The sequence below is a fragment of the Theropithecus gelada genome, chromosome 7a, assembly GCF_003255815.1.
Source record: "Theropithecus gelada isolate Dixy chromosome 7a, Tgel_1.0, whole genome shotgun sequence".
Taxonomy (NCBI): Eukaryota; Metazoa; Chordata; class Mammalia; order Primates; family Cercopithecidae; genus Theropithecus; species Theropithecus gelada.
In genome coordinates this window covers 54,673,775-54,744,175 of record NC_037674.1, presented here as the reverse complement: position 1 = coordinate 54,744,175, position 70,401 = coordinate 54,673,775, and the positions used below count along the sequence as shown (strand labels likewise).

Here is a 70,401-nt window from a genome sequence, read left to right as displayed (position 1 = left end):
AAATTATAGGACTCTCTGGTTTTAAATAATAATTATTTGCTTATCTTGTGACTTTTGTCAGCAGAGTTGTAATGTGCTCGCCTCATTTTCCTCCTCTTCAACAGGAGGAGATGGGCTCAGAGACAGGCACAATTTATCATCAAATCTCATCACACTTTCCCTCACCATCTGGAAGCTGGAGATAGGTTTGTGAAGTCTTAATTGAGAAAGAGTTGAATGCTGCTTGTAGCATAGTGGGTTTTGAAAAGATGGTTTTACTATCCAATTCTGTTGCACAGGACCCCGTGAGTTTTGGCAATTAACATATGTGCCCAAGAGTTTTCACACAAAGATTATCAGGGTTCTAGAGAAGATTATCTTCCAGTTTTAATCTGCTGTTAAAATGCTATATTTCTTTATAGATGAACTAATTAATTATTGGTCACTTGTTTTTATTAGACATTTCTCTGCCTCTTTATGCTGTGCTTTGTCTCTTTATGCCCAGCCCCAGGTTTTGTCTCCTAACTGCAAGAGAAAGATCATTGAAATATTCTGTCTCTCAAACTCCTGGGTTCAACTGATCCTCCCCTGTCTGCCTCCTGAGTAGCTGGCATTACAGGTGTGCACCACTGTACACACACACACAAACATGCATATAGACACAGAGACATCCACATGTATACACACACAGAGACATACACATATCCACACACATTCATTAGAAATACATTTACACACACAAACCCACACATGCACACACACACATACACACCTTGTTTCCATCTTCTTCTCAGGACTCGGGGCTCTCAGAGTGGAAAGAGTCTTGTACTATGAGTCCAGGATCAACTGTGCAATGTTGCCCAAGCGTCTTCCCTCTTGAGATCTTGTTTATAATAATAAACATCCTTACCCACCAATTAGGGTTATTTTGAAGACAAAACAGAAAAAGTAACAGGATTATGGCATGTTGTATAGTAAAAAAGGAAAAAAAAATTAACCTTGACCAAAAAGAGGTCCGGCCTTTGTCCTAGACTCCTGGGAGGTAACCATCAACACGTAATACCTGATAGGAATATCTTTGCCTGGGGATCTGGCTCGTGATGGATGGTCTAACAGTGAGATTTAGGGTGGGGACTAGCCAGGCCAGGAAAAGTGACTATGTGATTTAGAGTATGGGCTTTAGGTCACTTCTGGAAAGACTGGAAACTGAAAACTGAGAGGATCCACATGGACAATCCAGCATGCCTCTGTGATGAAGTTTCAGTAAAAACCCTGAACACTGAGGCTTGAGGGATCCTCATTGGCTGGGAATACTCTGTGTGTATTGGCACATAGAGAAGCCGGGAGGGTAATACACTCTGACTGCATGGGGAAGGGATAATGGACAGTCCGTGCCTGATGCCTTCCTGGACCCAGACCTAGGCCTTTCTTCCCCTGGCTGATTTTAATCTGTATCCTTTCCATGTAATCAAGCCATAACTATGAGTATAACAGATTTCTGTGGGTTGTAGCCAGTTCTTAGAGGTAAGCAAGCAGAGTTGATCTACTGCCTGCTTGAAAAAACTATTTAAAAATCCCTAAACCAAAGAAGGCCAGAGCTGTCATGAATCTGACTCAACAGATTTTGAAGCCAAAGCTGAGGGCATTTGAAGCCAAAGCCGGGCTAGACAGAGATGAGGTTCCTGGGAGGGAACAGGTGCAGCTCTGCTCAGGCTGCAGTGTCCTTGGGCTGCAGCTGGACAAGGGCTCCCTCTGGGTCACAGCTTCTATGGACAGAGTTTGGGACAGGTAGACTGTCTGATTTGCAGAACTCTGGTGATGAGCTCAGCTGGGAAACTGTGTGGTAATGGGAAGGGAATGGTTTTGCTTTTTTAAATTATCTATCCCCTGCATGTTTAGATCCACATTGGAATTCAGTGTGGAAATTGCCTTTGAACAGCCTAAGTCTGAACTCTGGGCTATGTGTCCAGTTTCCTGGCCTCCAGCTTTGTTCACTCCTTACCCCCACCCATCACTGATGCCAGTTCCATCCTCCTAAATATCCTTTCATCATGTTACCCTCCCCACCACCTCTTGGCACCTTCTACACAACAGGAAATGCCTCCCACCTCAGCCTGACATTCAAGGTCCTTTCTGATGTGGCCCACCTCTCACCAGCCCACCTCTCACCACCCCACCACGTCTCCCTGTGGGCCCTGCCAACTTGGATCAATTTTTTTCTATCCATGAGCTGAACTTTCCCACTTCCATACTGTTGCTTACACTGTGACCTTCCTGTGCATGTTCTTTCCCTCCCTCTCCCCAAGTCCAAATGCTATAGGCTGAATTGTTCTTCCCCAAAATTCATTCTTGGAGCCCTAACCCCCTATGTGATTGTATTTGGAAACAGGGCTCTTAAGAGGTAAATTTCAGGAGGGGCAGAGCAAGGTGGCTGTATAACAGTCTCCACCAATCATTCCCCCTGTGAGGTGGCTGGCTTCAGCTGAGACCCAGCACATTCCCAGCTACAGTGGCTATGGTGAGAGGTTTCTTTTGCTTGAGAAAAGCAGAGGGAAAAGTACAGCTGTTTTGCAGCTTAGGTGCCTGCCTGGCCACAATGGGGTAGAGAGCACCAAATGGGCTCTTGTGGTCACTGACTTTAGGCCTTGGCTCTTAGACGACATTTCTGGGCCTGTCTTGGGCCAGAGGGAAGCCCACTGCCCTGAAGGGTGAGTCCCAGGCCTGGAAGCATTCACCACAAGTGACTTAAGAGCCCTTGGGCCCTAAATAAACATCAACAGTAGCCTGGCAGCACTCCCTGTGGGCCTGTGGTGGTGGCCACAGGGTGAGGCTCCTCTGCCTGTGGAAAGGGAAAGGCAGAGTGGGAAGGACTTTGTCTCATGGTTTCAGTGTCAGCTCAGCTGCCTTAGAATAAAGCACCAGGTAAATTTCTAAGGGTTTTGACTCCAGTCTCTGGCTTCCAGACAACATCTCTGGACCCACCAGGGCCTGAGGAAACTCATTGTCTTGAAGGGAAAGACACAAGCCTGGCTGGCTTTGCCACCTGCTGGCTGTAGAGCCCCAGGGCCTCGAGTGAACATAGGCAATAGCCAGGTAGTGTTGACAGTGGGCCTTGAGTGAGACCCAGTGCTTTGCTGGCTTTAGGTCTGACCCAGAGCAGTCCCAGTGGTGGTGGCCATGGGGATGTTGTGTTAGCCCACCTCCAGCTCCAAGTGGCTTGGCAGAGAGAGAAAACGAGGGAGGTAGGAAGAGAGAGAGAGAGAGAGAGACAGACAGACAGACAGACAGACAGACTGCTTTTTGGAGAGAAATTACAGGTAAAGAATAAGAGTCTCTACTGCTTGGTAGCTCAAAAAATTCCTCCAGATCTTATCCAAGACCAGCAAGGCAGTTCCTCTATGAGTCTGCAAGAACCACAGCATAACTGGGCTTGGAGTGTCACCTAAGAAAGATACAGTTTAGATCACAATACCCACATCCTTTCAAATACTTGGATAGACTTCCAAGGGTGGGTACAAACAAGCCCAGGCTGAGAAGATGGCGGCAGCTTAAAATCCGCCATAGAATATTTGCACCTTGGAAAATGGCAAACACTACAGAACAGACTTCTGTTCCCTCCCCAAAAGAGAGCGCCCTGTGTAACAACAGTACAGCACTGCCGCATCCCTGAGCAGAGCGCTGTGTGTTGCAGCAAAGTAGGGGTGGGTGTCTTCTCCCTTGGGCTACAGAATACACATTTTTTTCCTCAGCACATGGATCCTTCTCAAGGATAGACTATATCTTAGGTCATGTGACACATCTTAAAACATTAGAAAAAAATGAAATAATATCAAACATCTTCTCTGATAACAGTGGAATAAAACTAGAAGTTAGTAACAAGAGAAATGTTGGAAACTATACAAACACATGGAGATGAAATAATATGCTCTGGAATGACCAGTGGGTCAGCGAAGAAATTAAGAAGGAAGTTGAAACATTTCTTAAATGATAATGGAAACACAACATGCCAGAACCTATGGCATACGACAGAAGCAGTACTAAGGGGAACTTTATGGCTATAAACACCTACTTTTAAAAAGTAGAAAAGCATCAAATAAACCACCTAACAATGCATCTTAAAGAAATAGAAAAGCAAGAGCAAAGCAAACCCAAAATTAGTAGAAGAAGAGAAATAATAAAGATCAGAGAAGAAATAAATGGAATTGAAATGAAGAAAACAATCAAAAGCATCAATGAAATGAAGAGTTGGTTTTTGGAAAAGATAAACAATATTGACAAACTTTTAGCCTAACTAAGACTAAGAAAAAAAGAAGACCCAAGTGAATAAAATCAAAGAGGAAAAAGGAAACATTACAACTGATACCGCAAAAATTCGCAGGATCACTAGTGGCTATTATAAGCAACTGTATGCAAAGAAATAGGAAAACCTACTAAAAATGGATACATTTCTAGACACATCCAGCCTTCCAAGATTGAACCATGATGAAATCCAAAACCTGAACAGACCAATAAGAAATAATGAGATCGAGGAGTAATAAAAAGTCTCCCAGCAAAGAAAAGTCTGGGACCTGATGCTTCACTGCTGAATTCTACCAAACATTTAAAGAACTCATATCAACCTTACCCAAACTATTCCAAAACTAGAGACCTTACCCAACTATTCCAAACTCATTCTACAAGGCCAGCATTACCCTGATACCAAAACCAAAGATACATCCAAAACAGAGAACTACAGGCCAATATCACTGATGAATATTGATGCAAAAATCTTTCACAAAATATTAGCAAATTGAATTCATCAACACATTAAAGTTGGGGTGCAGTGTCCCAGGTTCACTCAACCCTTCTCCTTTTCCTGTGAGTGTCTACTTTGGCTGTGCTCCCAGGTGGCAGCAGTGGTGGCAATGTTGGTGTGTGTGCCTCCAGGACAAGGGGAAAGTGAGTATGCCCTTCTCACCTCCTGCCAGGGGTCTGCAGCCTGGCACCAGCTCTGGCCAGGTCTTCAAGCAAGGTACCTGGAGATGTTCTTTCCTAATTTTTGGATTGGGAAATGGAGGCAAATTCTGGGTACTAGAGTCAGAACTAAGATAAAGCTGAATAGCGGGGGTCCTGGGGTCCTGAGAGGCAGAGACTTGAAACCCTCTAGAGTGTGTGGGGAGCTGGGTGTGTGTTCTGGCCAGTTGCTTCTCCCTGGGCCTCAATGTTCCAGGTACCCTTGGAGGGCCTGAGATGCTGGGGATGCCTGGAGCCTGACTGCATGGTCTGGCCACCCTGATGCCCTTGTGTTCTCTATAATAGGCCAGTAAGGCCGAGGAGAAGGTCTCTGAGAGCTTCATGCACTCCATGGACCCACAGTTGGAGCAGCAAATGGAGACCACCCAGAGCCTGGTGGACTCCTATGTGGCCATTGTCAACAAAACCATGTGGGACCTCATGGTTGGTCTCATGCCCAAGACCACACATGCACCTCAGGATCAACAATGTGCATGCACCGCCTCATGCGGGCAGGGGGCTCCTGTGGCACTGGGGATGCAGATGGCCATGTTGGCTTGGAAGAGATGCCAGCCAGCCCTATGGGACTAGGTCCAGGGAGAGGGGCACGGTCAAGACCAGAGCTGTCCCATAGAACTAGAACGTGGGACTGAGCACAGTGGCCCATGCCTGTAATCCCAGTACTTTGGGAGGCCAAGGCAGAAGGATCACTTGAGCTCAGGAGTTTGAGACCAGCCTGGGCAACATAGTGAGACCTGGTCTCTACAAAAAAATTTAAAAGATAGCTGGGCCTGGTGGTGGCATGTGCCTGTAGTCCTAGCTACTCAACAGGCTAACATTGGAGGATCACTTTGAGCCCAGGAGGTTGAGGCTGCAGTGAGCAGTGATCTCACCTACTGTATTCCAACCTGGCAGCAGAGTGAGATCCTATCTCCAAAAATTAAAAACTGAGTAGACAGGTGTCCTGGTGTCATGATAGGTCCTGGCTCCCCTCTCCGGTCTGTGACCTTGGACAGGTTACTTTTCTTCTGGGCCTCAGTGTCCCCATCTGAGTGAAAAAAGGCAGTGGGGAAGTAGGTCTTCGAGTCTAAGTGGTGTAAAAGCTACATCTGAAAAGACACACTTGGGGCTCCAAGCCCAGTGCACAGTCCCAGCAGGGCGTGGCGGGGTGGCCGGGGTGGCACAGGCATCAGGTCCCAACCTCCTTCCCTCTTTGCCCACTCTAAGATCAAGGAGTTCATCTTCTCGGATCTGCTGACCAACCTGCACTCACGTGGAGAAAAGGACATGCTGATGGAGGAGTCGGCAGAGCAGGCACAGCGGTGCAACGAGATGCTGCGCATGCACCACGTGCTGAGGGAGGTGCCCATCATCATCAGTGACATCAACACAACCACCGACAACATGCCCACGGGGGCCCATGGATGACTCCTGGCTGCAGGTGCAGAGCATCCCAGTCGGATGCAGGTACCAGGGCCCGCCCCCACAGCCCCAAAGCACCCCAGCCTCCATGGCTGAGCCTGTGGGCTCTTGGAACAGGCTCCATTCCCAAGCTGGCAGGTGTGGGTGTTCTTTGGAGTCATTAGAGAGGGCACAGAGCTCATGGTTTATGGTGCAGGGGCTGGGAACTTGGAGGGGGCTGTATGTGGGGCTGGATACTGAGGCGGTCAGAGGCCTAGGAACATCATCCTGGGCATGCTATACCTGTCATGCAGTCTGAGTCATGCTGCCAGGGCAGGGCATCCAGCTCCCAGCCTGGGAGTGCCGAGAGCCGAATCCACTGCAGAGCAGGGGTGATAGTCAGGGTCCTATCTCCTCTATCTGTTGGCAATCCACTGGTGATCTGGGATAAAATCTTGAGAGTCCCATACACGTGGTCATCACACAACACACCTCACAGGCCAGGCAGGAACACACAGCCCCCTTCCCTCCCTCCCAGGTACCATCATAGCTGCTAGCATGTGACTGAGGGCAGGGTCCCTGGCCCCCGCTGAAGCACTATCGCTGGACAGTGGGCTCAGGCACTTTGGCCTGTTGCTCCTAGGGGTCACCTGTGCTATTCAGCCAAGGGGACCACAGTGCCTGTTGGCCCAGCTGAGCTCCACGTAGCGAGCCCACCCACCTCCCCTGTCACAGACTCTCCCTCTTCTGCTTTTCCCAGCGGGAAGGGCCCAGCCTCACCTATGCGGCCTGCAGACCCCACAAATAGCTGAGGCTCCCCTCTTAGACTTATAAGTCTATGGCCAGTGGCATATGCCCTTCCTGCCTCCCCCAGGGTCCTTTCAGAGGGTCCTGGGCTTTCTGACCACCCAGAGGGGCCTCTGGCGCTCACTCCAGCCATTCATTCCTTTAAGGTTCACCATCCTGGGTCAAGCAGTGTTCTTTCTCTATCAGGCCTGTTGGCTGTTGGGTGGAGCTCGCCAAGGCGAGAGGTGGCCCTGGGCCAGTGGGTTGGAAGAGAGGGTGACCAGAGAAGAGAGAAGCCCAAAGGGGCTAAGCATTGGTCTGAATTGTGGGTGCACTGCCTGGGTGTCATGGGAGAGGCCAGCGTGTGTGGTCTGGGGAGGGCCGCTGCAGCCCCCAGGCACTACCTGTGAAGCTCTGGCTCCTCCCTCTTCCTCCCCTTTCCCTTCGAGCCCCTCTTTTCCAGGAATCTTGCCACACCTGCACCTGTGCCCTCCCCTCCCCAGCCCTTCCACAGCTGCCGCAGCACACCCCTGCTCTGCGCTTGCCTCACCAGCTCTCTGCTCACTTTTCTCTCCCCATTTTCTCTCTGCTTTCTCTTCAACTGCCAGCTGATTGGGTCAGACAAATCCATCCTGTCCTGAGAGCCCCCGGCCCCACTTTGACCTCTAAACAGATCCTCCTCTTCTCTGAGGCCTCCCTTTCCAAGCCTGCCTGGGCGGGTGTCCTGTGACTTGACAGTGGCTCCCCAGCCCAAAGCCAGCCCCCTTCGTGTGTGACTTAGTCTGTTGTAGTGGTGAGCTGACACATCCAGGTGTGACCGTTCCTGAAAACTTGAGCCCCTTCTGTGGTATGCCCTGCCCTGTTCTATAAATATCCATAAATACTCTGTGGCATGCCCTGCCCTGTTCTATAAATATCTATAAATACTCTGTGGTATGCCCTGCCCTGTTCTATAAATATCTACAAATACTGATACATATATACACACACACACATATATATACACACACACCCCTACACATGGCCGACCGCCTCGCCTCTAGCGCTGGGAATCAGTCACCGTGCTGTCCTTTTGGAATCTTGTGGCCCAACAAGAGAAAACTCTCCCCTGACATTCCCCTCCAAATTGCACCACCTCCAGTGAGCCTCCCTGTCATGCGCAGCCTGTGGACAGCCACCCTCCGCCATCCCTCCCAGCCCCCACCAAGCATGGGGGTGCTGTGCAGGCAGCCGTGTGGACTGAAAGTCTCCACCAGTTCTGTTGTTCCTCAGCTGAGAATCAAACCCATTTCTGGATGGTGGGGAATGTGTCCTCTGCTGGCTGTGTTCTCTGTGGAGCTCAGGGGAGGGAAAAGGTCAAGCCATGTCTAGGGTGCTGTTGGGAGTGGTGAAAAGGCCACACCCTTTCTGAGGGACACTTCCTGGAAAGCCCCTGGAGCTTAGCTGGCTCTTATCCTGTGAAGCCGGCTGTGGCCACTAGGGGCAGGGCCATGAACTCAGCCTGGAGGAGCCTGCGGGGCACCTGTCACTCTGGAGGGGCAGACAGAACGGTCACGAGGTGCACTGAGGGGCAGACAGAACAGGCCACCAGGCGCAGACAGGAGAGGCAGGCAGGGGGGACAGAATGGAAGATGCCTGGGGTGGATGGAAGTCAGGGCCCTTGAGTGCTGGTATCTGCCTTCCTGGCCACCACTATATCAGGCTTCCGAGCCTGTTGGCTGTCAGGGCCTCACTGTGCCCCATAGGTGCCATGACAGTCCCTGTGAAATCCATCAGGTGTCACCAATCAGCATACAGGTAACAGGCCTGGAAGGTTCCCAACAGCCAAGCTGGACATGCTTAGACACTCTGGGGCTCCTCGTTCAGTGGCACAAACTCCAGGACCCAGTGAGGGAAATGGGAACCCACCAGGCTGAGCAGTATGGCTAAATCCATTTATTCCATAATGAAAAGCAAAATAAACAGGAGTCATATCACCAGGGAGCCACAACCCATCCCCACCTCCTTCCTCTGTCCTGTGCTATCAATAAATAAGTCTCCCAGCCATAAGTAATGACTAGAACCTCCTCCCCATATACCAGCTCCAACCTCCATGAGGTACAATACAGGGGGTGGCCCTAACCCCTGGAATATACAAAATGTTACACAGATACTATATGTACACTGGGGAAGGGGGGCCACCCCAGCAGCCCGTGCCCTCGCCTGCTCTACACTTAGCCCCACTGTCCCGCCTCAGCTGCCTCTCCCAGTAAGAAGACGGGAGCCCCTCTGAGGGAAAAGTTGCTTTGGTGAGAGTAGGGAGGCCATCAGGCCTCCTCCAAACAAACCAACTCCACCAGCCTCTGGCTCTTAAATAATAAACATCACCTTCCAGGAATGTAAGGACTCAGCCCTGAGTCAAGGTGGTGAAGGGTCTGGTTGTCTGTCCTTCTTAAACCCTCAGGTTAGAAATCGTACCACTGTTAATTAGCTACATTATTTGGTCTAACAGTTTTTCTTTATCATTCTGAAACTGGGTTTATCCAATACACTGATAAATTCATACAATTTGGAAGAGTCAGTTGAAGGACCAATATTTGCACTCTTTCAGTGAATGCAGGCAAATCTGTTATTTCATCTGTAAAATCATATTATTGCTCTCCTATTAATGTCATATTTATAAAAGTATCATGAGGATGCCAAATGCTAAAAATGGAGATGGTCTAGTAATAACTAGAGTTTCATTCCCCAGGAAGTGCGCATACAACTCCCCCTATATCCTAATACTGTGACGTATTTGGGGACATAGACATTAGAACTTCATGAAGTTTTCACTGTTGATTCTTTCCCAAGCATCATGAAGTTATGATTTAGACAATGTATGACTGAAATAATTCATTCATCATGTGTAGGCACATTAACATAAATATGGCACAAAATATGCCTCTAACTGAAACCGAGAGGTATAAAAACATATTTCACTCTTCGTAAAGAACTTTGTGAGGAAATATAACTCTGTGATTGTATAGATACTCTTACTCAAATACTGTGACATTCACCAACAGTAGATTGCATTGCAGTTTGTAAACATTTTAAGTTTCATAAACTTCACCTTGATTTTCAAATGCAGTATAATACTGTCTACTAAAACTCCTTTTTGTTTCAATTAAGTACTGTCACATATATTAGTTTATAAAAATGGTTGTTATTATTTTTAAAGTGTTTTCCATTCAAGGAAAAGAAGTAAATTCCTATGGCAGATTAACCAATGTGGCTGAAGAATAGGTATGAGCCAGAGAGGTCTAGATGGTAAAATCAATCTTCTAGCCTCAAAGAAGCTCCGTGAACATAGAGGAATGCCAGGTGTCACACAGCTTTCCTTCACTCGAATTCATTCTTGACTAGAGCCTGTATGCCTGTTCCAGGGACATTTAAACTCTGAAAGGATTTCTTATGATCTTTACTAAATACATTAAGAAGAATGCCAAGCAGTGCCCTTTTGTGTGCTGGGACATGTAGTCATGTGATTAAAACAGGTAACATGAACTCTGACTTTAAAATGTATTGTAGATATAAATGCTCTAAGCTAGAAAAGGTTTTCCACATCCACAGTCCATGATGGGAGCCTTTCATTCCTAGGAAATAATCCCTTTTTAGGTCATTGAGAAAGAGTCCAACTGCTGCAGCTCATGCTGCAATATCTTCATGAGCCCAGAGCACATACAAATCCTAAGGGAACTACCATAGTACCGCGCTCATTCCTGGCACCAGAACAAATGAAACACACTCTATCCTGTACACACCTGCCAGAGCAGGCCACTTTCCTCTTCTGTGAGATTTTAAAAGCTCCCCAAAATGTTATCACTCCCATCCCCAATACACAGAAAATAGGGGAAAGGCTGTTTCCAGTTCTTGGCCTTTGAACAACTCTAAATGTCAGTACTCACAGTGGCATATTACAAAGTAAGAAACTGCGCACTTGAGGGCAAACCACATATTGAGCTAATGAAGAGCTCACTGTGATTAGGATTCGATCAAACATAATAGCAGAACATAAGCCAATTTTATCTGAATTCTGTAATGAATATACATGCTGCAATAACATTGAAAAAGCATGGCAGCCTATTCCAAACCAGTAAGAATAGTTTTGTGCAAATAGCGGGTCTTTGTGTGTTTGGACTCCCACCATGTAAGGGCAAACTCAGTATGTGAGCTAATGACCTACAATTATCAAATTAAAAACAAAAATGCTAAAGGTAACTTTCTACAAACAAATTTAAACTGTAAATTAGAAACATAAATAAACATGAGGGGCTCTAACATTCCAATGAAGTAAATGAATTGTGTAGGGGATTCTTTTTTTTTTTTTTAAACTTCTTGACCAGCTCTCAGATGATGATGATGTTTATCTCCCTGTTCTTGGCTGCCCGGTAAAAGAATGGCATGCAGGGTTTGCTGGCCAAGCCTGGGTGCTCCTGGGTGTCCTGCGTTACAGGAAGCAGCTGCAGGATCTTCAGTGCAGTGGGGCTGTCACGGGGAGAACCCTCCCTGGCCTGTCCCGGTGCAGGCTTCATGCTGTGAAAATCTTTGGAGAGAGGGAGGCGGGGCTCTGAGTACACTGCGAGCCTCCCCTGCTCCTGCCTGCCCACCCCGCCTGAGGACTCTACTCACCACCCTGCTCCTCCACAGCCCCAAGTTCCTGGGGGGCTGGGGCCCCTGGAGCGGACTCATTAACAGGGTTCTGGGCAGCAGGGAGGAATTTGTCATGCCCCTCGTGGTCGCCCACAACCGGCAACACCATATCTTGCAGCTCCAGCAGCTTCACCTGAAGGGAGGGGTGCTCATTTGCCACGCCTGAGCCAGCGCCAGCACCCACCCTCACCCCCAACCCCGCAGAGATGTTGCACACCCTCTACCTTCATCTCCTCCTCCTTCTGGGCCAGCCTGCTGGCTTCCTCCTCCTGGTGCCGCATGTTTGGCCCTGCCCTCTGGCTCTCATATACCGTGATGTACTCTCCTGTGAGAGGACACGGCTCAGACACTGGGGCCCCTCTGAAGGCCCTGCAGCTCCCCGTGCCCGTGCCCTGGCCTCCTGCTTACTCATGCCATCTGTCGCTCCAGAGAGCTGGATGAATCCAAGCTCTAGTTTCTCCACCTGCTGCTTCCCGTCCACCTTATCCCTCGGGAGGTCCATAAAACTGCTCTGGAGCCAAAATAATAGGGTCACATCACGGGAGTCACCTGTCCTGCCCCATCCCCACTTTTCTTGGCCCATGCCAGGACTCACTCACCTTCACCTTCTCCATGGCCTCCTACAGGGCCCGGTAGCTCTCCCCACACACAAACTCACCCCCAGTCCCTGGGGCCGGGGCCACTGCCTCTGGCTCCTTCCAGGCTGAGGCCACCAGGTGAGCTAGGTGCAGGCAGCACAGCCTTTGCACCTTCCATTGCCCACATAGCCGTGCCTGCTCCTCCTGGAAACTGGCTCCAGCAGAGTTGAAAATGCCACTTGAAGGCAAGAGGTGAGTATTCTTGTAGGGGCATACACAGAACAAATGGGGCAGGGAGGTGGAGCACAGCCCCTTCCCTTGGGGCCTCAGAGAGTGCACCTGTTGGTCACAGGTGAAGTGGTGTCTGACCACTGGCTCCCGGAAGGAGTGAAGGTCCAAAGAAATCAGAAGGCGGGGAAAGCAAGAGCGTAAGGGGGTCTGGGAGGGGCCACAGAGGAAGGTGGCAAAGCGGGGGCAGGGAAAGTCAGACTCACCGTGGCCTCCCGGCTCTCCAGGTCCTGTGGGACACTCGGCATAGGCTGAGGCACCCCCTCCTCCTCACTGTCTGCATGTCCTCCTCCATCTCCTGTGGGGAGGTGGCCAGAGGGGTCCTCAGAAAACCCAACAAGGGAAGTACTGTGGGCCCACCTCTGTCCCCACCCTCACTGTGTAACCCTGAGCCAGCCCCTCCCCAGAGGGGAATGAGCTGCTGTTCTTTAGTTTTCCTATTAAGATCCAAGATCTTCTATATTGCCCAGGTACAGTCCTGATACCTGTCATTGTGGGAGTTCTGACCTGCTCCCTTTCTGATCTGGGCCAGTTCACTCATCCTTAGGCAACCTGGTGGCCCCCTGCTCCCGGGAGGTCATCATATTGATGCCGAACTTAGTGCAGACACCCAGTTGGCTTAACAACCAGCTGTTCTAAAGGTCTCTTCCAACCCCTCAATCCTATGCTGCTAACAGTCCCCCCTTCCTCCTGGGGCCCTCTCCTCTTCCTCTGAGTGGTCTCCTGTACCTTGTCCAGGGAGAGCCATGAGACTCAGCTGGGTCTCCAGCTGTTGGTTCTGCTGGCCGGCAGCTTCTAGGCACTCCTAAGGGGATGAAAAATAGAGTGAGAAGGCACAGAGGTTGCCAGGTCATCCCCTTGGGGCCCTGTCGTCAGCAACTCCCTCTCCCGGGTCTCCTGCAACTTTTGGCAGGCCATCTCAGCCACCGCTTTGCCCTGAGCTTCCTGCTGCTGCAGCTGGTCCACGAGCTGGGTCTGCAGCAGTAACTGCCTGTGCGGCGCCTCCTTCTCAGAGGTCAGCTGCTAATAGGTGACCATGTACTGCTGCAGGTGACCCCGGTACTAGTCTCACTGCTGCTGCTGCAGACTCTGAGACTCTTGGCTCTTCAGCTGTATCTTCAGGAAGACCCTGGGCATGAGGGCGTGTGGTGGTTGGCTTCCAGATTCTGGGCCCATTAATAGGGTAGTGAGGGCACGGTGGGGCTCTGTCACCTGCCCGGGACCCTGGCCCCTTGTTCCAGGCCTAAGAGACTTCCCACTTTGTCTAGAACCTCGTGCCTCCTTCCCCAGCCTCAAATCTCCTGTCCTTCTTCCCACCATTTAAACTGTAGGCCACAGACTGGTGGAAAAGCTGAGGGAGCCAATCACCATCTGCTAAGTGTGCTCCATGCCTAATGCTTTCCATGTGTTCTCTCATTTAATCCCCAGCAACCATAAGAAAAATGTTAACTTCCTTTTGAAGTCAAAGAAACAGAGACTTAGAGATGAAAAGTAGTTGAATGGTGACCAGTGGAACCAAGGCCAGGATCCAGTTTGAATCTAAGGAGGCTTTTTTGTTTTGTTTTGAGACAGAGTGTCACCATGTGGCCCAGGCTGGAGTGCAGTGGTGCAATCTCGGCTCACTGTAACCTCCACCTCCCAGGCTCAAGCAATTCTTGTGCCTCAGCCTCCTGAGTAGCTGAGATTACAAGCATGTGCCACCATGCCGGGCTAATTTGTTGTTGTTATTTTAGTAGAGGTGAGGTTTCACAATTTTGGCCAGGTTGGTCTCAAACTCCTGACCTCAAGTGATTCTCCTGCCTCAGCCTCCCAAAGTGCTGGGATTACAGGCATGAGTCACTGTGTCTGATGTAAGGAGCCTCTTGTACCACTGTCTCCACCCCTATGGTTAGGGAATCCATGCCTTTAGCTGGCATGATGATATCGAGACCTGGGAGGAGCCCAAGGCTACCCACCTCTAAAATCAGAGGACAGGAAGCAAGAAACAGTCATGAAGCTGCCCTGGAGGGTGCTGCCATCACCTGCCCCCCAGCTAGAGCTGCCTTTGGCCTGGCACCTCCCCTCCCCAGAGGCTGCTGCCCACCTCCCAGCCCTTCTTGGATGGGGCAGAGGTTACCATCTCCTTCACCTCGCTCAGTGTCTCCTGCAGCTCCTTTACTTGCTTCAACTGCAGTGCGCTCTTGTTCTCATTGTTCTGGACAGAGAGAAGCAATCAGTGGCCAGCCACTGCAGCTGGAGACCCCAGAACTTCGTGTCTGCCTCCCATGTCACCGGAAAGGGTGGAAGTTGGTTAGAAAAATCATCCCCTCTTCCCCACAGCCATCAGAGCAGGGCCTGATGAGCTCTGGCTCACAGATGCCTTTAGAAGTACCATGTCATGTGAGGGCTACACTGCCTCATTTTACAGGTGGGGAAACAAAGGCCCGGAGGGCTAGGGATGAGGGCAGGCTCCCCAGGTAGGGCAACCCACCAGATCCTCAAAGCTGCACTGTGGCTCGGCCAGTTGCTTGTTGAACTTGTGGTTCTGGGAGAGTGCAAGCCTCTCCTCCTGCATTCGCAGCCTCTTCTCCTGTTTTCGTAGCCTCTCCTCCTTCTCCCACAGCCTCTCCTCCTGCTTTCGTAGCCTCTCCTCCTCCTTTTGCAGCCTCTCCTCCTGCTTTTGCAGCCTCTCACCCTGCTCCCCCAGCCTCTTCTGCTTCTCCTGAAGCCTCTCCTTTTGCTCACATAGTCTCTCCTCCTCCCGCAGCCTCCTCTCCTGCTGCTCTCGGAGCCTCTCCTCCTGCTCCTGGATTCTCTTCTTTTGCTCCTTGCTCAGGAGAGTCAAGGCCTGATTGTTTTCCACCTGGGATTGGAGCTTTCCCTCCAGACTTTCCACCTCCTTCCTCAGGTGTTTGGCCTCATCTTGTAGCTGTTCCACCTCAGATGTCCCTGCTGGGGGTGCTGAGGATGAAGGCTCAGCTGAGAAATGAAGCAGACAATAAGGGCCTCTGGATTCCCCACCCACCAACCCCCCTCAAAGAAAAAGCCCTCCTTTTGATGCAGCTCCTCTCAGGCTTCCCAAACTTGTCCTCACTGCTAATGATTCCTCGCACCCAATGGTAGCCAATTTCCAAGCCATGTCAGATAGACAGCACTGTGAGTGGCTGACAATGGGCACTCCTTTCTCTTGGCTGACGGGGACCCTGAGGCTCATGGAGATGACAAGGCTTGCTGGCTGCTGACACAGACCACTTTCCCGCTGCCTCAATGCCCTTCCATCCACCCACCTCCCTGGGGCATTCTAAGCCACCCCACAGCCCTCTGATGCCAGTCCTGCTCCCAGGTCACACTAGTCCCATCTTACCCATCTGGTGTTTGAGTTCGGACAAGCTCCTCTCCAGCTCCTGTATCCGATGTATGTCACGTTTCTTCTCCTCCTTCAATGTGTGAGCCTGCCCAAAGCACAGGGGGAAAGGGCCCTGGAAAGAGGGGCTGGTGGCTGGACAAGCTACCATCTCCCTCTCTGCCCCCACCTCCACAAAGCCCAGACCCATGAACACCTCTGGCTGTACTAGTCCCATTTTACAGATGCCCAGAAAGATCCAGTGACCCATCTAACATGGGGCTGAAGGGTCAGGTCTCACCTCCATCGACATTTTCCGCATCCTCTCCTGCCACCGGGCCCTCTCTCCTTTTATATGTTGAGCATATTCCTCTCTCTCCAGCTGGACTTGTTTAAGTGACTCTGTCACCTGCAAGAATGGCCACAGAAGTGAGGAAGGGCTGTCACTGGTCCTCACCTGCTCCTGGTCAGCTGGGATCATCTTCCCTCCACATCCCTCCCTCTGCAAAGTCTCACTTGTGTCACGTGTGCGTTCAGCAGCGCCCGCTCCTTTCTGGTCTGCTGTAACTGCCGCTGGAGGACTGCTTCACTGCGGCTCGAGGACTGGATGGTGAAGAGTGAGAAGTTTCGATCTGGGGAGCCCAGGCAGTGCCCCCTAAAAAGGCTAGGGTTAGGCTCAATATACAACTCTGTGAGTAAATATCAAGGCATTTCAAAGCCCATGGCCTGGGTTTTAAAAGAACTCAGTAAAGTTGGAAGGGACAGGGAAAGAGATCGAACTTATAGCTGGCTAGCAGAGGCCCAGAGAGATCAGATAACATTGCTGTTGTTATTACTGTTATTAATACCACTGTTTGAACCTTTATGGAGTGCTTCACCAGGTTCCATACTAGCAATCCCCTGTAATCCTCACAACCACCATATGAGATAGTTACTAGGATAACCTCTATTGTGGAGATGAAAAACATGGAGTTTTCGAGGTTAAGTGCTTGTCTAAGATCACTGAGACAGAGCTGGGATTTGAACACCCAGGTCTATCCAATTCTCTAAGCCCATTTTCCTTGCTGGGGGTGGGGGCACAGATAGGAAGGGGGAAATTATTCTTTTGTTCCCATTTTGAAAGGATGACAGATTCGCATAGTCCACAACTCAGAAGGCACAGAAGAGAAGTGTCTTCCAGCCACCCTGTTACTCTCTCCTGAGTTTTTTATGAACACTTGCAGACATGTTTTATGTATATTATCATAGTACACGCACACACACATACACACACACACACCTTTCCTCTCTCTACAGAAATTGTGAAGTACTAAAGGTACTGTTCTGTACCTTCACAGTACAAGTACCCAATACACCACCTAGGCTTTGGCCAAGGCCACAGCCAGGTAAGGGCAGGGCAGGCACTTGGCCTTCAAGCTGTGTGTGCAGTGCTCACTCCCCCCAGTGCCCCTCAACTCACCCACGGCAGCTGACTCAGCCCCAGGCTGTCTCTAACAACCACACACAATAGCAGCTAGAAATGAGCATGCTGCCTTCTGGGCAGAACACTGCATCCTCCAGAAGCGACCTTTACACTCTCTCCTCCACTGGGAAGCCAGGCTGCCAGGGGATGGGGCAGTTGGTTGGACTCACCCTGTCCTCTTCCTGCTGCTGTGTAGACAAAGCAGAGAGAGCCCGCTCCAATTCTTGAATACGCTGTAAAGAATATTGCAGACGGCCGGCCAGATCCTTGGACTCTTCTGTAATGACAGAGGTGGAGATGGGGCCCAAAGGACTCCCCCTAAAGACCTGTCAAAGTGCCAGGTTGAAGGATGATGGGGTGCCCAGATTCCCACCTTCAAAGTGTCTGGCGGCACGTTTAGTATGGTAAAGGGTGGTCTTCAAGTCTGCCTTTTCCAGCGTGAGGATGTTGATTGTCTGAAATGGAAGGTTTGGGAGAAAAGCCAAGCAAGTGCTGAAAGAGAAGGAAAGAAACATTCTCCGGAGGACAGGAGAAAACTCCCCACCCTCCACTCACCTCTAACTGCTCCGTCTGTGCTTTGTGTATGTCACTGTTTGCTTTCTTTTCCTATAGGAAGAGGAAGACAGAGCTCTTACCACGGGGAGGCAGAGATGGCACAGCAAGAGACATGCCCCCAGAATGGCACCAATGCCCCAGCACAGGCCCACCCATGGGACCAGGTTATCAGGGACCCTGTGGGGATGCGGTGGAATCTGAGGGATGAGCCTTCTTCCCCAGGCTGGGAGTGGGCGAGATGAGTTGGTGCCTCTACGTCTGAGTGCCCCCCAAACCCAGCAGTCATGTTGTGAGCAAACAAAGAAATCAGGTTACTTCTTCCAGCTGATGTTCCACTTGTTTCTTCTGTTGTTTCTGTGGGGAGAGTCAAATTCAGGTGACTGAGGGTGGCCCCCTCAACTCTATTCCCCAGATCAGGAAGCGGTAAGCAGGGGCCAGGAACGAATTTTAAAGACAAAATTCTCAGACCCAATGGCAACATGAACTGGTCAACTCTCCTCAAGCTCGCAAGGACAGAGGATTTGGGTCTTTGTTGGTTTTTGCCCACAGCCACAGAACTCAAAGTCTGAACCTGGATTCTCTCAAAAGGACAGTAACATAAACCTCTAGGGATGGAGTCTGAGAAAGGCCCACCCTTCTGCCAGCTTGTGATTGAGAAAGGTGCATTCATTCAACAAACATTTACTGAGCACATACGAGCCAGGTACAGTTCTTCACAGCAGATATAAAATGGAAAAGGACAGACAGGAGTCCTTGGCCCTCAGGTTTACATTCTAGGAGCCTTTAAATCTCAGACTCTCAGAGCTAACCGAGACCTTCACTGCTCTACCTCCTTCGGAAACACTAGCCCAAAGAGGAGAGGTGGCTTGTCCAGACTCAAAGAGCAAATTAGGAACTGAGTCATGGCAGAAATATGGGACCCCTGACAAACCATCAGGTTAGCGCTTCCCTGAGAGGTGACAACCCCAGGACGTGTGTGGCAAAGACTGGAGCAGGGGTGTCTGGAGAAGAGAGAGTCGACAAACGGGCCAGTGACAGAAGAGCCATGCTGCATGCTCCTTGCTCTGGGGTCCCTCCAGGTGAGGCCTGGGTGCTCCAGCTCCCCATTTGCCATTGGCACCAGGGGCCCCCAGCCCCTTTCTTCGGAGCCCCAAGGGGAAAGTAAAGCCCAGGATTGGCAGCGTGGAATCACATGACCCCACTGAACTCTTACCAATGATTCTATGTTTTCACAGAGTTGATTGATAGTTGCAGAGCTTGAGTCCAGGGCTACTGCTTGTTCTTGGTTCTGGCTCTGAGGCACATGCAGAGAGCAGGAGTTGGAGGAGGATTGTGGGAAGAGGTAGAGAGAACAATCATTAGGGCTGGGCTATGTGTGGGTTGTCTCAGCTGGCAGAGGGGCACCCAGCCCCCACCGTGAGAGGAGGTTGGGGGGCTGGCCTGCAGGGTCACTGCACCTTGGCCCAGGGCCTCTTACTTCCAGATCCTTCAGAGTAACAGATGATACAGGAGTAATAAAAATGAGATATTTTTTAAAAAATAACTTACATGGGAAGCAGTTGTGGATATAGAGAAAGTATAAAAACAGCAAAGGGGGCGAGCACAGTGGCTCATGCATGTAGTCCCAGCACTTTGGGAGGCTGAGGTGGGTGGATCACTTGAGATCAGGAGTTCAAGACCAGCATGGCCGACATGGTGAAACCCCATCTCTACTAAAAATACAAAGATTATCTGGGCGTGGTAGCAGGTGCCTGTAATCCCAGCTACTAAGAAGGCTAAGGTAAGAGAATCACTTGAACCTGGGAGGCAGAGGTTGTAGTGAGCTGAGATCGCACCACTGCACTCCAGTCTGGGTGAGAGAGTGAGACTCTGTCTCAAAAAAAAACAAAAAAACAAACAAACAAACAAAAAGGCCCCAAATCCCACATGCCTGTTGTGTATGTTATTCCCAAGTTACTTTTAAACTTTAAGATCTCACCATTTCTAAGATGATAAAGATGTGGGGAAGGAAAAAACCCAATCAATCAAGCAGGTGAAGAAGCAGACATAAACAGGATGAAGGTTAATGGTAGCAACATAAAACAAGGCAGAGGCCAAGTATCCCCCAAACCAGAGAAGCTTCAGGGGCATGAGGGACATGCACAGCTGGAGAGAGCAAGCCAGAGAGGGGTCTCAGCCCCATCTCACCTTCCACTTGTGCAATAGGGGAGCGCTACCCACTGGAATGGTTAAGGTTGGACACCAGCTCCTTCAGAATGTCCTGAATCTACAGGAGGTGACAAAGGAAAAACACAGGCAGGGGGAGAAAGACAGAAGTGGCTTAGAGAGAAGCAATAAAGTCAGTGTAGAAGGAAGATGTGGGTTCAGGAAAATGAAACGCTGAGGAAGAGCAGAGGAGATTGAAACCATGGCCTGTGCCATTCTTCCAAATGGCCACCTGCTGCCTTGCCAGGGACAGGAACAAATAGATGGAAAAGTTCCCTGAGTGATGCAGTCACAGAGTGGAGAAATCTGACCAATGCAGCCCTTAATACGCTCACTGGACCCCTCTCCTCAGGCCCAGGATGTGGACGATGAATCTGGTAGAGCTCCAGACCTCCACCTCCATTAAAAACACCAGACTCCTGAGTAAGGGTTCATTTGAACTAAGGGGGCTCCAGCTAAAAAACAAGTTTGAAAGGCACTGATCTTATCCAGTATCATCTTACAGAGGAGGAAACTGAGGCCCTGGGGAAGAAGTGATTTTTCTGTGGTCACTCAGCAAGCTGGTGGCAAGTTAGATCTTCTCTTACTCCTAGTGCCTGGGGCTCTCCTTATCACACCCTGAGCCCCCTTCTGTGACTCCTAAAGGGACAGCTTGATGGCAAGTGGCTGTACTCATTGGCCCAGCTTCCCCTTGAGACTAGGGATCAGGAAAATCAAAGAGCAATGACCATTTCCTGGGTATCCTGGGTGTTCACAGCAGGACATATACCAGGGATTAACATAAAAACAACTACAATATGGAATCTCATTTAAACTTCAGAAATGAAAATCAAACACCACTACCCCTATTTTACAGATGTGAAAAGAGAGGCCCAAAGAACTCTAGCAACTTGCCATAAATCAGATCCCTAGCCAATGGAGAGGCAGGATTCAAACCCAGAATTCTTAACCAGTACCCAGCAATCTTAACAATTACCCTCTACTGCCCCCTTGGGCCCCCTGTCCCCAGGAGCCTGGTCAGCCAAGACTCACATCCCCAGGTGAGTGGCAACCACCAGAAGTGGTTGTCTCAGGGTTACTGCCAGTTTTTTTCTTTTTTGTCTTCGCTCCTGCCGGAACAGCAGGGCTGTTCCTCTGCTGATATTCTTTTAGCTGTGGGAAAGAAGAGCAGTAATACTCATGAGAACTACCAGCCCCTACAGCCACAATACCCTTTACAGTTTTTCAAAATACTCTTATACACCATCTGATTTAATGCCACCAACAACTGTACAAGGTGTTTTCACAATCACTTACTGATTGAGAGGGATGGATATTATGGCTTAAAAAAAGGGAGGGTGGGCAATAATGGGACTTAAACTCAGTCTTCTGACTCCAAGCTCTGGGGTTTTCCCATGAATCAGCAGCTGGCAGAGACCAAAATCAGAGGCAAAGGTAGAAAACTAAACATTAAGTAGGCAGGAACTGCATACTGTGTGGTTTGGAGTCATACATCCTCACATGTCTGTTAGTGTGAAGAAGTGCACCAGAACCCTTCAAACTTTTATATGCATGTGTCCTCATGGCAGAAGGCAGCTTTTTTGTTAAATCTGGGAATTGATCAGAAAGAGGACAACCCAAGTCTCGTTTCAGAGAGAAGTCTGGTATACTCTTAGAAACGTATGTGACTGTCATCCCTAAGTACATTAACGTTTTTTCTCTCTCAGGAGAATCAAGGGAAACTGATGCTTCAGAAAGATCTCCCACATTTATCCTGTGGCACTCAAAGTACCCCAAGTTGAGATGATATGAGGAAGATTCAAGTTGTCAAGTTCAGTTTCCCAAGATCTATTCCACAGAAGATGAGCAAATCTCACTTCAGAGACCACTGACTGAAGGGCAGTCTGGTCCCAGAACTGTGGAGAATTAGAATATGAGGTGGAGAACTCAGAAAAACATGTTAAAGTCTCTCTGGAGAGTAGAAGCCTAGGAAAAAATGAAAGCAAACCCATTCTCCCATTGCCACCCAGAGATACTGTCAACGTTTGATCTCACAGGGGAAGTGTAGGCTTTTCACAAAGTCAATGTCTATGCAAAGGGAGTAAGGCAGCCTGAAACCTGTTGCTCCTAAGTCCCATAGTCCCCATTCCCCTTCCAGGTGGAAATTTGTGCTGTGGCCAGAGGAACCAGAAATAGGGTAAGAATGCTTAGGGGACTGGGTTGTAAGATGAAAGTCCAGTCTTGCAGCAGTAATGACAGTCCCTAGGGGGACTGTGACATCACTTCATTCTACTCATCCTGGGGGTGGGGGGAACCATATCAGTGCAATGACTGAGTTGTTGATCCATGATGGGGGAGGGGATGTAGGGCTGGGACCCAGGTCTTTGGAGATGCCAGTCAAAAGAGCCCAGGGATTCAGGCTTGGGTGAGTAGGAGGGGAAAGTAGAGTCTGCAGCAGGGAGCCCCAGGAGTCACCAGCCCAAAGTCACCCAGGGATGACTGGTGATGGTGGCAGGCTGGGGCTGGGGTACCCAGGTCTTCAGACAGGTGAGCCCAAAGAACCCAGGGAGGTTGGGCTTGGGGCAGCAGGACGTGATGGCCGAGTATGGAGCAGGGAGCCCCAAGAGTCATCCACCAAAAGTCACCACGGGGTGACTGGCGAGGGCAGAGGCTGGGCTGCTTGCTGAGGGGGGCGTGGCTGACTGACAAGACTTTGGTGGGGGGACCCCAGAGGTGTCAGGGTTAGGGGGCCAAGCCTAGTGTGCCTCAGGAGTGGTATGTACTCTGGCAGTGGTCTTGTCATTGGAGGGGATCTCTGGCTAGGTTGGGGGGCTGTGACCTGGTGTGTCTTACCTTTTCCTTGGCTGCTGCCAATTGGCTCTGTCGCGTTGCTTCTAACATCATGGGGTGGGGAGGGAGGCAGGGTTGGGGCCACATCAGCGAACACCTCCAGTCACCTACCAGGTGGCTGTGTGACTGAGCCAGAGGAGGCGTAACCAGGGCCCCACTAGAATGCAGAATGGGGGCGTGGCCTTAATGCTCCAAGCCCATTGGTCAATGAGAAAGACGAAAGGGAAAGGAGGCGTGGCCAGGGAGCAGTGTGTCCAGAGGAACCTGTGGCATCACAAGGAAAGCTGCCCACGCAACTGCTGTCCCCGCCCACTTGGGGAGGGGGCGGGGCCTGCCTACTCCGGGAGAGGGGAGGGACTGGCTTTTGCTTTAAAACGTTAAAAATAAACTTTAAAAAATATATGTGTTTATAATTTAAATATATGTGTGTCAGTGTGTGTGTGTCTACATGTTCCTCCAGAGCTGTCTTCATTATCCAGCTTCTATGCATGGTCTATGATTTTGGCCTACATTTTTCATCTTCAGATGGAATACAAGAATTACCAGTATTACCTCAATTGAGACACAAATCCTATAAAAATGGAAAATCTATAGCATGTTTGATGATTAATGGACTATATTATCCAACATTCCAATAAGGTAAACACAATGATTTCTCTTTTTTGGAAAAACATTTCTTTTATTCTCCTACATTATTAAGATTTTTTTTAAAAAAAGAAACATGTCTAATATCTTTAAAAACACAAAGCTTTTGGGCTGGGTGCGGTGGCTCACACCTGTAATCCCAGGACTTTGGGAGGCCTAGGCGGGTGGATCACCTTAGGTCAGGAGTTCAAGACCAGCCTGGCCAATATGGTGAAACCCCATCTCTACTAAAAACACAAAAGCTAGCCAGATGTGGTGGTGGGTACCTGTAATCCCAGTTACTCGGGAGGCTGAGGCAGGAGAATCACTTGAACCCGGTAGGCGGAAGTTGCAGTGAGCCAAGGTCACACAACTGCACTCCAGCCTGGGTGACACAATGAGACTCCATCTCAAAAAAAAAAAAAAAAAAAGAATAGTCAAAAGTAAATAAAAACACAAAGCTATCAATTTGATAAGCACTCAAAGCTCTTTACTGGTTTAAAGTATATAAAAGGCCTATTTTTCTAGAATCACCTGACCTCCGCTTTGCAAATGAAACTGAATTTCTCACTTGATACTTGGCTGTGACTTGCAATCATGAAAACCAAGAACTGTGTTATGTCACTGTGTATTGTTTGTTACCTGAATTCCACACTAGGCTGAGATCAAGGGTTGAATCTTTCACGATTTGCTCCATAACCTGTGAGCTTCTTTTCCCACACCAAACTAAGCTTTTTTCTAGAGTTCTACAATTTACAGTTAGTAGACAAGAGTGGTTCTCAAAAATGTAGTCTCTGGACTATCAGCACCAGCAGAACCTGAGAACTTTTTATAAGTGCAAATTCTCAGGCCCCACCCTGGACCTGGTGAATCAGAAACTCTGGAGTAGGGCTCAGCAATCTGTGCTGCAGTAATCCCTTCAGGTGTTCAAGAACCTCTGACATACAGCAGGTAGAAAAATGTGTTTCCTTCTGTAGGTCCAAAGCCAGGGATACCATATATTCTGCCTTTATACGAAACAATTACATGCAATTAAAAGACAGAAATCTCCTTCCTACTCCCACCCTCCATCCAATGTGTTTTATTTTTATGAGTTAAATAAGAAAAAAAATGGCAATCAGAGATTCAGTCTAAAAAGTATATTTACAAGTGTCAGTTCTCATCCAGCCTGATCTCATACAATACCATTTACACCCTCCTACCTCTCAAGTTTTTAAAAAAGTCTATTCACAATGTAAGTCTCAGGCACACTAGCAGTTCTACAATAAAACACCAAGTAGATCAGAATGACCAAACTTACTACAGAAGAAAAGGGGAATGATTGGCTGTATTTTCAAATTGCATTCAACCAGAAATGTAAGTTTTGAATTCTTTTCACCTTCACACTTCCAAGTTAATAGAATTAAATCAAAATACTCCATTCTTTCAAAGCCTCTAAGCCAGGCAAAGTTTTATTGTATTACTTCTTGATTTCAATGGATATAAAGCAAAATCCTGGTAGGCACATTTTGTATGCCTGCAAAGATACAGAACTGCACAGTTCCATCTGTTCAATATTAAAACAAAAGTCCTGCAAACCTCAGATGGTGAGTGTAATACTTCAGCACTAGCACCAAAGCCTCAAACATAAGAAGATACCAAGAACTCCACTAGCAAACAAAATGAGCTCTTGGCTGGGAGCAGTCCTTCACACCTGTAATCCCAGCACGTTGGCAAACCAAGGTGGGAGGATCACATTATGTCAGGAGTTCAAGACCAGCCTGGGCAGCATAGTGAATTCACATCTCTACAAAAATTTCTAAAAGTTAGCTGGGCAGGGTGGCACACACCTGTAGTCCTAGCTACTTGGGAGGCTGAGGTAAGAAAATCACTTCAGCTCAGGAGTACAAGGCTGTGGTAGCTATGATCATGCCACTGCACTCCAGTCTGGGTGACAGAGTAAGATCTAGATAATTACAGTCTATCCTGCTCCTGTTTATGTTAAAATGCTTTCAACCAGCAGGATAAAATTTAAGTGAAATGTGACTTTGGAGGTTGGCCAGAAAATAGGCAATGGAGAAACAGGCACTTCCCACAAGAATAAAAATGGCCAAAAAGCATATAAAAAAGATTAAAGGCTGGGTGCTATGGCTCACGCCTCTAATCCTAGCACTCTAGGAGGCCAAGGTGGGTGGAACACCTGAGGTCAGGAGTTCAAGACCGGCCTGACCAACATGGTGAAACCTCATCTCTACTAAAAAATACAAAAATTAGCCAGGCATGGTGGCGGGCACCTGTACTCCCAGCTCCTTGGGAAGCTAAGGCAGCAGAATTGCTTGAACCCAGGAGACGGAGGTTGCAGTGAGCCGAGATCGCACTGTTCCACTCCAGCCTGGGTGATAGGGCAAGACTCCACCAAAAAAAAAAAAAAAAAAAAAAAAAAAAAAATTCAAAAGCACTAGAAACCAAAGAAATGTAATGAAAACAGTAAGATTTTCTCCTTAAATACCAGTAAAGTGGACAAATGGAAGGGGGACACTGGAGCTCTGCCACTTTGGGAGTATAAACTCTGAACCAATTTTTCTGCAGGATAATTTGAAAATTTCTATGAAAAATCTTAAAAGTGTTTTATGTTATTTTCCTCCAGAAATTCTACTTCTATGAATTCAGCCCAAAAATGCTTGCTTGTGTCCATTAAAATATATATATAACAAAATTTACTTCTGGGGTGGTAATGATTAACTTAATATACTTCAAGCTTTTTAAAAGGATGATGCCAAGGATATATTTGCTGCCATAGAAATATGCCCAAAACATAGTGACAAAAGACTATATATTATGATTCTACTTTTTAAAATGTTCAAATGCATAAAGAAGTATAAAAAGTAACAAACCAGAATGTTTTGAGTGGCAAAAGTAAAGGCTTTTCTTTATATTTTGTTTTCCAAATTATTACAAAAAGAAAGTGATTTTCTTTATAATCAGGGAGAAGTATTAGTTTCATTTATTTACATTTAAATTTCTTTCCTTATTTTTTCTCATGTATGTATCACATGTACTCTAGAGAGCTTGAATCCCTACCTCTTGAAGTAAATCAGACCATTTCGGTCTCCATCAACTTGCCTTTTTGGACATTTCAAATCAGTGGAATTATACAATATATGTTCTCATGTTTGGCTTTTTTACTTAGCTAATGTTTTTGAGATTGGTCCATGACATATGACAGGTTTTGGTAGTTTGTTCCTTTCATTACTGAGTAGAAGTCCACCGATGGATATAGCACATTTTGTCAGCAGAGAATCTTTTAAACTTTAATTTCAACTTCCTGTGGTCTAAATGAAACCCTCGGAACACAGGACTTCTAGGGAAAGCTGCTGTGCATGTCAAAATAACTACTTAGCAGAACCAGCTTTGTCCTCAGGAGCCTGAACTGCTGCAGAAATTTTCATCATTTTCCAACTTTTTTTACAAGCAACTTTTGTGCTACTACACATCAGGACTTTTGAAGCATCTGATACATCCATCTAATAAGTATAAGCATGTGTCTGAGTGGACAAGCGAAACCATCTATGCTGCACTGCATATTTTTTCCTCCCCCAGACTGGACCAGGGAATCTCTCAGCTTTCTAGAGTGCCCTGTCTCCACTGACAGGGTGTTGGCTCCCAGTTGGCTCCCAGCTGTTGAGGATGTTGTGGATGGGGAAGTGCTGATGATGTCCTGAGGCAGCCTAGCACCTCCACTGGGCCCAGAAGGTCTTGACTTTGGAAGCTTACCTATGTTCCAGAAGTGTTTAAAAGCTGTTTTTGCTTTTGTTCTTTTCCTAAATAATCATTACTTCGTAGTTAGTTATTAATCTTTCTTTGGGAGAGGGACGGGGCTTTAAAACTGAAGAACATAATTTTCATCAAAATAGCAAAAATGGAAGAAAGTTACTTTGTAAACAATTTGCTCTACAAACCAAATGGCAGCTGTTGAGAATCTCAATAAATGGTTAAATGCATTTGCTGCTGTTATAAGAAATGAAGGAAAAAAATTAGAATAAAGAAAATAATGCATTTGCTGGCAGAGGTACCATTAGCCTAAGGTTGGGTCACTGTGTCATCATACTGTGGTGGGGGTATGCGTGGTGTATATGTGTGAAACTTTTCATCTCAGGATGGATCATAATCTTAGCTGCAGTTTTCCTTCCAAATAGGGTTACAAAGTAGGAAAACATGGGCTTGGAAGTGACAGACCTGAGTGAACCAGTCCAGCTTAAAGAAAAATCCAATAAAACTAATGTTCAATAATCCTGAGGTTGGTTTTTGAAGCAATCAATACAATTATTTACTTTAAGCATCTCGTTATGATTTTGAATTAGTAATACATACTGTCTCAACCCCCCTTTTTTATGGAAACAAAGGTTTCACCCAGAAAACCACAAAACAGTGATTTTTTTTTTTTAAGACAGGGTATCACTCTGTCATACAAGCTGCAGTGGAGTGGTGGATCTCAGCTCACTGCAGCCTCCACCTCCCACCTTAGCCTCCCAAGTAGCTGGGACCACAGGCGCCACCGCGTTCGGCTAATTTATTTTATTTCGTGTACAGATGGGGTTTTGCCATGTTGCCCAGGGTGGTCTCAAACTTCTAGGCTCAAGCAGTTCACCCACTTCAGCCTCCCAAAGTGCTGTGTCTACAGGCATGAGCCACTGTGCCCAACCTGCTGTGACTTTTTAACACATAAGTTCAGGTATCTCGTTTTAACTCCTTTAATTGGAGGTATCTCTTCTCTCATTTTCATCATCTTTGGTGTTCCCCCAGAGTTCACTGCTGACTGGCTGTACAACATATATTTCAAAGTCAAGGCTGGGCTGGGTCCAGTGGCTCATGCCTCTAATTGCAGCACTTTGGGAGTCCAAGGCAGGCAGATCACTTGGGTCCAGGAGTTCTAGATCAGCCTGACCAACAGGGAGAAATCTTGTCTCTACAAAAAATACAAAAATTAGCCAGGTGTGGTGGTGCATGCCTGTAATCTCAGCTACTCAGGAGGCTAAGGCAGGAGAATCGCTTGAATCCAGGAGGTAGACGTTGCGGTGAGTCAAGATCGTGCCATCGCACTCCAGCCTGGGCAACAGGAGTGAAACTCCATCTCAGAAACAAACAAAAGAAAACACAAAAACAAGAACAACTTTCTTCTGGAGTAGTCTATGTGCGCCACCTACCTAACCTACTGAAGGAAACCCAGATCCTTTCCTATTTCTCCCAGTTACAAGGCACTGTTACAAGGTTCAGACTATCCAGAAATAAAAGACCTGGAAATAGCAAGGGCTATGCATTTGTGGAGTTTAAGTCTGAGGATTTTGCCAAGATAGTTGCTGAAACAATGAACAACTACCTGTTTGGTGAAAGACTCTTGGAGAGTCATTTTATGCCACCTGAAAAAGTACTGAAAGAACTCTTTCAAGACTGGAATATTCCATTTAAGCAGCCATCATATCCATCAGTGAAATGTATAATCAGAATCGGCACTTACACAAAAGCTACAGAAGGAGGAGCGATTTAAAAAGAAAGAAGGATTACTCAGGAAGAAACTAGCTTAAAAATGAATTGATTATGATTTTCCTTCTTTGATTTTACAAAAAAATGGAAAGTATTTCAAAAATGAATTGTCAGATGTCTACAAAAGCCCAGGTTTTATGTAAGAAGAAGAAAAAGGTTTTAGGCACTTCTGACACTCCTGAGAAGACAGTGGATATCTACGGCCCCACATTGGTTTGTACATCAACATTTTTAAAGAGACAAAAGTCTGAAGTGGCTGAAATGAATGATGATGATGAAAATAATGAAATAGGTTCCAAACAGCCCATATCCTGTGTAAAAGAAGAAATACAAGAGACTCAAACACCTACACATTCACAGAAAAAAAGACGAAGAAAAAGCAATCAGTGATATTTAATGTATTATATGTAAGATTTCTTCTGAAAAATATTTTTATGAGAAAAATACAAAAAATTAGCTTGGCAAATTGGCTCATGCCTGTAGTCCCAGCTACTCGGGAGGCAGAAGTGAATCACCTGAGCCCAGGAAGTTGAGGCTACAGTGAGCTGTGATCACACCACTGCACTCCAGCCAAGTCAAGTCATTACATTTATCTTAACCTATTCTAGGCTGGCTTAAGGGGGATTTGTATTAAGAATACAACAGGCAACCTCATAGACATCTAAGTACAAAACTCAAAATATGACCACACCATGGAAGGCCTGCCTGGGCTGGGAGGTGATTTTCCTCTCCTGCAGGCCTTCACTCTGGACTTCTGCTCCATGCTTGTGCTCTGCTCTGCGGATGAACATTCGGCATGTGCTCCAGGCTCCTCCAGCCTCTGAGGCTTTGGCTTGCCCTGGAAGTACTCCTGGTCCCAGTGTTACTGGACCTTTCCATACAGATGCTCCTCTGCAAAAAAACCTATTGAAAACTCTCTGTGTCATTTCCAATGAGCAGGAGAGAGAATCTGATCTGCCTAGCAGTGGGGGTGAGAGTTCCCTAGTTGTCCCTGGATTTGTAGTGCTGCCCTTTCCAGAGACTCAAGGAGGGGCCAGATATCCAAAAAAAGGGTGTGGGTGGGGCATCAGTAATACAGTCTACTTCAACAAGAAAGTATAAAGTAGAGGTGGTGGCTCATGTCTATAATCCCAGCACTTTAGGAGGCCGAAGCAGGCAGATCACTTGAGTTCAGGAGTTTGAGACCAGACTGAGTAACATGGCAAAACCCCATCTCTACTAATAATACAAAAAGTTAGCTGGGCATGGTGGCACATACCTGTAGTCCCAGGTACTTAGGAGGCTGAGATGGGAGTATTGCTTGAGCCCAGGAAGTAGAGGCTGCAATGAGCTGAGATCATGATGCCACTGCACTCCATCCTGGGAGAAAGAGAGAGACCCTGTCTCAAAAGCAAGCAAACAAACAAACAAACAAAAAGGACAAAGTGGAAGCATCTTTATGCATGACTGAAGTCATGCTTTCCATCTATTTTTTTTTCCATCTTTCCTTTTTTTCTCTCTAAAATACTGTATCTTAAGCTTTTCCCTGTGTTATCAAGTACTCATAAGCAATAGTTGAATGGTTGTATCAGAATCCATTATCTGGACTAATTGTCACTTATTCATCTGCAGTTGCTGGACATACTGCCCTTTCTGCCACACTCAGTCACCCTTCTGAGTGTGTCCAGTTATCTACTAATACACATACTGGTCATTTAGGACATAAAGTTAAGAACAGTCATCATGGTTTCTAACACTTCAAAAAGAATGTATCTTCCTAAAAATAGAATGGCTTGGTGGTTATACTTTTAAAACAAAATAGACAAATCGATGTTGAAATTAATGCTTTGCTTTCTTCTTGTATCTATTTTCACTTCTCTGTCATTTTGATGGATAAAGTTTCATTTGGAAGGATTTTTATTTCAAAACAGAAATAGCATATGACATGAGAATGGGAACACTGAAAGGTTCAACTTTCTAGTTTACTAAGTTTGTCACAAAAGCTACTGACAGTTAATCATTATTGACCTGTATTGAAAGTGAGTTAACATTATGTACAACTTAAGCACTATACTTTCTATCATATATAGAAAAATAGGTGGTGTGTTTGTAAAAGTATTGGGCTAGGAGTCAGGAAGCTTGACTGTTAGTCCCAAGTGTGCTTCTTCAACTGAGAACCACTAGGCAATAATTCAGCAGCTATTTCTTAAATACCTAATGAATTTCAGGCGTTGTAGTTGGGCTGGGGATATAGACATAGATACTGCATTCATGATTCTCCAAGGCTCCCTTCCTCACCCAGCTCACAGTGAGCTTTCTTATGCATTGTGTAAATCTGTCTCCTAACAGTCCCCTACTCTGTCTCCAACTTGCTTCCCAGGGCAGTTGTGAGGATCAAATGAGGGAGAACATGTGTGAAAGCAAATTATAAATGATTTTAAACTGTAATAAAAATATGATCCATGGAAAATTATCTAAAGATCCTTAGAATTTTAAATAAACAGTACCTTAGGCCAGGCTCTGTGGCTCACATCTGTAATTCCAGCACTTTGGGAGGCCGAGGCAGGCAGATCACGAGGTCAGGAGATAGAGACCATTCTGGCAAGCATGGTGAAACCCCGTTTCTACTAAAAATACAAAAATTAGCTGAGGGTGGTGGTGCGTGCCCGTAATTCCAGCTACTCAGGAGGCTGAAGCAGGAGAATCACTTGAACCAAGGATTCAGAGGTTGCAGTGAGTGAAGATCAAGCCACTGCACTCCAACCTGGTGACTGAGTGAGACTCTGTCTCAAAAAACAACAACAAAAGTACGTTAACCTAAATTCTCTCTGGTTTTGATTTTAAATAGATATGAAAATTTTACAATGGACCACTGAGATGGTTGAAAATCTTGGCTTGATTATTCTCCAAGAAAATGATACAGTGGTTTGTATGATTAATTTCTAAAATTGCTAGCAAAAGAAATTAAAATCTTTTCTGAGTTGACTGTATAATGGAGAAATGTTTTGTGTGTTCACTAACAGCTTGCTTTTGTTTGATTCCAGCTGCAGCATATCGTGAGTGATGAGATCTGTGTGCAGGTGACTGACTTTTACCTGGCAGAAAATAATAATGGGGCCACCGGAGGCCAGCTGAACACGCAGAACTCAAGGAGTCTCCTGGAATCAACGTATCAGCGGAAAGCTGAGCAGCTAATGTCAGGTGAGAATTGATTTAAGGTGAGATTTGCTCAGGTAGTCAAAGAACTTGCTGGTGACAATGTAAGTTGTTAGGATTCTCTGAACCAGAAGTTAAAGCCAGGGTACTCTGACCCCGTGATTCTACTCCTGGAACTTTTTAGAGTTCCTAATGAGTTCACCAGAGAAATACAAAGTGGAAGTAACTATCTTCCTGGACAATCTACTTTGTTTCTTTCTTCCTTTAACAACAACAACAACAAAAAACTAGTTATATATGATTTTTACAATTTTGTATTCTTCTTTTTCTCTGAATATTTTTCATAGTATGCTTTGTAAATATTATTGTTAGAAAAATATTGGCACATGAAATCCATGGTCACGGTCATTATAGAAAATAGGCCTGGCACACACGGCTCACACTTGTAATCCCAGCACTCTGGGAGGCCGAGGTGGGTGAATCACTTAAGACCAGCTTGAGCAACACGGCAAAACCCCATCTCTGCAAAAAATCCAAAAATCCAAAATTAGCCAGGTGTGGTGGCATGTGCCTGTAACCCCAGCTGCTCAGGAGACTGAGGTGGGAGCATGGCTTAAGCCTGTGAGGTCAAGGCTGCAGTGATCCCTGATCGGGTCACTGCACTCCAGCCTGGGTGACAGAGCAAGACCCTATGTCCAAAAAATAAAAGAAAAAAAAATGCAGATAACCAAAACAAGTCACCTTAGAATTCTTTCCTGAAATTACCATTGGTGACATTTCTAGACTTTTCTACGTTTGAGTATATATTTTGAAAAAGGTTACACTGGACAAAGGGGTTTTAACTATTTTTTTGAGACAAGGTGGAGTGTCTCTGTTGCACAGGCTGGAGTGCAGTGGTGAGATCATGGCTCACGCAACCTCTGTTTCCTGGGTTCAAGTAATTATTGTGCCTCAGCGCCCCTAGTAGCTGGAATTATAGGCATGTGCACCAGCTAATTTTTGTGTTTTTACTAGGGCTGTGATCCCTGTGTGTCTCTGGGCCATCAGGCTCTTCCCCTCTCTAAACCTCGGTGTTCCCCTTCTAGAGAATGGGCAGAATTTTCTTCAGACAATACTCACTCATGTGTTGGGGCCACAGAGAGGAATGGGGCATAGAGTTTCAGCAAGGAGCTGGACATAGGCGACAAGCAGTCAAGATCAGAGGGATGAGAGGGTCCCGTCACGTCCCTGATTGCCCAGGACCTCACTGAGTTCTCATATGCATGACAAGATCTGTCCCACCAAGTCAGAGGCAAAAACCCTCAGCTCTGCCCCAGTGCAGGGGCTGCAAGAAACCCATATCTCCTCTTGGGGCCTCCTGATAGGATGACTTCTGCAAGCTCGTGCCATCCTAACAGGGAGAGCTGGTCCACACCCAAGTTAGGAGAGTGCTCGGTCAAATCAGTCCCCTCCAGGTATGCACAGCCCACAGCTGCTCTCCAAGGACCCCAAAGCCACAGAAGGCACTGGTCCTCCTACAGTGCTGCCCCACCCCCACCACCGCAACCTCCTGGGAGTGTGGTCAGGGGTGCCCTCCTTCGGGCTCTGCCCTCGCACCCACTCCTACACAGCTACTCTCCCTGCCACCCGCCCCAGAGACCAGATTGGTTTGGGCCTCTTCCTACACAGACCCAAACTACCATCTCTTCTGCTTCCCAGAAAGCCAGTTCCCAGCAGACAGGCAGTGTTCCCTCTTCATTCCTCAACACAGAGGGCCCATCACAACCCCCTCAGCAGACGGTAGAGCTCCCCACACATCTTCTTAAAGAGGCTTCACCATTGATGGCCACAAGCCCCACCATGACCTCCTCCCAGGGAGTTAATTTTCTTACATGTCTCCCACCAGAGAAGCGACAAAATAAAACATAAAAGCAGCATCTGTTAAATGGTCAGCAACATTTCCTACTAGGATCAACTCTCGGGTGAGCAGCGTATTCCATTAGATGGATCAGTGCAGGGAGTAGCAAGCGTTTTCTGTAAAGGGCCAGATGGAAGCTCTTTAAGGCTCTGCAGGCCACTGAGTCTCCGTCACTACATACTCAAACCCTCCCCTGCAGCAAGAAAGCAGCCCTAGACAACATGTCAACAAATGAGCATGGCCACGTTCCCGGAAACCTTTCTTTATGGACGTGGAAGTTTGCATGTCACGTACTTCTCATGTGTCACAAGATACAATTCTACTTTCCATGTTTTCAACCATTTAAACATGTAAAAGCCATTCTTAGCTCATGCGTCACACAAAAACAGGCAGCAAGAAATCTTGTTTTTAGACCAGCAGCAGCTGACCCCCGGATGGAGCATTAGAGCTTGGGTGCGCGTCCCATCCCAGGGCTTCCAGGAGAGGGAGAGCAGGCTGATGCCACCTCTACCCCATCTCTCTAGAGGAGAAGGCGGAGCTGGTGCTGTATGAAGTTTGGCTACAGATCCTGGGCCAGCACTACACCAAGGCTTTGGAGGACAAAACCAGCCCTGACTTCTGGGCACCTCAGGGGCAGCTGATGAGATGGGTGAAGTGGCGGGATGAAGCAGGGGGGTCGGGGAAGAGGCCTCGGGAAGATGGGGGATGACTGGAAAAGACTTGGGTAGAGCTGTGACCCTCTTCATCCTCTCCTGATCCCCCAACTGACTCTTGTCCTCAGACCTCTACAAAACTTTGATCAAGTGGTGGTGGAGGAATTCTGGTGGGTCCAGGGTGGCCCTGGGTGGCCCAGGGCTCAGACCTGGGTTCTGGGGTTGAGGGCAGGAGGCTGGAAGAGATGACCTCCCTTAGGCCACTCAGGCTGCCCAGCCCCCTGAAGTGGGATGATCCTCCCACCAGGCTGCATCCACTGACCACGAGAGTGGGTGCCACCTTCTTCAGGGCGGTGCCAGCCCAGGCTCTCATGTGGGACTGTGTGCGCCAGGGTCTGCACATCCTGGGGGAGGCAGAGGGCCTCTTGGTAGAGATGGTCATCCCAGACCTCAGTCAGTACCTCCTTCCTTCTGCAGGCCCCCTCCATCTGTCCACCTGCCTCCTCCCCCGGGCTCACTGCCTCTGCATGCCCAGATCTGAAACCTGCCTCCCCTCCTCACGGAGCCCGCCCAGATGCTTCTAGCACCAGCTCTCTGGTCCCACAGCAACTTCTGGGCCCAGATTCTGCCTTCTCAGAAATCTGGGAGGCAGAGCCCTGCCTGGCCATAGCCTTCTTGGTCTGCTCTAGGCACTCCTAGCCCCGAAGCTGGTATTTTAAAAAGTGATTTCTGGATATTTAGAAAGTCATCCGGTGTGAGGAGCTGGGAGGGTCCCAGGGTAGAGCCCACAAGAGGAGGAAGATTGAAAAGGGGTCAGAGTGGGATTGGGAGCTGCTGAGGGTAAGGCCCACCCCCAACCCTGACCCCCAAACCCAGCCACAATGCCAGTCAGCCTCAGGCCAGAGGGTATGAGCAACGGGGGCCCTGGCTGCTCTACAGTGGGTCAGAGCCACTGGGTGTGGGGGGTCTTCCAGGGCATTGTGGGGCTGCTGGGGCAAGGTAAGGCAAGCTCCCAGGGCAGAGACTGAGGCTGACCCCTGCAGCCCCCCTACTGCAGGGGGGGAACACCGGGATAGGCAAGGGTCTTAACCTAGAAAGCCCCAGCAGCTCCTGTGCCCATCAGGACACCGTTGAGGCTTGGTGGTGGTGGAACCCAGGAATGGTCTTTGAACCCACGATCTGGAAGGGGGAAGCCAAGGACAGTCCTGGCCCGTAGGCTCCCCTACCTGCAGGCAGTGGGCAGGCCCAGTGAGGGGACCTCAGGAGCGCAGACCATGAGCTTACCTGGCCAAGGACAGCAGCCAGCACCAAGACATCAAAGAGGGTGGGTAGAAAGATCATCACATCAGGGTTGACTGTGGCTGGCACCAGGTTCCTCTGTACTTCTGGAACACACAGGCCTCTCCTTCCTATCCATGAAGCGCCCCTGCCCCCACCCCAGCACCCTGAAGACCAGCCTAATAGATGCATTTGTCCTGGGTCAGCCCCGCTGTCCAAGGAAATGCAATTTCTGACTAGAGAGCCAGGGCAGGGCAGGGTGTAGGAGGGGTCCCTGGAAGATGCCCCCCAGGATGCCCTGATGCCTAAAACGTTCCCCACTGGGACTTCTCAGGGAGGGAGGGTTATGGCAGCCTGTTCTCTCCAGCCACCTCCATCACCACAGGAGCCCTTACAGATGTCATGGGAGAGAATTGGCCCACTGGAGCCAGGACCAGCATGGACGCAACCCTGGGACTCAGGCTAAGTGGGCTCTGGGAGACCATCACTCTGTCTTCAAGCTTTGGTCTCCTGGCCCTCTACAAGCCAGGCTGTTTCAGGCTTTGCATGAGGCCTTGCACAGAGACAGAGTTCAAACACAGCTGGTGAACACAGCGGGCTTTAGGGAGGGGGCACATACCTAGTGGCAGGGGCTGGGTACCAGAGAAAGGAGGCCCTGGGGCTAGTGTGGCTTGTCTGGAGGTGGTGCAATGGTACCTGCACCACGTGAGGAGAGAGGGTCCACCTGGAAGAGTGGACCAGCCAGATGGCCACCAAGCTGGATGACAACTGCCAGAGCCTACAGAACAGCAGAGGGGGGGCTGGGAAGGGACAGAGGACAGCTGAGAGGTGGGGAACGTGGGTTCTTCCATACAGACACATGAGTCTTCCCTAAGTGGGTCTTCCCCGTGGGGGTGAGGGGACATTCAAGACACACCTCCAGCCCACCTCAAACCACCTCAGGAGGCCACCACCAACTCACACAGGCCAGCTGCATTGTCACAGTGACCCCAGAACAGCACAGCCCTGTCCTTCAGATGAATAAACAGAGGGAGAGACACATCTCACAGCCAGGAGCTGGGACTCAGACCAGGTCCAGCTGCAGTGCTGCCTCGATGGCTCTGCCTGCACCTTCTCTGGGACTCAGTTACTGTTAACAAGTGAGCGCTGGCTATGGGTGAAATAGGTGCTATTATCCCCTTCTGGCTGCTGGGGAAAGGGACGCAAGGCACAGGTGACTTGCCCAAGGCCAACGTGATAGGGCTGGTTCAACCCCGTCTGTCTCGGCCAGCACATGCCCATGGCAGAGGCTTTACTGTGATCCAAACCTGGAAGGTGGAACTCCTTCCAATGTCCCACCCAGGGCACACAGCATGCAGCCCCATGTTTGGGGAGGTGACAGTGGGGAGTGACAGTGTGGGAAACAATCTGGCTAGGCCAAGGCTTCATGGAGCCCAGGGTTTCCTAGGGCCAGGAGAGCTCTGGAGCTCACTCCAACACCTACTGTAAACCTGGAATCTGCACCTGCAGGAGATCAGGAGAGGGATTCAGCCTCTGACGCACCTGCAGCAAGGTGAGACAGGCACAGGTGGGTGTCCTGCTTCCAACCAGCCTCAGGTGGGCAGGAAGCAGATCTCCTGCCTGACCTTCCTCTCCTGCCTCCCCAAAGCAGAGGAGAAGGGGCAGCCGCCCATCAGGCCATTGCCCAGACTGAAGCCGCTGAAGCTAGGTCCCAACAGGCGAGTGTGACCCCTGAGTATCCCAGGCCCAGGCCAAGGCAGTCCTGTCTCTGGTGAGGACCTGGTAGACAGGAGATGTGATGTCCCCCAAGTGGCTCTATAAACCTCTGATTGAGGATAATCAAGGAAATGGACAAGACCATCACGCTCAGCCAAGAACACGAGGGAGACTAGGGGCAGGCAAAAGTCAGTTTGGGCCCAAGCCTGGCTCCTGGAAGGATGGTGGATGAAGGGTCAGCCACGGTGAAGGGGAATGGAAGGCCACGGGCTGGGTGGCCAGGGCTGTCAGCTCCTGCAGCCCCTGTGGAACATCCGCCCAGGCCTGGCTCTGCACTCAGCCTTCTGCCTGGAGCCACAGGTGCCTGGACACCGGCCTGCAGTAGGGATGGTGGTAGGAAAGGCACCTGTGGCCACATGTGGGCACCTAAGCATGGGACAGAGGGGTATCCTGCCCCAAAGAGACCATAGAGGCCAAGAGTTTAAGCAGATATGACACCATCAATAAACCCCCTTGTCCTGGGTCACATCAATTAATTCAGCGCCTACCCTGACCCTGAAGCTGCAGCTCAGTCTGGTTGAGACTCACAAAGAGATGTTAGTGCTGGGCAGGGGGCCTGGCCCAGCCTGTGATGTCCAGCAAAGCTGTGGGCTGAACAAGAATCTCTGAAGATTAGTCCAGGACAAGGACAGCTGTGTCTGGGCAGGGAGTGGGGGCAATGCCCAAGGTGCAGGAGGGCTGAGGACATTTAACTAAGTAGGGTGCCAGTTCAGGATGCACAGAAGAGAAGGTGGCATGGCAGCATCCTGCTCGAGGCCAGGCTATAAACCTAGGGGCAGCCTTGTCGAGCCTAAACCATGCTGCCACCCAGATGGCAATCTTCAAATGTGAGGCCGGGATGGGAGAGCCCCCAGAACCCTCATCCCTCCTGCCCCAAGCCGGTTCCCATCCCTCACCAGAAGGAAAGGGAACTCTTCTACAGGGCACAGCATGCCAGGTTCTCTATCACCTGGGGGAAGGAGCCGGGGGGAGCGGGAGCTGCAGCTGGGTGAGAAATAACACAGGTCCCTCTCTGTCCCTATCTGACAGGTGACCCCAGGCAAGCTGCTTTCTTTGCCTGGGGCCAAGGAGAGTCACAGGGGAAGGGCCAGGTTAAGAGGGCTCCACCCTGGAGCCCAGAGCTACCCACAGAGAAAACCCCCCATCCTCCTGATTCTGCTCCCAGCTCTCGCTGCTGGGATAACATCCTCACCATCAGAGAGGCGTGGGAGGCAGAGGCTGACCCTGCTCCTTCAGGCACCTCAGCGGGGTTGGGTCTGCATTCTTCATGATCAGGGAGGGGGTTCCTGGGATCACAAAGGTGAGGGGCAGCTTCTTGGGCTCCAGGTGCTCCAAAGTAGACCCTGCAGGGCACCAGAGATAGAAGGGCATTGGCGAGGCTGGGTACGGTGGCTCACACCTGTAATTTCAGCACTTTGAAAGGCTGAGGTGGGCAGATCATGAGGTCAGGAGACCAAGACCATCCTGGCTAACACGGTGAAACCCCACCTCTACTAAAACTACAAAAAATTAGCCAGGCGTGGTGGCATGCACCTGTAGTCCCAGCTACTCAGGAGGCTGAGGCAGGAGAATCACTTGAACCTGGGAGGCAGAGGTTGAACAAGGCTAGGACCTGAGCTCTGCCTGGCCATGGTGACTCTGAGCCAGGTAACCCTACATTAGTTGCAGTCTGTTACTGTGTCTCAAGGGAGATGTCAGCATTACCTTTTGAGTCAAAGTAGGTAAGCCAGGGTAACCAGAGTTCCCAGTAGGGACCAAGACCAAAGGATGCAGGGGTTGGGCCTGTACCGGAAGGTCAGGTTGGATGAGGGGCTCTGTGAAGCTGGGGCAGCCAAAGTCCTGCCCTTCAGGTTACAGGCATCTGGGTCCTGGTCTAGACCCTCATATGCCATCCAGAGACCCAACCCTGGGGACAATTCCTCCCAGGCTGGTAGCAGAGAGTCGATCCTTGTACTCACCCCACCAAAAGCTCTGAAATGAGGGGGCCTGTGGCTGGGGGAAAGACTCTTCAGAAAAAGGTTCTCAGGTGCAGGTAAGGTTTGAGCTGGGCCTTAGGGCAGTCAGAGAGGTAGGTGACAGGTCCCCTCACAAAGCCTCCCAGAGCATGCAGGAGGGACACAGGTGTAGTGTTGGGAATGTTCTGGAAGACAGCAGGCAGCCTCTTACTCACCCATGGGGCCAAGTACGGTCAGGTCCACACACCAGGAGAAGCTGGTATCCACACACTGGTGCACTTTGTTTCTTGTTTTAGAGACAGGGTCTTGCTCCGTTGCCCAGCCTGGAGTGTGGTGGTGCAATCATAGCTCACTGCAGCCTTGACCTCCTGGGTTCATGCGATCTTCCCACCTCAGCCTCCTGAGTAGCTGGGACCACAGACGCATGCCACCATGCCTAATTTTATTTTTTGTAGAGACAGGGTCTGGCTATGTTGCCCAGGCTGGTCTCAAGAGCTTTCCACCTCAGCCTCCCAAAATACTGATACTACAGGGACAAGCCAGTGCTCCTGGCCATGCTGGTGCATTTTGGCTGCCGTGGTGCACAGGAGGTATGAGCTCGGCGGGTGCAGAGTCTGCTTCTGGACCTGTACCCAGGCCTGCACCCAGACTGACCCCTGGGCTGCAGGGAACAGGTGTGGAGAGAACGCAGCAAGCAGAGTGGGCTAGCCAGTGATGGAGACCCAGGCTGGGACTAGGAGAGGTAGGGCTCCAACCCTCAGCCTAGTGGCCCTGCCTGACCCCTTGGGGCCAAGATGATTTCCTAGGAAGCCAGGCATGGAGGCCAGCATGCACCTGAACTGAGGACAGAAGACTCTGATGAGAGGGAGGGGGAGGCCTCTGACATAGTTTGGATACTTGTCCCATCCACATCTCATGTTGAAACATGATCCCTAATGCTGGAGGTGGGGCCTATAGTGTGAGGTGTTTGGGTCATGGTGGGGGATCCCTCATGAATGGCTTAGTGCCCTCCCCATGGTAATGAGTGAGTTTTATTATTTTATTTTTCATTTTTTATTTATTTTGAGGCAGAGTCTCGTTCACAGCCCATGCTGAAGTGCAGTGGAGCAATCTCGGCTCACAGGAACCTCCACCTCCCAGGTTCAAGTGATTCAGTGAGTGAGTTTTCTATTAGTTCTCTGGAGAGCTGGTTGTTTAAAATAGCCTGATGCCTCCCCTCTCTTGCTTCCTCTCTCACCATGCAACACGCCTGCTCCCTCTTTGCCTCCCGCCAGGAGTAAAAGCTTCCTGAGGCTTCACCAGAAGCCTAGCAGATGCTTGTACAGCCTGCAGAACTGTGAGGCAAATAAACCTCTTTTATAAATTACCCAGTCTCAGGGCCAGGAGTGGTAGCTCACGCCTGTAATCCCAGCATTTTGGGAAGCCAAGGTGGGTGAATCACTTGAGGTCAGGAGTTCAAGACCAGCCTGGCCAACCTCGTGAAACCCTGTCTACTAAAAATACAAAATTAGGTGGGCATGGTGGTGCATGCCTGTAATCCAAGCTACTTGGGAGGCTGAGGCATGAAAATTGCTTGAACTGGGAGGCAGAGGTTGCAATGAGCTGAGATCACACCATTGCACTCTAGCCTGGGCCACAAGAGCAAAACTTCATCTCAAAACCCTGTCTCTACTAAAGATACAAAAAATTAGCCAGGCATGGTGGTGCATGGCTATAATTCCAGCTACTCAGGAGGCTGAGGCAGGAGAGTAGCCTGAACCCAGGAGGTGGAGGTTGCAGCGTCCTGAGATCATGCCACTGTACTCCAGCCTGGGCAACAGAGCTAGACTTCATCTCAAAAATAAATAAATAAGCCAGTCTCAGGTATTCCTCTAGTGCAACGCAAAACGGACTAATACAGTGTCCGTTGGACCTGACACTCAGGGAAGGGCTGGTCTTGACTCTACCATTAACAGGCAGACTATGACAGAGTTGTTCCCCTGCTCTGCCTCAGTTTGTCCTCTTTCAGCTGAGCAGAGCAGGGATAATTGCTTCTCATGTGGGCCACAGGACAAAACAAAGCCCTGAGTCCCACAGGAAGGTAGGTGGGCTACGTCCAAGGGAAGACAGACCTGGGGCAGTATTTTATGTATTTTATGTCCCCGGGGTGGCAGAGGGACATGGAGAAGATGCCTCCTTTGTGGGCAAGGGAGAAGGGAAGATAAGCAGAGAGGCACCAGACACTTGCCTCCCCCACCCCACACCAGGCCCATTCCCACTTAGCCCCCACCTCAGGCTGCACCGTTGCCCTTACGGTCAGTGTGACTTCCCAGACAAGCTGACAGAAGCTGACAGCTTGGATTCATCAGAGACAGCACGTAGTGTAGGTGATGTGCAGGACGTAAGTGGAGAGGGGACACGGGAGCTGTGGTGTCAGGTCTGGGGCTGCCAACATGGGCTGCCCATGCCCTGGCTGTGGGCAAACCATGCTGGTCCCCCCTGCCAATTAGAGGCCAATTAGAATGTGGCCTCTAGTTATAAGGTCTATGAGTTCCAGGCCAGGACTGGAGCCATACTCCCCTTGGGGACAGGGGACACAGTCCACATAGACATCACTTGTGCTTTGCGCAAAGCCAGCTGGACAAACGAATGGGAGGGGCCCTGCTGGAGGGTAAAACTGGGCCTGGACTACTCAGACCTGCCTCTGTGACAGGACAGTCCCATCCTTCCAGTCAGACTCCTGAGCTGGAAGCCCACCCAGCCAGGGAGTGGGGAAGGGGTGGCCTGCAGTCTCCGTTCAGTCTGCAGCCCCTCCCACCCAAGGGAGCTTAATTTAAAAAAATGCAGAAACACCAAGAGCTCCTCCCAGCTGCTGGATGCTACCTGGTGTGACCTCCAGGACCCTGGAGGAGTCAAGAGGGGGCTGCCAGCAGCTGGGGGCAGGGGGAAAGCTGGGTCCCCAGGGTGGATGCCTAGCAGGAACATGCAGGTATGGCAAGTGATGAGCCCTAAGGGCTGAGCCCCTTCTGCCCAGGGGGCCTTGGTGACACACCTGCTGCTGAGCTCAACCCAAGGAGTCAGGGTCTCGTGCCAAGCAGCCTCTCCGCTTGCAAAGACAGTCCTGGGATCGTTACCCCTCTGCCCAGGGCTCAAGTATCCAGGCTGTGGAAGGGCCAGCAGTCAGAAAGAGGGAGGCCGTGGGTGTGGGTCCCCTAGCAGTCAGGGGCCTTGGTGGACAAAGCCCCTATGAGGGGCATGAGGGGGAAGGGAGACTGAGCTGTACCTCCCACCCTGAGATCTGTGGTAGCAGGCTCCAGAGGAGGCCCTGGGGAGAGACCAGCATGAGAGGAACTGCTACTGATGCCTTTGGGTACGTACTCTGCAGGGCTGGGCCAGCCTGAAGTTGGCAGCAGAGGGGTGGTACAGACGCCACAAGGAATGAGGCTTTGTTTGGTAGAGCTGTGACCCTCTTCATCCTCTCCCAACCCCCGAGCTGACCCTCATCCTCAGACCTCTGCAGAACTTTGACCAAGTGGTGGTGGAGGAATTCCGGTGGCTCCAGGGTGGCCCTGAGTGACCCAGGGCTCCAACCAGGGTTCTGGAGTTGAGGACAGGAGGCTGGAAGAGATGACCTCCCCTAGTCCCCCAAGGCTGCCCAGCCCCCTGACGTGTGTGATAATCCTCTCACCAGACCGGGCCCACTGACTGACAGAGTGGGTGCCACCTTCTTCAGGGTGGCGCCAGTCCGAGCCCTCATGTGGTCTGTGCATGCCAGGGTCTGCACATCCTGTGGGAGGCAGAGGGCCAGACGGCCTCTTGGTAGACACAGTCATCCCAGACTTTGGTCAGTACCTCCTTCCCTCTGCAGGCCCCCTCCCTCTGTCCATCTGCCTCCTCCCTTGGGCTTGCTGCCTCCACATGCCCTGATCTGAAGCCCACCTCCCCTCCTCATGGAGCCCTCCAAGGTGCTCCTAGCCCCAGCTCTCTGGTCCCGCAGCACCTTCTGGGCCCAGATTCTGCCTTCTCAGAAGTCTGGGAGGCAGGGCCCTGCCTGGTCATAGCCTTCTAGCTTTGCTCTAGGCACTCCTAGCCCCAAATCCTCCAGCCCGCTGGACACCTCCATCTCCAGCTATGCCGTGGCTCTCCTCATCCTGGGCCTCCTGCTCGTCACAGCCGCCATTGTGCTGGTGAGTGTCTGGCTCGGCCCAGGCTTCTTCCAGAGGGGCAAACTTACCCTTTGATGCCTTGAGCCTTTGAGCCAGGCTGAGGGGTGAGCAGGCCTCTTTACATCCCTGATTTCCCTACCCAAGCCTAGCATCTCCTCATTCTCCAGCTGGGGCTGCGGGATTTGGGGCCAGAGGTTTGGGTCTGATCCCAGTGTCCCCGTCCTTCTTGTCAGGGTGCTAAACTTCAGGGCGTGCCTTGGGTGCTGACTTTCCCAGGAACTCAGAGCCAGAGAGGGCCAGGCATCAACCCAAGGTCACATAGCCAGGGGCTTCTTCCCTCCTGGACCCCCAAGGACTGGACTTGCAGGGCTGGGACAGAGGTGGAGTGGAGGAAAGCAATGCGTTGTCAACCCACACAGAGAGCCCCATGCCCATCCCCAAGGTGCATAAAGTCAAGGAACACCCCTGCTTCCATGTCCATGCTCATTCAGGGGCATGGTGCCAAGTGCTTGGAACTCACACCGGCCTCCCGCCCTCCATGCCACAGGTATCAGTCTCATTTACAAAGGGGGAAATGGTGGCCAAAGGCCTCCCCCAGCACACTAGCTAGACCACACAGAGGTCTTAGGTGCAGCTGAGGGGTCCACAGTCTCTGCTGCCCCTTCTGCCACTTGTGCTGCCAGGGACCACACTTCAGAGAGGGAGGAATGAGAATGAGCAAGGTGCTCACATATGGGGCATGGGCAACTAAGGAAGGGTCAGCCAGAAGAAAAGGGCAAGGTCTGATCATGTACATACACATCACAGAGTCCACGGAGTCAGGACACCCAGGGCCAGGTCCCAGCTCTGCAGCTGCTTCGTATGTGAACATGGTTAAGCCATCTCCCTGGACTCTCCATGCACTTTGCATGCTGCATGCATCTTCTAGAATGAGCCTGGACCCTGGCTGGTGTCCTAATTACTGCGTAGGCTGCAGACCCACAAGTGCTTCTGCAAGGGGCTTTGCTTCTCCTCATAACAGCGGCACAGGCTGGCCACGTGCTCTGGGGGTAGAATGGAGTAGCTCTGGAGGTAGCAGGTGGGGGCTGGGCTTGGGTTCCTGGTCCAGACAGGGCAGGGTACACCTTGGGGTCACAGGGCCTGGCCCCCTCTCTAGCAGCCCTTGGTCCACAGGCTGCCCAGCTGCCCACCCACAACCTATACCTTTGGGCAGCCCCAGCTGCTGCAGTTCATTGGACAAGCATCTGCCATCGACATTGTGCTTGGCCACACTGGAGAGGATGAAACTCAGCACTGCTACTGTGGCCTTCACATCGCCAGACTCTGAGGGACCCGTGGGTGGGACAGGGGGTGTCACTGTGGCACCAGTCACCTCCCTGTTGCCCTATTAACTTCAGCTCAAAGCCCTGAGGCCTCCTGGAGCTATGGGCACTGCTACTGCTCCACCAGGAGCTGGCAGAGGACAGGAAGGTGGGACTGTCACTGTCTTTCTTTCCCTTATGCTCCTCCACTAGGGAAGGCAGGTTAAGGATGCTGCTGGGAGGGGTGGGAGCGGGGGGGCCTCTGTACCAGGCAGCAGGCCAAGGTCCCAGGGTTGCCTGGGGCCTGTGGACTCAGCGGGGTACTCACCAAACTTGGCATCAGCTGTTAGCTTCAGGATCTTCTCATACTATGGGGAAAGGAGACCTTCAGGGGGTGCCAGTACCCTATTCACCAGCCCCTCAACCCCAGCCTGGATCCTGCAATAAGGAACAGACAGGCTGGAAAGAAGTATGGGAGGTGCCTAGAGAGGTTGACGGGCTGGGTCATCCATCTCCCCGGGCCTAGCGCAGAGCTTCAGGGCACTGGGGGTCATAAGGTCATGGGACAATGGGGTGCTGGGTCTTGTACTCACATCATTCCCCTGTCCCAGCAGCTCTTTAGTACCTGGCTGCAGAGCAGCTGCAACTTCACAGAGGACTGGAAGGGAATTCCTTACATCAGCCAGGCTGGCGAACCTCACCCCTCCTTCCTGGGGACTGGCTCAGAGCAGGCCAGCCGCTGATCAAGGTCACAAGGCATGCTAGCACAGGCTGAGAGCACTGAGGCCCTAACCCCAGAAAAACCTCACCATCATCTACACCCACAATCCCCAGCCCCAGCACCCCTCCTCCACCCAGACTAGACCCTGTGCACTTAACCATCTTGGCCAGCGTGCCAATCTCTGCCAGGACCCACTTGGGACAGTCCAGATCACCACAGAACCGAAACCTCTGCAAGGGAGGGGGGCAGGTAATCAGGCTGGAGGGAGGACTGAGGTGTGGCCAGGATCCGTGTGTCTCCCACACTGCTGCCCAGCAGGGACCCCTGGTCCCCATCATAGATGGATACCCTCTGGCCACTTGTTCTCTGCTATCACCAGGCTGTTGAGTGAACTCTCTCCTGACCCACCCTGCCACCAAACCCTGCTCTGAGGTCTACTCCAGGCATTTTTGTCTGCTCAGCAAACATCAATCAAGCGCCTTCTCTGTGCTAGCTCCCACTCTAAGTGCTGGGGTACAGCAGGGGATAAAACAAAGTCCTCTGCCTCACACAGATGAGTGACCTCTCTCTCCTCTTCCCCATACCCACACAAGTCCAGCCACTCCGGCTTCCCTGCTGCTGCTCGGGGACACCAGCCTTGCTCCCACTGCCATGCCTGCTGCACTCTCTGTGTGGCTTGCTATCCTTTATTTCATTCCACTCTCTGCTCAAGTGACATCTCATCAGAACAGCCCCCTTTTTTTTTTTTTTTTTTTTTTTTTTTTTTTGAAAATTGGAGTCTTGCTCTGTTTCCCAGGCTGGAATGCAATGGCACAATCTTGGCTCAACCTCCGTTCCCCAGCTTCAAGCAATTCTCCTGCGTCAGCCTCCCAAGTAGCTGAGACTACAGGCATGTGCCACCACACCTGGCTGTTTTGTATTTTTAGTAGAGACAGGGTTTCACCACGTTGGCCATGCTGGTCTTGAACTCCTGACCTCGGGTCATCCACATACCTCAGCCTCCCAAAGTGCTGGGATTACAGGCCTGAGCCACTGCACCTGGCTAGGCTGGCCCTTCTTGATCATACTTCCTAAAATAGCCCCTCACACAAGGAAATTTTGGGGGCGGGTGGATATGTTCATTATCTTGATTGTGGTGATCCAAGAGCCAGGAAGATTTGGTCTTTACTTGTGCAGCCTCATTTCTCTCTCACCTCCAGATGATACTCTCCCAGCTATGGGAATATGCATTCATTTCTAGGGAGCCATGCTCTCTCTCACCTGAAGTCTCTGCCCATGCTCTTCCCTGTCTGAAGACACACGCCTCCCACCCTTGCCTCCCAACCCCTGGTACACAAACTGTACTTCGGCCAGCCAGCTCCTGCCATCCGCCTTTAAGGTTAATAGCATCCTCAGGGAGCCCCCTTAGCACCACACACAAGGCACGGTTAGGTCTCTGCCCCTGGAGCCTTAACTATGACTTCCAATTCAAGCCTCCGATTTCCCCTTCCCTGGGCAGCTCAAGTCCTCCCAGTGCCTAGCACACTTCATGGTATAGACTAGGCGCTTAGAAAGCACGGATGGATGGACTGGATGGATGGATGGATGGATGGATGGATGGATGGATGGATGGATGGAAGGAAGAAAGAAAGAATAAGTCTCAACCGCAGAACTACTACTTCCTGGCTCTGGAAAGAGCAGAGGGGCTTCCTAACAGTGTGCAAGAGTGAGCCTGATTCTAAGCACCTTGTCTAAGTCCCACAGCTGGGCTGGGGAAGGGGGTGTCCTTGGGAGGTCCTCTTGGGGCTGTGGAAGACCTGAAAGGACTCCCAGCTCCAGACAAGCCCTAGTTCCTGCCCCGGGAGGCGGGAGCCCTTCCTTCCCCCAGGGAAGCACAGGGACTCTAAGCCGGCCGGCCTGCTCTGTCTTACCCGCCCCCCACCGCCGCCCCCGTCTCCGGAGAGGGGTAGTGGTGGACTTTTCTCTGGCGGACCCACAGCCGTCAGGCCCGCACACACTGTGTTTGCGGAGAGACTGGTACAGACAAACTCCCCCAGTTTTCGGAGCCACTGGCGCCTCCTCATTCCCGCTCCAGCAGCCCTTGCCTCGCTTCACCCCTGGGGTCCTCACCATGGCGGCCGGGAAGCCGGACCCGGGAATTCCTTTTTCCGGTCCCGCCGGGTCAGGGGAGTCCACGATCACCTGACTTGGACTAACGGCCTCTGCGAGGGCGGGGCCTGCTCCAGCGAGGCTGCCAGCGGACCGCAGCCAACTGGAGGTGCCGGGGGCGAAATTCTGGCGTCTCCTCCTCGTCTTCCAGAATCCTTCCCTGGAAAAAACCAGCGCCCACCACCAGTTTAACTGAGGACAGAATTAAGACATTAGGAAAGACAGTGGAAGTTATTTCATTTGTTTAACTTAAGGGAGTAGGATCCCGGGAGCCAGGGGGATTCAGGCATTGCCATGTTTTCCACTGTTAAGCGAATAGCATTATACACAGCTGCGGGCTGTGGCAGAAGACATTTTAAAAACTATTGAAACATACTACACATACAGAAAATTGTACCTATTATAAATATAAAGCTCAGTAAGTTTTCATCAACTGTAGCCTCACATAACCAGCACGCAGATAAGGAAATAACCAGATAACTTCGTCAAGTGCATGGGTATTTTATTTCATTTTGATGAATCAATCGTCTAGGTGCCTAACAAAAAAGGCTGTCATAATTAACATGCTCAGGAAAACGCCGTACAGCTTCAACATTAACAGATGCTTAATTTTTGCCAATTTGATGGGGAAAAAATCGGTTGCTTAGATTGCAGTCATAGTCTGCTTACCGGTAACTTTGAGCTAATGGGTAATCTAGAACAACTAAGTTTCCGACATTGACTTCAAGAGGCCAAAACGAAAAGACAAAACAACGACAAAAATACATTAGAGAATAAACTAATAACCAGAGAAGAAATTGAATACAGTTGTCCCTTGGTAACCTCAGGATATTGGTTCCAAGACCCCAGAGATACCAAATTCACCGATGCTCAAGTCCCTGAGATAATATGGCATAGTATTTGCATATAACCTATGCACATCCTTCCGTATACTTTAAATCATCTCTAGATTACTATAATACCTAATACAACGTAAATGCTTTGTAAATGCCTGTTATAAAGTATTTATAAATGTTTGTTTTATATTGTTTTACTTTTTCCAAGTATTTTTGATGCACAGTTGGTAAAACCCAGGGATCCCGAACCCGAGGATACAGAGGGCTGACTGTAGTTTGAGCTCTGTCCTCAATTCCATGCCCATCCCATGCACCAGGTGCAGCTGGTTTGATTGTTGCAGGCTTTCAAGTTTTCAAAAGACAGAGCTCATGACAAATAAACTGCTCTATGGAATAGAAAGACATGGAAAGTGTCCCAATTCATGGTAAAATTGAACTCATTTCTGAAGAGTTCTTTTACAAATCACAAGCACTAGCCTGTTGAAAACAACAGTATGTTAAATTACTAGATTATCTTATACCATGTTGAAGAAAAATTTTAAGAACATAATACCTATAATCAGAGCACTTTGGGAGGCCAAGGCCGGTGGATTGCTTGAGCCCCGGAGTTCTAGACCAGCTTGGGCAACATAGGGAGACCGTGGTCTCTACAAAAAAATTAGCTGCTTGTGCTGGTGCACACATGTTGTCACAGCTACCTAAGAGGATGAGGTGGGAGATCTCTTGAGCCTGGGAGGTGGAGGCTGCGGTGAGCCATGATGGCGCCACTGTACTCCATCCAGCCTGAGGAACAGAATGAGACCATCTCAAAAAAAAAAAAAAAAAAAAAAAAAAAAAAAAAAAAAAAAAAAAAAAAGGCTGGGCGCAGTGGCTCATGCCTGCAATCCTAGCACTTTGGGAGGCTGAGGCAGGCAGATCACCTGAGGTCAGGAGTTGGAGACCAGCCTGGCCAACATGGCAAAACCCGTCTCTACTAAAAAAAGAAAAAAAAAAGTTAGCTGGGCATGTTGGCGGGTACCTGTAATTCCAGCTACTCGGGAGGCTGAGGCACAAGAATCGCTTGAACCCAGGAGGTGGAGGATGCAGTGAGCCAAGATCACACCATTACATTACAGTCAGCCCATGCAACAGGGTGAGACTCCATCTCAAAAAAAAAAAAAAAAACAGGAAAGTAAGAATGGTTCAACTTTTATTTCATCCTATCAATACGTTAAAGAAGAGAAAAATGGACAGATTTGGAAAACCATTTTTTATTTGAAAAGAGAAAATTAGGAAAAGATGAAAACTGTCTTAATAGTATTTGAAAAACAAAACAGCAAATTTATCATCAGACAGACAAAATATTTAAATTCAAAAATAAAGTTAATGGTGGGTGGTGTGCCCTTTTAATGTCATACTGTAGCATTTTTCATAGATACTTATTTTATAATTAAAGATTATTTAACTATTTAGAGCAGTGATCCTGACACATTAGAGTGCATCATAATCACTTGTAGGGCTTGTGAAACCAGCTGCTGGGCCCCACACCAGAGTTTCTAACTGAGGTGGGGCCTGAGCGTTGTGTGTCTATTTTCTCAGGTGATGTTGATGCTTCCAATTCGAGACCATGGTTTGAAAATCACTAGTGCAGGGCAATATACAGGAGAGTATGTTATGAATATACTGGAGAATATGTATATATGTTAACTTACAAATTTCTGTCCAGTAGAAAAGACAACTCCCAAAGATGACATTTTTATGTCCCAATATGATTTTTTTTTAAGTCAGAATCTCTCTCTGTCACCTAGGCTGGAGTACAGTGGCGTGATCTTGGCTCACTGCAACCTCCATCTCCCAGGTTGAAGCGATTCTCCAGCCTCAGCCTCCCAAGTAGCTGGGACTACAAGCGCCCAGCACTGTGCCTGGCTAATTTTTGTATCTTTTGTAGAGACAGGGTTTCACCATGTAGGCTAGTCTGGTCTTGAACTCCTGACCTCAGGTGATCGGCCCACCTCAGCCTCCCAAAGTGCTGGGATTACAGGCATGAGCCACCACACCCAGCTTCCCCATAGGATATTAACAAGCTTTGTCTCTATCTCAGAATGCATTTTGGAATGCCCTTCCTGGAGCACTACAGACACTGTCTTTCAAAATGCTCATTCACTAGCTTCATCGTGTTGCTGACTCCCTTGGAAACTAAAGAAAATATCTTATACACATTCCTTCATTATCTGTATGAAAGTCAAGCTTTTCACATTGTGAAAATTATACTTCAGGCTGGGTGCAGTTGCTCACGCCTGTAATCCCAGCACTTCGGGAGGCCAAAGTGGTAGGATCGCTTGAGGCCAGGAGTTTGACACCAGCCTGGCCAACATGTCAAACCCCATGTGTACTAAAAAAAAATCAAAATTAACTTGGCATGGTGGCACACACCTGTAGTTCCAGCTACTTGGGAGGCAGAGGCACAAGAACTGCTTGAACCCAGGAGGCGGAGGTTGCCATGAGCTGAGATGGTGCCACTGCACTCCAGCCAGAGCCAGAGTGAGACTCTGTCTCAAAGAAAAATAAAAAAGAAAGAAAGAAAGAAAATTCTACTTTGATACCATATACTAATATAAAGGATATGATATGGTTTGGTTCTGTGTCCCTATCCAGATCTGACCTTGAATTGCAATAATCCCCATGTGTCAAGGGTGGGACCATGTGGAGATAATTGAATCATGGGGGCAGTTTCTCCCATGCTGTTCTCATGATAGTGAGTGAGTTCTCACGAGATCTGATGGTTTTATAACAGGCTTTCCCCTTTGCTCTGCTCTCCTTCTCTCTCCTGCTGCCCTGTGAAGAGGTGTCTTCTGCCATAATTGTAAATTTCCTGATGCCCCTCCAGCCATGCAGAACTGTGAGTCAATTTAAATCTCTTTTCTTTATAAATTACCTAGTCTTGGGTATTTCTTCATAGCAGTGTGAGAATGGACTAATACAGTGTACTAATAACAGCCCAGACAGTAGTATACAGGTACTACTATACTTTGATGCTAGAGGTATTCCCATTAAGGTCAGGAGCAGTATGTGCTATCATTACCATGATCCAACATTGTTCCAGAGGTTTTTAGGTCAGCAGTTCTCAACTGGAGGTGATTTTGCCTCCCTGGGGATATTTGACAATATCTGAAATCATTTTGGTTGTCACACTGAGGAGTGCTACTGGCATGTAGCAGGCGGAGGCTGGGGATGCTGATAAACATCCTGCGAGGCACAAACAGCTCCATAACGAAGAATTATCCAGCCCAAAACATCAATAGTCCAGCTGTTGAGAAACCCTAGTCTAGACAAATAAAACATGGGAAATCCATTAACATAAATGTGGGAAAATAATAAACTAGTATTTGCCAATGACAGTCTAGCTAGGAGGTCCAAAAGAAGCACCTGAAGAATGGTTAGATTTTGGAGGGGCTGCATGGTGGCTTATGACTCTAACCCCAGTGCATTGTGAGGTAGCATTGGGAGGATCTCTTGAGGCCAAGAGTTCAAGAACAGCCTGGGCAACATAGTGAGACTGCATCTCTACCAAAAATTAAGGCATCAGCCAGATGTGGTGGTGTGCTCTGGGAGTCCCAGCTGCTGAGGTGGGAGTATCGCTTGACCCTGAGAGTTGGAGGCTACAGTGAGCTGTGATCATGTCACTGTACTCAAGAACATTTTTTTTGAGATAGAGTTGTTCTACGTTGCATACAGGGTCTTGCTGTGTTGCCCAGGCTGGTCTCGAAATCCTGGCCTCAAGCAGTCTTTGCCCCCGAAACTGTTGAGATACAGGTGTGAGCCACTGCCCCTGGCCTTACAAAATAAAAATAAAAAAACAAAGAAGGTACAGGATGTTATGTGGCCCGTTGAAAGATGTTGGAAAACAGTTGTGCATGTGACCCCGCTGTAACCAGTTATAAAAGTATCTGGATTAAGAAATGTACTGGGTCTGGCTTTCCCAAGTTTAGGTTCCTGCTGAAAGAATGAGATGGACCTTTTCTTCTTCCGCTCCTCACCTCCCTGCAAGAACCTGGACTGTGCATTTTGAGGGGGAGGCTCTTACCTCTGGCAGGCCATGGGGGCATGCAGAGCCTTTCCGTGTGTGTTTTCTGGGCACTTGGATAAAGACCCCCTGTCCAGGCCTTTGTTTGGGATATTTGGCCCATGGAGGAATGAGGCTGGAATCACCTGGAAGGGGCAGAGGCTTCAACTGGAAGGAGGAGTGACCTGAACTCCAGGTTCTAGGCCTACACTTTGTTCCCATGCAGCACCTCGTTAGTGGTAACTGCGGCCTGGAAGTCAGGGGCCTTGGTGACCAAGTGTTAGGTGGACAGGAGGATTTGAGGAAGGTTAGGGGCATCTCTCCAACACTGCCTCAACCCCTTCCCCAAATCAATGCCCTCTGATGGCTCAGACACAGCCCCGGCCAGCAACAGTGCAGGTCAGGAAGGGCGAATGCAGTCAGTTCGGATCTGCTCCACAGTCTCCGCCTCACTTCATCTCAGGTTGAGGGGAGTGAGTCCCCACAGCACTGATGATATGCTGTCAGCTGAGAACATTCAGCTTGATTTAGAAAGATAAGGTGGGACATCTCTTGGGCATGGTGTGTGGAGCAGTGCCATCCCTCTGTGGCAGCGAGTCAAGCAATAAACCAGAATGTGCAAAACCTGCGTCCCAGAATCACCGTTCCCAGAGGGAAAGCCTATATTGTCAAGATGCCCGCAACTAAATTAACCCAAACATTCCACCCAGCCTCGAAAACCAGTAGAACTTTGACATTAATATACTAACCCTCAGGTCTTTACAGAAAGGTGTAAGAATGGCCACTTACTGTAACTTGTGGTCATTGAGAGAGGAGCCCATCAGAACAAATGGAACCAAAGATTTAAAACCAGGCTCCATAGCTCAGGCCTATAATTACTATACTTTGTGAGGCTGAGGTGGAGGATCACTTGAGCCCAGGAGTTTGAGGCTGCAGTGAGCTGTGATCGTGCCACCCAATTGCAGCCTGGAGACAGAGCAAGACCCCGTCTCAAAAAAAAGTGCTTAGATGCGCCCTTACATGAAGCTACCTTGGGTACAGCTTCCAAGACTGGTGAGGCCTCACTCAGGACCAGGGGGCCCAGCACTAGGTCAGCTTCCACCCCCTGAACGGCACTTGGAGGAGGTGGCTACAGTGTCATCAGTCCAGGCTCTGTTGGGTCTCAGATCCCCCGATCATCATGCCTTTTCTGCCCAAGCTCTGCCTCACTATGGCCTCCACTGACCGCAGCCTCTTCCACCTCCCCAAAGGGACCCCTGCTCATGCTCCCCAGCCCGCAGGAGCACCTGCGTCTCCAGGAAGCCCACCCTGCTGGCTCTGGGGTCTATGTAGGAGAGCTGGGCAGGCTGGATCCCGCCACTGAGTTCAGTCTCGGGGGTCTCCACCCATGCTAAGCTTCCACTGATGGGACATACGAGGCCAGGGGCATTCATTGCATCCACATAAGAGCCCCATGGTGACCAGGAGTGGGGTTCTGAGAGGTTAAATGACTTGCCCAGGGCCCCAGAGCTGGCTAGAATTCCTGCACTGCCACATCCAAGGGAATGTTTGGGCCTCCCGCTCGGGGGCCTGTACACCCCTCTGCATCTACCAGGCTGGGAAACACATGTCTACTGCAGCTTCCTCCCAGTGACTTACAGCAGCTGCAGATTTCTGGGGGTCTTCTACAAGGCCCAATACAGCAGGGAGCCGATAACTCTTACAGAGCCCTGTGTTCTCTCTCCACCCGCTTCAGCTCTGAACTCATATACTAGCTGGTCTGATGTAAGAACAGGCCGTGGTGAGGGAGTTGGGGCTCTGGTCAGTAACCCAGGCCTCCAGGAATCAGGTGATGTCGATCTGGAGAGGAGGTGCCTGCTGGAGGGACTAGGGGGAGCAAACCTGGCCCAGGGCCCTGGCCTCCTGCTGGGGCATCCCCCTCTTCCTTCCCAGAGTCCCCTGAGAATCCGAAGGCATCCAGGGTAAAGTGCAGTGTTCAGCTGTGTCCTGGGGTCCAGCAAAGCCAAGTAGTTGTTCCACCTGCTGTCCACCAGGCACCCTGGCAGAGAACAGCCTCAGCCCACCCCAGCCCAACACCAGATCCCAGGGACTGATCCACCTGTAAGAGGGCAGCATGAGACTGCCCCCATTGTCCCCAGAGAGTCCCCTCAGTCATGGGCTCCGACCAGGGTGCAGGTGGGCCCAGAAGGCTGGCCCAGCATGGGTGTGGCTGCCCATTGGTCCTCTGAAGAGCCTCAGAGGCTTGTGGCAGCTGGTGTGTGTCTGGGCTTGGAAGTAGAGGATGTCCCCCAGCCAGAGGGCAGGGGACACTTGTTTTGTATTCCAGTCCTCAGCAAGGACAGGGACCCCAGGCTCTGGGCACCCCAGCTCTGCCCGCTCCTACCCACAGCCAACCACCGTTTGGCCCAGGCAAGTCGCCCCAGCTCCCACAGAGGGAACCACCCTTCCCAACTCCTGATGTTTGCCAGCACTGGTCAAGCTCCATTCTGGAAAAAATACCCTCCACATCCTTGAGAAGGCACCTCCTCCCAGACTCCTTTCCAGACCTGCCGTCCCCACTTCCGTTTTCTACCTATCATTCCATACAGAGACCAGCTTCTTCCCTGGGCCAGGGCTGCTCTGGAGGCAGGGAGAGTGTGGTCAGGCCATGGGGTGTAGCAGAGCACCGGGTATAGACCACACTTTCCAGGCACACCTGGGCAGAGAAGTCAGAGACCCACAGGTGAAAGCCCCTCCTTCCAGCCCCACCCACCTCACAGGCAGAAAGAGGGAGGCTTCACAAGGAGGCTGAGGTAAACAGGGGAGCCTGGATCACCTCTGTCTGATTTCCTGCCCTCCTGGGAGAAAGCCAGAGGTTGGATCTGGGAAGTGTTGAGAGCCCTGGCCCAGTCCTGGTTTCACTGATGAGGCTCAGGGAGGGGCTGGGTCAGCCCAAGTCACTGAGTCCATAAGGGAGGGCCCTTACCATAACCTAGGACCCTAGAGCTAGCTGAGGTCCCATCCCTTTCCCACGTAGACCAAGGTAGGGGCATGAACTGGCTTCTGGATTCTAAGGCCGAGGCTCAGCTCACCTCTCCCTCCCCTTGCCTGCGTCTGTTGTCACACATCAAAAGTGAGTTTTTTCCCCGAGGGGCTGGAGGTCCAGCTCTTTGGACTGGACCAGATGGCCAATCCAAACAAGTACCTGTGTGTCCCCACCAGCCAGGAATTCTCATGCCAAGCAGCAGCTGGGGGCACCAGGATACCCTGGGTGATTCCAGGGATGAGCCCTCCCTGAGGCTCCCACAGCAGCACTGTCACCCCCAGACCTGCCATAAGCCCTGTGTCCATCCAGCCTTAGAGAACCTGGCCCCTCACACGTGTTCTTTTCTAATTTCTGGATTGGGAAATGGAGGCAAATTCTGGGTACTAGAGTCAGAACTAAGACAAGACTGAATAGAGGGGGGCCTGGGGTCTTGAGAGGCAGAGACGTGAAACCCTCTAGAGTGTGTGGGGAGCTGGGTGTGTGTTCTGGCCGGTTGCTTCTCCCTGTGCCTCAATGTTCCAGGTACCCTTGGAGGGGCTGAGATCCTGGGGATGCCTGGAGCCTGGCTGCATGATGTGGCCACCCTGATGCCCTTGTGTTCTCCATGGCAGGCCAGCAAGGCCAAGGAGAATGGCTCTGACAGCTTCATGCACTCCATGGACACACAGCTGGAGTGGCAAATGGAGACCACCCAGAGCCTGGTGGACTCCTATGTGGCCATTGTCAACAAGACCATGTGGGACCTCATGGTTGGTCTCATGCCCAAGACCACCACACACCTCATGATCAACAACGTGCATGCACTGCCTCATGGGGGCAGAGGCTCCTGGGGATGCAGGTGGCCATGTTGGCCTGGCGGAAATGCCAACCAGCCTTACAGGACCAGGTCCGGGGAGAGGGGCACAGTCAAGTCCAGAGCTGTCCCATAGAACTATAACGTGGTACTGGGCTCAGTGGCCCATGCCTGTAATCCCAGCACTTTGGGAGGCCAAGGCAGAAGGATCGCTTGAGCCCAGGAGTTTGAGACCAGCCTGGGCAACATAGTGAGACCTGGTCTCTACAAAAACATTTAAAAAATAGCTGGGCCTGGTGGTGGCATGTGCCTGTACTCAACAGGCTAACGTTGGAGGATCACTTTGAGCCCAGGAGGTTGAGGCTGCAGTGAGCAGTGGTCCCATCCACTGTACTCCAGCCTGGCAGCAGAGCGAGATCCTGTCTCCAAAAATTAAAAACTGAGTAGACAGGTGTCCTGGTGCCATGATAGGTCCTGGCTCCCCTCCCAGATCTGTGACCTTGGACAAGTGACTTTTCTTCTTGGCCTCAGTGTCCCCATCTGAGTGAAAAAAGGCAGTGGGGAAGTGGGTCTTTGAGTCTAAGTGGTGTAGAAGCTGCATCTGAAAAGCCACACTTGGGACTCCAAGTCCAGTGCACAGTCCCAGAAGGGCCTGGCCAGGTGGCCAGGGTGGCACAGGCATCAGGTCCCAACCTCCTTCCCTCTTTGCCCACGCTAAGATCAAGGAGTTCATCTTCTTGGATCTGCTGGCAAACCTGCATTCATGTGGAGACAAGAACACGTTGATGGAGGAGTCGGCAGAGCAGGCACAGCGGTGCAACGAGATGCTGTGCATGCACCACGTGTTGAGGGAGGTGCCCATCATCATCAGTGACATCAACACAACCACTGACAACATGCCCACGGGGGCCCATGGATGACTCCTGGCTGCAGGTGCAGAGTGTCCCAGCCAGACACAGGTACCAGGCCTGGCCCCCACAGCACCAAAGCACCCGGGCTTCCATGGCTGAGCCTGTGGGCTCTTGGAACAGGCTCCATTCTCAAGCTGGCAGATGTGGGTGCTCTCTGGAGTCATCAGAGAGGGCACAGAGCTCGTGGTTTATGGTGTAGGGGCTGGGAGCTGGGAGAGGTGTGTGTGTGAGGCTGGACTGTGAGGTGGCCAGAGGCCTAGGAACACCATCCTTGGCATGCCATACCTGTCATGCAGTCTGAGTCATGCTGCCAGGGCAGGGCATCCAGCTCCCAGCCTGGGAGTGCCGAGAGCCGAATCCACTGCAGAGCAGGGGTGATAGTCAGGGTCCTACGTCCTCTATCTGTCGGCAATCCAGTGGTGATCTAGGATAAAATCTTGAGAGTCCCATACACGTGGTCATCCCACAACATACCTCACAGGCCAGGCAGGAACACACAGCCCCCTTCCCTCCCTCCCAGGTACCATCATCGCTGCTAGCATGTGACTGAAGGCAGGGTCCCTGGCCCCCGCTGAAGCACTACCGCTGGCCAGCGGGCTCATGCACTTTGGCCTGTTGCTCCTAGGGGTCACCTGTGCTATTCAGCCAAGGGGACCACAGTGCCTGTTGGCTCAGCTGAGCTCCACGTAGCGAGCCCACCCACCTCCCCTGTCACAGACTCTCCCTCTTCTGCTTTTCCCAGCAGGAAGGGCCCAGCCTCACCTATGCGGCCTGCAGACGCCACAAATAGCTGAGGCTCCCCTCTTAGATTTATAAGTCTATGGCCAGTGGCATATGCCCTTCCTGCCTCCCCCAGGGTCTTTTCAGAGGGTCCTGGGCTTTCTGACCACCCAGAGGGGCCTCTGGCGCTCACTCCAGCCATTCATTCCTTTTAGGTTCGCCATCCTGGGTCAAGCAGTGTTCTTTCTCTGTCAGGCCTGTTGGCTGTTGAGTGGGGCTCCCCAAGGCGAGAGGTGGCCCTGGGCCAGTGGGTTGGAAGAGAGGGTGACCAGAGAAGAGGGAAGCCCGAGGGGGCTGAGCATTGGTCTGAATTGTGGGTGCACTGCCTGGGTGTCATGGGAGAGGCCAGTGTGTGTGGGCTGGGGAGGGCTGCCACAGTCCCCAGGCACTAACTGCAGAGCTCTGGCTCCTCCCTCTTCCTCCCCTTTCCCTTCGAGCCCCTCTTTTCCAGGGACCTTGCCACACCTGCACCTGTGCCCTCCCCTCCCCAGCCCTTCCACAGCTGCTGCAGCACACCCCTGCTCTGCGCTTGCCTCACCAGCTCTCTGCTCACTTTTCTCTCTCCCATTTTCTCTTTGCTTTCTCTTCAACTGCCAGCTGGTTGGGTCAGACAAATCCATCCTGTCCTGAGATCCTCAGGCCCCACTTTGACCTCTAAACAGATCCTCCTCTTCTCTGAGGCCTCCCTTTCCAAGCCTGCCTGGGCGGGTGTCCTGTGACTTGACAGTGGCTCCCCAGCCCAAAGCCAGCCCCCTTCATGTGTGACTTAGTCTGTTGTAGTGGTGAGCTGACACATCCAGGTGTGACTGTTCCTGAAAACTTGAGCCTCTTCTGTGGTATGCCCTGCCCTGTTCTATAAATATCTATAAATACTCTGTGGTACGCCCTGCCCTGTTCTATAAATATCTATAAATACTCATATATATATATACACACCTACACTTGGCCGACCACCTTGCCTCTAGCACTAGGAATCAGTCACCGTGCTGTCCTTGTGGAATCTTGTGGCCCAACAAGACAAAGCTCTCCCCTGACATTCCCCTCAAAAATTGCACCACCTCTAGTGAGCCCTCAAGCATGGGGGTGCTGTGCAGGCAGCCATGTGGACTGAAAGTCTCTACCAGTCCTGCTGTCCCTCAGCTGAGAATCAAACCCATTTCTGGATGACGGGGAATGTGTCCTCTGCTGGCTGTGTTCTCTGTGGAGCTCAGGGAGGGAAAAGGCCCAGCCATTTCTAGGGTGCTGTTGGGAGTGGTGAAAAGGCCACACCCTTTCCGAGGGACACTTTTCCTGGAAAGCCCCTGGAGCTTAGCTGGCTCTTATCCTGTGAAGCTGGCTCTGGTCACTAGAGAGCAGGGCCATGAACTCAGCCTGGAGGGAGTCCGCGGGGGCAGCAGGCACTCTGGAGGGACAGATAGAACTGGTCACAAGGCGCAGACAGGAGAGGGAGGCCGGGGGACAAAATGGAAGATGCCTGGGGTGGATGGAAGTCAGTGCCCTTGAGTGCTGGTATCTGCCTTCCCGGCCACCGGTAGATCAGGCTTCTGAGCCTGTTGGCTGTCAGGGTCTCACTGTGCCCCATAGGCACCATGGCAGCCCCTGTGAAATCCACCAGGTGTCACCAGGCAGCATACAGGTAACAGGCCTGGAAGGTCCCCAACAGCCAAGCTGGACATGCTCAGACACTCTGGGGCTCCTCGTTCAGTGACACAAACTCCAGGACCCAGTGAGGGAAACGGGAACCCACCAGGCTGAGCAGTATGGCTAAATCCATTTATTCCATAATGAAAAGCAAAATAAACAGGAGTCATATCACCAGGGAGCCACAACCCCATCCCCACCTCCTTCCTCTGTCCTGTGCTATCAATAAATAAGTCTCCCAGCCATAAGTAATGACTAGAACCTCCTCCCCATATGCCAGCTCCAACCTCCATGAGGTACAATACAGGGGGTGGCCCTAACCCCTGGAATATACAAAATGTTACACAGATACTATATGTACACTGGGGAAGGGGGGCCACCCCAGCAGCCCGTGCCCTCACCTGTTCTACACTTAGCCCCACTGTCCCACCTCAGCTGCCTCTGAATAAGAAGACGGGAGCTCCCCTGAGGGAAAAGTTGCTTTGGTGAGAGTAGGGAGGCCATAAGGCCTCCTCCAAACAAACCAGCTCCACCAGCCTCTGGCTCTTCAATAACAAATATCACCGTCCAGGAATGTAAGGACTCAGCCCTGGTCAAGGTGGCAAAGGGTCTGATTGTCTGCCCCCCATTAGACAGGGATCTTGTCTTGCTACCCTAATGGTAAAGGGGTGACTGGGAAGGGGTGATAGGGACACGGTGGGGGTGAAGACTCCAGCCCCGCTTCTCCAGGCTTATGCTGACAGGGGCCTGCTTTTATTTATTTTTATCCTACAACTTTTTTTTAATCCCATAACTTCTTTTTCATAATACTTTTTTTTAAACTTGTCATAAAGCGTTATTCTACTTTTTTTCCACAACACTTGTTTTTGCAACAACTTTTCCACAACATTGTTTATCCCATAACTTTTTCATCCACAACTTTTTTATCCCGTAACTTTGGTTTGTGTTCTTCTAATAAACACGCTTGCATAGTTACACTTTTGTAAAAATAAAATCAGATGATCTCATGCCAAACGTGCCCAGCATTTGCACAGTCTCAATACCTTTAACACCATAGTTTCCAAGACACACAAAATTTTACGGCAAAAACAGCACTTTGCAACAATTTCCTAACTTATTGCATTGCAGTAGCATCACAGTAGCAGTCAATAATGGCACTTTAGACAACAGTCTTTCAGTACTTCCATTATACATTCTGTTGACAGGAATTCATAAATTGGTAAAAGTCATTCTAAGAAAACTAGGCAAATAAAGCTTGGCATTGGAATTGGCATTTCTTTCTCTACTTTTCCTTCCCCCAGGTTCTTTCTATTAAACTACAGTATTCACATTTTAACATGCTTTAACTTATTTTGAAACATTAAGATAGCAGTTACACTTTTGAATAGTTATATTATTTTAAAGTGACTCTGTAAGATAAAGTTTTAGAGAAACTTTATTATGGATAGGGCTGATGTACCTTTTCACATTTTCTAAATATCAACTTTGGTTTTAGAACTGATTTTTTTTCATTTCTGGAAAACCTATCAGGTTTAATCAAAAACTTTAAAAATAATGACCATATATTGCAATCTTTAAATAGGTATTTTGATTCTTCTAACAGAAATTCAAATTTATTCAGTTGAACTCACATTTTCAAATTTTATATTTCTGATGATCTCTAACCTTCTAATGTTGCCTTCTAAGCAAATTGGAAGCTGCCTTATACCGAATGAGGAAGAGAACAAATACTTGGCTGAATGAGGTATTGCAAAGACTGCATGCTTTGAAGAAACACTTAAGTTATTGTCATAGGATTTCCATTCTTTTTAGATTTTTCTGAAACATAGGACAAAATCCCTACACAAAGAGCGGTATTTAGAAACTGTACCACTGTTAATTAGCCACACTATTTGGTCTGACAGTTTTTCTTTATCATTCTGAAACTGGGTTTATCCAATACATTGATAAATTCATACAATTTGAAAGAGTCAGTTGAAGGACCAATATTTGTACTCTTTCAGTGAATGCAGGCAAATCTGTTATTTCATCTGTAAAATCATATTATTGCTCTCCTATTAATGTCATATTTATAAAAGTATCATGAGGATGCCAAATGCTAAAAATGGAGATGGTCTAGTAACTAGAATTGCACACCCTAGGGAGCGCACATACATCTCTCCCTACATCCTAATACTGTGACGTATTTTGGAACACAGACATTAGAACTTCATGAAGTTTTCACTGTTGATTCTTTCCCAAGCATCATGAAGTTATGATTTAGGCAACATATAACTGAAATAATTCATTCATCCTGTATAGGCACATAACATAAATATGGCACAAAATATGCCTCTAACTGAAACCGAGAGGTATAAAAACATATTTCACCCTTCGTAAAGAACTTTGCGAGGAAATATAACTCTGTGATTGTATAGCTACTTTTACTCATAATACTTTGACACTCACAAACAGTAGATTGCATTGCAGTTTGTAAATATTTTAAGTTGCATAAACTTCTCCTTGATTTTCAAATGTAGTATAACACTGTCCACTAAAACTGCTTTTTGTTTCAACCAATACTCTCACATGTATTAGTTTATTAAAATGGTTGTTATTATTTTTAAAGTGTTTTCCATTCAAGGAAAAGAAGTAAATTCCTATGTCAGATTAACCAATGTGGCTAGAGAATAGGTATTAGCCAGAGAGGTCTAGATGGTAAAATCAGTCTTCTGGCCTCAAAGAAGCTCCGTGAACATAGAGGAATGCCAGGTGTCACACAGCTTTCCTTCACTCGAATTCATTCTTGACTAGAGCCTGTATGCCTGTTCCAGGGACATTTAAACTCTGAAAGGGTTTCTTATGATCTTCACTAAATACACTAAGAAGAATGCCAAGCAGTGCCCTTTTGTGTACTGGGACATGTAGTCATGTGATTAAAACAGGTAACATGAACTCTGACTTTAAAATGTATTGTAGATATAAATGCTCTAAGCTAGAAAAGGTTTTCCACATCCACAGTCAATGATGGGAGTCTTTCATTCCTCAGAAAGAATCCCTTTTTAGGTCATTGAGAAAGAGTCCAACTGCTGCAGCTCATGCTGCGATATCTTCATGAGCCCAGAGCACATACAAATCCTCAGGGAACTACCATAGTACCGCGCTCATTCCTGGCACCAGAGCAAATGAAACACACTCTATCCTGTACACACCTGCCAGAGCAGGCCACTTTCCTCTTCTGTGAGATTTTAAAAGCTCCCCAAAATGTTATTACTCCCATCCCCAATACACAGAAAATACAGGAAAGGCTGTTTCCAGTTCTTGGCCTTTAAACAACTCTAAATGTCGGTACTCACAATGGCATATTACAAAGTAAGAAACAGTGCGCACTTGAGGGCAAACCACATATTGAGCTAATGAAGAGCTCACTGTGATTAGGATTCGATCAAACATAATAGCAGAACATAAGCCAATTTTATCTGAATTCTGTAATGAATATACATGCTGCAATAACATTTAAAAAGCATGGCAGCCTATTCCAAACCAGTAAGAATAGTTTTGTGCAAATAGTGGGTCTTTGTGTGTTTGAACTCCCACCATGTAAGGGCAAACTCGATATGTGAGCTAATGGCCTACAATTATCAATTAAAAACAAAAATGCTAAAGGATGCCAGAGTGAACATCAGGGAAAGACTCACTCTCCCTTAACTTTTTATAAATAAAATTAAACTGTAAATTAGAAACATAAATAAACATGAGTGGCTCTAACATTCCAATGAAGTAGATGAATTGTGTAGGGGATTAACCCCATAATTTTTGTTGTTGTTTTTAAATTTCTTGACTAGCTCTCAGATGATGATGATGTTTATCTCCCTGTTCTTGGCTGCCCGGTAAAAGAATGGCACGCAGGGTTTGCTGGCCAAGCCTGGGTGCTCCTGGGTGTCCGGCATTACAGGAAGCAGGTGCAGGATCTTCTGTGCAGTGGGGTTGTCACGGGGAGAACCCTCCCTGGCCTGTCCCGGTGCAGGCTCCACGCTGTCCTGAAAATCTTCAGAGAGAGGGAGGCAGGGCTCTGAGTACACTGCGAGCCTCCCCTGCTCCTGCCTGCCCACCCCGCCTGAGGACTCTACTCACCACCCTGCTCCTCCTCAGCCCCAAGTTCCTGGGGGGCTGGGGCCCCTGGAGCGGTCTCATCAAGAGGGTTCTGGGCAGGAGGGAGGAATTTGTCATGCCTCTCGTGGTCGCCCACAACCGGCAACACCATATCTTGCAGCTCCAGCAGCTTCACCTGAAGGGAGGGGTGCTCAGTTACCACGCCTGAGCCGGCGCCAGCACCCACCCTCACCCCAACCCCGCAGAGATGTTGCACACCCTCTACCTTCATCTCCTCCTCCTTCTGGGCCAGCCTGCTGGCTTCCTCCTCCTTGTGCTGAGTGTTTGACTCTGCCCCCTGGCTCTCATATACCGTGATGTGCTCTCCTGTGAGAGGACACGGCTCAGACACTGGGGCCCCTCTGAAGGCCCTGCAGCTCCCCGTGCCCGTGCCCTGGCCTCCTGCTTACTCATGCCATCTGTCGCTCCAGAGAGCTGGATGAATCCAAGCTCTAGTTTCTCCACCTGCTGCTTCCAGTCCACCTTATCCCTCGGGAGGTCCATAAAGTCACTCTGGAGCCAAAATAATACGGTCACATCATGGGAGTGACCTGTCCTGCCCAACCCCCACTTTTCTTGGTCCATGCCAGGACTCACTCACCTTCACCTTCTCCATGGCCTCCCTCAGGGCCCGGTAGCTCTCCCCACACACAAACTCACCCCCAGTCTCTGGGGCTGGGGCCTCTCCTCTGGCTCCTTCCAGGCCAAGGCCACCAGGTGAGCCAGGTGCAGGCAGCACAGCCTTCACACCTTCTGCTGCCCACATAGCCGTGCCTGCTCCTCCTGGAAACTGGCTCCAGCGGAGTTGAAAAATGCCACTTGAAGGCAAGAGGTGAGTATTCTTGTAGGGGCATACACAAAACAAATGGGGCAGGGAGGTGGAGCACAGCCCCTTCCCTTGGGGCCTCAGAGAGTGCACCTGTTGGTCACAGGTGAAGTGGTGTCTGACCACTGGCTCCCGGAAGGGGTGAATGTCCAGAGAAATCAGAAGGCGGGGAAACCAAGAGCATAAGGGGGTCTGGGAGGGACCACAGAGGAAGGTGGCAAAGTGGGGGCAGGGAAAGTCAGACTCACCGTGGCTTCCCGGCTCTCCAGGTCCTCTGGGACACTCGGCATAGGCCGAGGCACCCCCTCCTCCTCACTGTTCAGATGTCCTCCTCCATCTCCTGTGGGGAGGTGGCCAGAGGGGTCCTCAGAAAACCCAACAAGGGAGGTACTGTGGGCCCACCTCTGTCCCCACCCTCACTGTGTAACCCTGAGCCAGCCCCTCCCCAGAGGGGAATGAGCTGCTGTTCTTTAGTTTTCCTATAAGATCCAAGATCTTCTATATTGCCCAGGCACAGTCACACTACCGGTTGGTGCGGGAGTTCTGACCTGCTCCCTTTCTGATCTGGGCCAGTTCACTCATCCTTAGGCAACCTGGTGGCCCCCTGCTCCCGGGAGGTCATCATATTGATGCCGAACTTAGTGCAGACACCCGGTTGGCATAACAACCAGCTGTTCTAAAGGTCTCTTCCAACCCCTCAATCCTATGCTGCTAACAGTCCCCCCTTCCTCCTGGGGCCCTCTCCTCTTCCTCTGAGTGGTCTCCTGTACCTTGTCCAGGGAGAGCCATGAGACTCAACTGGGTCTCCAGCTGTTGGTTCTGCTGGCCAGCACCTTCTAGGCACTCCTAAGGGAATGGAAAACAGAGTGAGAAGGCACAGAGGTTGCCAGGTCGTCCCCCTCGGGGCCCTGTCCTCAGCGACTCCCTCTCCTGGGTCTTCTGCAACTTTTGGCAGGCCATCTCAGCCACCGCTTTGCCCTGAGCTTCCTGCTGCTGCAGCTGGTCCACAGCTGGGTCTGCAGCAGTAACTGCCTGTGCGGCTCCTGCTTCTCAGAGGTCAGCTGCTAATGGGTGACCACGTACTGCTGCAGGTGACCCCGGTACTAGTCTCACTGCTGCTGCTGCAGACTCTGAGACTCTTGGCTCTTCAGCTGTATCTGCAGGAAGACCCTGGGCATGAGGGCATGTAGTTGGCTTCCAGATTCTGGGCCCATTAATAGGGTAGCAAGGGCACGGTGGGGCTCTGTCACCTGCCCGGGACCCTGGCCCCTTGTTCCAGGCCTAAGAGACATCCCCCCTTGCCTAGAACCCCATGCCTCCTTCCCCAGGCTCAAATCTCCTGTCCTTCTTCCAACCATTTAAACTGTAGACCACAGACTGGTGGAAAAGCAGAAGGAGCCAATCACCATCTGCTAAGTGTGCTCCATGCCTAATGCTTTCCATGTGTTCTCTCATTTAATCCCCAGCAACCATAAGAAAAATGCTAACTTCCTTTTGAAGTCAAAGAAACAGAGACTTAGAGATGAAAAGTAGTTGAATGGTGACCAGTGGAACCAAGGCCGGAATCCAGTTTGAATCTAAGGAGGCTTTTTTCTTTTGTTTTCAGACAGAGTGTCACCATGTGGCCCATACTGGAGTGCAGTGGTGCAATCTCAGCTCACTGTAACCTCCACCTCCCAGGCTCAAGTCTCCTGAGTAGCTGGGATTACAGGCATGTGCCACCATGCCGGGCTAATTTTTTGCTGATGTTATAATTTTAGTAGAGATGAGGTTTCGCCATGTTGGTCAGGCTGGTCTCAAACTCCTGACTTCAAGTGATTCTCCTGCCTCAGCATCACAAAGTGCTGGGATTACAGGCAGGAGCCACTGTGCCCGGCATAAGGACCCTTTTATACCACTGTCTCCACCCCTATAATTGGGCGAATCCATGCCTCTAGCTGGGAAGATGATGTCCAGATCTGGGAGGAGCCCAGGGCTACCCACCTCTAAAATTCAGAGGGTAGGAAGCAAGAAACAGTCATGGAACTGCCCTGGAAGGTGCTGGGGTCACCTGCCCCCCAGCTGGAGCTGCCTTTGGCCTGGCACCTCCCCTCCCCAGAGGCTGGTGCCTGCCTCCCAGCCCTTCTTGGATGGGGCAGAGGTTACCATCTCCTTCACCTTGCTCAGCTTCTCCTGCAGCTCCTTTACTTGCTGTTCCAACTGCAGTGCGCTCTAGTTCTTGTTGTTCTGGACAGAAAGAAGCAATCAGTGGCCAGCCACTGCAGCTGGAGACCCCAGAACTTGGTGTCTGCCTCCCATGTCACCGGAAAGGGTGGAGGTAGGTTAGAAAAATTATCCCCTCTTCCCCACAGCCATCAGAGCAGGGCCTGATGAGCTCTGGCTCACGGATGCCTTTAGAAGTACCATGTCATGTGAGGGCTACACTGCCCCATTTTACAGGTGGGGAAACAAAGGCCTGGAGGGCTAGGGATGAGGGCAGGCTGCCCAGGTGGGGCAACCCACCAGATCCTCAAAGCTGCACTGTGGCTCGGCCAGCTGCTTGTTGAACTTGTGCTTCTGGGAGAGCGCGAGCCTCTCCTCCTGCATTCGCAGACTCTTCTCCTGTTTTCGTAGCCTCTCCTCCTTCTCCCACAGCCTGTCTTCCTGCTTTTGTAATCTCTCCTCCTCCTTTTGCAGCCTCTCCTCCTCCTTTCGCAGCCTCTCCTCCTGCTTTCGTAGCCTGTCCTCCTGCTTTCGCAGCCTCTCACCCTGCTCCCCCAGCCTCTTCTGCTGCTCCCGAAGCATCTCCTTTTGTTCACATAGTCTCTCCTCCTCCCGCAACCTCCTCTCTTCCTGCTCTTGGAGCCTCTCCTCCTGCTTTTGAAGCCTCTCCTGCTGCTCTTGGAGCCTCTCCTCCTGCTCCTGGAGTCTCTCCTTTTGTTCCTTGCTCAGGAGAGTCAAGACCTGATTGTTTTCCATCTGGGATTGGAGCTTTCCCTCCAGACTTTCCACCTCCTTCCTCAGGTGTTTGGCCTCATCTTGTAGCTGTTCCACCTCAGAGGTCCCTGCTGGGTCCAGCGGGGATGGGGGCTCAGCTGAGAAATGAAGCAGACAATAAGGGCCTCTGGATTCACCACCCACCACCCCCCCTCAAAGAAAAAGCCCTCCTTTTGATGCAGCTCCTCTCAGGCTTCCCAAACTTGGCCTCCCTGCTAATGATTCCTCGCACCCAATGGAAGCCAATTTCCAAGCCATGTCAGATAGAGAGCACTGTGGGTGGCTGACAATGGGTACTCCTTCCTCTTGGCTGACGGGGACCCTGAGGCTCATGGAGATGACAAGACTTGCCAGCTGCTGGCAGAGACCTCTTTCCTTCTGCCTCAAAGCCCTTCCATCCACCCACTTCCCTGGGGCACTCTAAGCCACCCCACAGCCCTCTGATGCCAGTCCTGCTCCCACGTCACACCAGCCGCATCTTACCCATCTGGTGTTTGAGTTCGGACAAGCTCCTCTCCAGCTCCTGTATCCGATGTATGTCACGCTTCTTCTCCTCCTTCAATGCGTGAGCCTGCCCAAAGCACAGGGGGAAAGGGCCCTGGAGAGAGGGGCTGGTGGCTGGACAAGCTACCATCTCCCTCTCTGCCCCCACCTCCACAAACCCAGACCCATGACCACCTCTAGCTATACTCTTCCCATTTTACAGATGCCCAGAAAGATCCAGTGACCTATCTAAGGTGGGGGCTGAAGGGTCAGGTCTCACCTCCATCAACATTTTCCGCATCCTCTCCTGCCACCGGGCCCTCTCTCCTTTTATATGTTGAGCATATTCCTCTCTCTCCAGCTGGACTTGTTTAAGTGACTCTGTCACCTGCAAGAATGGCCACAGAAGTGAGGAAGGGCTGTCACTGGTCCTCACCTGCTCCTGGTCAGCTGGGATCATCTTCCCTCCACATCCCTCCCTCTGCAAAGCCTCATCTGTGTCACGTGTGCGTTCAGCAGCGCCCGCTCCTTTCTGGTCTGCTGTAACTGCCGCTGGAGGACTGCTTCACTGCGGCTCGAGGACTGGATGGTGAAGAGTGAGAAGTTTTGATCTGGGGAACCCGGGCAGTGCCCCTTAAAGGGCTAGGGCTAGGCTCAATGTACAACTCAATCAGTAAAGATCAAGACATTTCCAATCCCGTGGCCTGGTTTTTAAAAGAACTCAGTAAAGTTGGAAGGGACAGGAAAAGAGATCGAACTTACAACTGGCTAACAGAGGCCCAGAGAGATCAGATAACATTGCTGTTGTTATTACTGTTATTAATACCAGTGTTTGAACCTTTATGGAGTGCTTCACCAGGTTCCATACTAGCAATCCCATGTAATCCTCACAACCACCATATGAGACAGTTACTAGGATTACCTCTTTTGTGTAGATGAAAAACATGGAGTGTTCGAGGTTAAGTGCTTGCCTAAGATCACTGAGACAGAGCTGGGATTTGAACACCCAGGTCTATCCGATTCTCTAAGCCCATTTTCCTTGCTGGGGATAGGGGCACAGAAAGGAAGGGGAAATTAATCTTTTGTTCACTTTTTGAAAGGATGATCCATTCGCATAGTCCAAAACTCAGAAGGTACACCATGGAAGTGTCTCCCAGCCACCATGTTATTCCCTTCTGAGTTTTTTATGAACACTTGCAGACACGTTTTATGTATATTATCATAGTACACGCACACACACATACACACACACACGCCTTTCCTCTCTCTACAGAAATTGTGAAGTACTAAATGTACTGTTCTGTACCTTCACAGTACAAGTACCCAATACACCACCTAGGCTTTGGCCAAGGCCACAGCCAGGTAAGGGCAGGGCAGACACTTGGCCTTCAAGCTGTGTGTGCAGTGCTCACTCCCCACAGTGCCCCTCAACTCACCCACAGCAGCTGACTCAGCCCCAGGCTCTCTCTAACAACCACACACAATAGCAGCTAGAAATGAGCATGCTGCCTTCTGGGCAGGACACTGCATCCTGTAGAAGGGACCTTTACACTCTCTCCTCCATCTGGGAAGCCGGGCTGCCAGGGGATGGGGCAGTTGGTTGGACTCACCCTGTCCTCTTCCTGCTGCTGTGTAGACACAGCAGAGAGAGCCCGCTCCAATTCTTGAATACGCTGTAAAGAATATTGCAGACGGCCGGCCAGATCCTTGGACTCTTCTGTAATGACAGAGGTGGA

The 70,401-nt window shown here is 50.0% G+C and overlaps 2 protein-coding genes and 3 pseudogenes across 2 annotated transcripts; 3 read left to right on the top strand and 2 right to left on the bottom strand.

Moving 5' to 3' along the window:
- Positions 1–5,253: 5,253 nt before the first annotated feature.
- On the top strand, positions 5,254–6,399 carry LOC112627520 (annotated as a pseudogene).
- Positions 6,400–11,525: 5,126 nt separating this feature from the next.
- LOC112627519 (golgin subfamily A member 6C-like) lies at positions 11,526–23,155 on the bottom strand. The gene is made up of 18 exons (XM_025389826.1): positions 23,072–23,155; positions 21,272–21,391; positions 19,248–19,328; positions 18,350–18,388; positions 18,035–18,085; positions 17,853–17,934; positions 17,650–17,756; positions 16,534–16,620; positions 16,319–16,426; positions 16,039–16,126; positions 15,166–15,653; positions 14,824–14,889; positions 13,425–13,500; positions 12,902–12,993; positions 12,238–12,340; positions 12,054–12,154; positions 11,809–11,962; positions 11,526–11,722 (listed from the first exon to the last, which is right to left on the bottom strand). The coding sequence occupies exons 1-18, from the start codon at positions 23,153–23,155 to the stop codon at positions 11,526–11,528; spliced, it is 2,124 nt and encodes a 707-aa protein (XP_025245611.1).
- A 5,677-nt stretch (positions 23,156–28,832) lies between these two features.
- Positions 28,833–29,602, top strand: LOC112627653 (annotated as a pseudogene).
- A 27,109-nt stretch (positions 29,603–56,711) lies between these two features.
- Positions 56,712–57,837, top strand: LOC112627518 (putative GED domain-containing protein DNM1P34). Its single transcript, XM_025389825.1, has 2 exons — positions 56,712–56,918; positions 57,637–57,837. The coding sequence occupies exons 1-2, from the start codon at positions 56,712–56,714 to the stop codon at positions 57,835–57,837; spliced, it is 408 nt and encodes a 135-aa protein (XP_025245610.1).
- A 6,239-nt stretch (positions 57,838–64,076) lies between these two features.
- LOC112627517 overlaps positions 64,077–70,401 on the bottom strand; it is an 11,693-nt pseudogene continuing 5,368 nt past the window's right edge.

What these genes read in the sequence shown, in the direction of transcription:
- LOC112627519 (XM_025389826.1), bottom strand. Translation starts at nt 23,155, where the DNA reads ATGTGGCCCCAACCCTGCCTCCCTCCCCACCCCATGATGTTAGAAGCA. An exon ending in CACAGACGGAGCAGTTAGAG is followed by an intron (nt 17,935 to 18,034) that starts GTGAGTGGAGGG and finishes CTTCCATTTCAG; the next exon opens with ACAATCAACATCCTCACGCT. An exon ending in TGCGGAAAATGTCGATGGAG is followed by an intron (nt 16,127 to 16,318) that starts GTGAGACCTGAC and finishes TGCTTTGGGCAG; the next exon opens with GCTCACACATTGAAGGAGGA.
- LOC112627518 (XM_025389825.1), top strand. Translation starts at nt 56,712, where the DNA reads ATGCCCTTGTGTTCTCCATGGCAGGCCAGCAAGGCCAAGGAGAATGGC. An exon ending in CACACCTCATGATCAACAAC is followed by an intron (nt 56,919 to 57,636) that starts GTGCATGCACTG and finishes GCCCACGCTAAG; the next exon opens with ATCAAGGAGTTCATCTTCTT.